Genomic DNA, 71577 nt, shown 5'->3' with positions numbered 1-71577 from the left:
ATATGTGTTTGGTGGGGAGGACATGGGTACACGTGATTGTGATAGATAGTGGAAAGAATAAGAAAAGTTGACGAGTTATTGAGATATGGAGCACATTCTGTGAGCTATGGTGAGTGAATTAGTCATTGGCTTAAGTGGTGTACTGATGACCGTATATGGTCGAATGATGATGAGAATGGTAATGTAAATTCGAGGAATGTGAGAACAAAAAAAAAGTTTGAAATGAGGGATGTGAAAATTATGGTAATTTGGGGTATATAGTGATTTCTGGAGATAAATGATTATGACGATGTTGGGTGAGGAGATGCGTAATGGAAAGTTGTAAAAAAAATGTCGCAATGAGGAATTGTATGTAATAGTCATTATGGAGATTTGTATTACTCGAAAGTGAGCCTACTGTACAATCATTTGGGAGGTCCCGAGATGATGTGAATCTTGGTTTTCTAGAATTATTAAAAGAAGATGTAACCAATTAAGGAGAAATCATTGAGTGGGTGGATCTATCGGTGGGGAGTATGAGTGCGAAGTATGATGAGAGGGATTATTGATAAGAAATGAATGAAAAATAATGACATAGGCTAATAGAATTTGATTTATGGAAGTAATGGGAAGAGAAGGATGATGGTAAGTTGATTGAACGTTCACAAGAATTAGGGGACAAGAAAGTAAGGAATCATGGAATTGTGTGATACTACCATGAGGGTGTGAGTTAAGGGAGTATATATGAATTGCAAGACGACTTGTTAGTCATGAGTTTTGAGGAATTACAGGACTATGAAGTTGGTAGAGTATTTGTATGGTATGAGACTATGGTTGGTGAGCTAGGTGACGATATAATTAAGGATAAAATTTGAATAGTTGTTGAGGTAAATTTTGTTGATGAATTTAATGTTCGTTATTTGGGGTGATAACCAAAGAGAGGAAATGAATTGTTATATTTAGAGGTGATGGTAAGATAGTAATTACATGAAAGATGGTGGTGTCGTAGTGTTGTCACTAGTGGTTGAGGATGATGTTAAATAGAGAAGTTAGTCGTTCTAAAGGGGTTAATTTTGTGGAGGCCTGATTGGTATGTATGGTTGTGACTTGTGAGGGAGTATAAGATGAGGATAAATGAGGTGTCTTCTAGTAGTTGGGTACTTATGACGATATGGTTACGTTCGTCGGGTGGTGATAATTGTGCGGAGGGGAGGATATGTTATGAAGGGCATCTGAGTTAAGCTCGGGTGAGAGATATCCATTATCAAGTGGTAACTTACGTGATCAGGGTTGACTAGTTAGATTAGATTATGGGTCCATGATGTGTGTAAATGTTTGTGTGAGGTTCTGACCTCACGAGTAGTGGTATGCTGTGATAGTTATAAGTCGATATATGAGTGTTCCGCGTCATATGTTGTGTACGGTAGCCTAATAGGATGATATTCAAAAAGTACTAATTTGGGTGATCTGGAATGGCTAGTTATACTTGTATGTGTATGTGTTAGAACACATTGTGTTGATGATGCCAAGTCCCTTTGTTATTTGATTGTTTGCTCTTAGTTGAAATGATTAGTGATTGAAGCAATCAAATGGACTTTCAACAATGATTCAAGATGATCAAGATAATCAAGAAAGTCAAGACAATGATATTTTCTAAGCCTTAGTCGAAAAATGTAAGAGTAAGTGCAACATTCTCATTTAAGTCAAGTTATGGCGAAACCATGCAACAGTACGTTGTACTGTGGTTTCTGGTACTACCGTATGGAGGAGGTCTTTCGACCAAAATGTTTTAAGTGCTAAAACTTTGCAAATTTCAAACCTTAAACATTTGAATTTTCAAAAGCTTGAAAAACAATCTGAAATTTTGGAGTCACAAAACCACTTGACTAAGCCTCTAGATTTGTGCAAACACCTTTTACTAAAATGGCAAGGAAGACTTGTCAAACTTCTAAAGTAAGAAAAGCTTTTTGCTATTTTGGTAAAAAGGTCACATGTTGAGTGTAGTAGCTTAAGTTTTCTGATTTCTTAAGCCCCAAGCCTATAGTCTAACACTTACCATCACTCAAGGTTACTATTTTTATAATGGATTTAATTTTCCCAAGTTGTACTTACCTAAGACTAAATCCACTATAAATAGAGTGTCTTAGTCACATTTATTTCTCAAGACTTCCAAAGCATTTATTGTAAAAACTTTGCAAATCATTTGTGCATTTAAAGCTTTGTTCTTCAAGTATTTGCAAAACGTTTTTCAGATTTTTAAAGTCTTCAAATTGTTTTCGAAAAAGCTGTAAAAGCTCCAAGTATCAGTTCGCTGTACTGTGACATAATGAGTTTGTCCTATGATTCTCGTGTTAGATCTTAATTGTGATCTCCATGTTCATTTAGTGAACTCTTGAGATTCAAGATTCTGTAACACCTTGAGATAGAACCCATAAACTCTTGAAGCGGAGTAGCTTTAAGTTTGAGTGCAACCGGAGTAGGTTGGCGAGTTATTTTTATTGTAAGGGGTTTAGTAAGTTTGAGTAAATTTCTAAACAAGCAATAAAATAACGGTTGGACGTAGGCCTCGGAGTAGAGGCTGAACCAATTTTTAAAATGTCGTTTGTTTGTTCATTTACTTTTACGTTCTTCCACTTTGCTATTTCTCGCATGTACCTAATCAAGCTCTGTGTCACAGTCACCTATACTGTGACATAGAACTGTTGTATCTTCTTGTGAACTTACATTCAATTAAGTTTTTCAAGTCTTGTAGTGCAATATTCTTTGCTTAAGTTAATTAATTAACCAAGTTAAGGATAAAAATTTTAAAAGGTACACCTAATTCACCCCCTCCCCCTCTTAGGTGTTTATCGTTCTTAACTCTTCAGTATGTATGATATCTGTAAGTGATAGTGTGAGGTTCCAGCCTTATGAGTAATAGTATGGATGATATTCATAAGGTTATTATCTGTTTATTCCGTGTAATATGTTGTGTTGCGATCTAGTAAAGCGGGTTTAAGGAATTTTTTTGGTCAAGGAAGTTATACTGAGTCAGTGTTTATGGGATTGTATAAGTTGCGACGACTATCGATGTGGTTATTGTGCCTCAGGTGTCTATCCGGGCACAATAATTCGTGTTGTGATTCGAATATTTTCGCATTGCGTTGTGGCTGTCGGTGGCGGTGTTGCGATGCCGTCATCGGTTGTGGTAGAGTAGGCGGGATACTGATGAGATGAACTTTCGAAAATATATATAAGTTATATAGATTGTTGTTTGTTTACTATTGTTTCATGTCGGTGTCGGTCTGGGCATATAGATTGATGTTTTGTTTATTAATGTCTCTTACCAGTTTTGGCTTGGGAGTGAGGGTAGAGTATGATATGGAAGAAAGTTGTGTATGTTTCCGTTGTGGTTATGGTATAGTGATATTCTGTTAATGGGACATAGTTGTGAGAGGTTGTTAGAGTACTTTCGATCTTGTTTTAGACGAGGCATCGGTTGACATAGTTGTGGCAAGAGTTTTGTGAAATGTGTGTGTGCTGAGCTGGAAGCGGCAAGTGGTTCATGATCTTTATCGGGACAGTGAGTATAGGATGTTTGGAACTAGTATTATGTTTATTTATGGACGAGTTTTACGGCAATAAACAAGAGAACTTGATGATCTAGTGTGAGTGTGTGTAACAATTGTGGATCGTGAGTTATGATTGTGGAGATAAGTGCATGTATAAAGAAGTATGTCATTTAGCGATAATGTTGAAGAGTTGGAGTAGTGGTTATACTGAGGATTTTATGATATAGGTTAGATGGAGTGCAGAATAATTGGAGGCAGGAGCTGTTAGGGAGAGAGAGAGCCTTGGATATGGGATGGTGGTCGGTGTTGAAGTTATAGTCGGTGATAAGTGATATAAGATGAGGAAGGTTGAAATTCTTGGTGCTTTTCTCAATGTTAATGGTGATGAAAAATGGGGGATAAATATCTCTTACCACTTTGCGGTGCATTTGACCAAACAATGTAACCAGAAAAATAGTGTTATTGTCATGGGTGGGTTGGTTACTACAATTGCTCATCATTTATGCCGTTTTAACCAAGAGACCACCGACATGCGATCTTTGGATCCTACAAAGGAAAAAGGGGGTGGACTTGATTATGAATAATTTCTATTTTGCAATTGGTTTTGAAACTCTCATCCACACATGATTTGAAAAATTGGTATTAATGATTCAATTAGTATAAGGATGAGAAAAATGAACTAAAAGCATTAGTCCATACCAAACCCCGCCGTGGAAATGCCCCCTTTGCACCCACCACTAATCACTTGCTTCTAAGGGAAGAGACACCCTCCACCATTGAGCGGCGTGCAAGAGGTCAACCCTCTCAAGTACGTCATTCCACCTATAGCATAGACATGATGGATATGATGTGTAGATACCTCATTTCTGCACCTCCCGCAAACCACCCGGTGATGATTGGGCCGCATGTTTGGTACGCGGAACGATTTGTGACACTTCGTAAGTTTATCGTCAAGTGATCAGTCAAACACTTGTGTCTACCTCTTAATTGTCATTTATGTGCCGATACGGTCGTTTTGGCAGTAATTAGAGTACATTTGGAGTCCGGGCCAAAAAACCGTCTTCATTTTCTAAAACCGAGTCAGAATGTTCTGGAATGTTCCGGATATTTCTATTCCATATTTCGCAATCTTTTAATCTTTGGCAAAGAATTTCCCGTAATATTCACACAAAATATTAAGGAAAACAAGATTAATCCGTTATTCCATAACCAAAACACGGAAATCTTTCTTCCGCAGGAGGAAACCACTTGGGAAAGGACGCAGCAGGTGTTGCGCCTCTTCCAAGAGACGCAGTGCCTGATGCGCCTCTTCCCAAGTCCTTTTCAGCGTATTTTTCGTATCTTTTCATATCTTTTCGAGATTCACTTCAAAAGTTTCTCCGAAAAACCCTACTTCCTCCGCGTGATTAGTATAAATAGAGACCTTCGGTCTCATATATTTCTCACGCGAGTGTCCGCCCTTCTCTTCTCCCTTTGCATTCTAGACCATGTTCTTACTTTTTGGCGTCTACGTGCTTGAACTTTCGACCACGTAAGCTCGGATCCTTCTCCTCGTTTTGCATGACCGACCAATTTGACCAACTCCACAATAATCATCTTTAATCAACTTTATTCGTTTTCCTTCTAGAGGGCACTTTCGTCTACATTCGAGTCGAGCATCACTAAACGTTAACTTAGTTCATCTCGTTTCGTCAAACATGTAAGTCTGAGGGTGTAAATCCTTCTTTTATTTATTGTTCTTTATTTATTGTAATCATTATTGTAAGATTTATGTCGAAAGTATTCTTAAAACCGATTTATAAAACCATGTTTTAAAACCCTTTTTACGGATTATCAGAAAACAACCATCGAGAAAGGACGCAAAGAATCGCCGCTGCCTATTCAAGGGACGCAGACTTTCGCGCCTCTTCGTGAGGTCATTATCAGATTCCTCGCTTCCTTTCTTCTTCCTTCGTCTTTTGTCAATTCGTTTGTTCTTATTTTGCTTTCGTTTGTTCATTGCTTCATCGACATAATAATTCGAGTATAATAATTCTAACATGTAAATAATTCATTGTTGATTAATTCGTCATTAAATCCCGACTTAAATCCCTTATAATTCATATTTGCGGATTTTCGTCATTAAAGTCAATCCGAGTTTTAGAGATTCGATTCATTAATATTGAGTCTCTGGAATTCGATCTTTGATATATTCCCATCTGTTATTTATCATATCCGTCATTAGTTCATCATTAATAATTTGTTTAACCTAATTAATTCGTATTTGTAATTAATAATCCTTTTAATCTTGTATATAATTCATCTTAATTAGTTTTATTCCTGTTTTATCGTTTTTATGACCCTCAATCATATGTAAATAACCTGTTAACCACTTTCATCCGAGTCAATTATTCATAATCAAGCATTAAAATCACCAAAGAATGTTAACAATTTGCAATTCCGGCTTCACAGCCAGAAATGAGCCAAGGAACGGACACAGCAACTGTTGCGCCTCTTCCAAAGGACGCAGCTCTGCTGCGCATGTTCCTGGCTGATTTCTGTCTCTGAACTCCCGTTTTGCCTTGACCTAGTTTATTAGTTACGTATTAATTAACTATTAATCGTATTATCACCTTAATTCTTGTTCGTTAATTTGTTTATTCTTTCTTTCTCAAATTATTCGTTTTAAAAGTATTTTCGACATAAATCATTAAATCCAATGTAATTATTGTAATTTTCTTTATTGTATTTTTCATTATTGTATTTATTATTATATTCCTTTTATTATTTCTTGTATGCTTTCACATGTAATCAATTTAAATCCCAATTCGACCCAATTGTATGATTAAATTACGTGTTAACCGACTTAGTCTAATTCTTCACATGCTAGGATTAATCTGTTTGTTTGTTGCATTGCATGCATATAAATTGACAATATATCGAGTATAGGCCACTACCGAGGCGGGCGGGATTAGGTGTTCGATCAAAAGAGCTTCCTAATACGTACCCTCACCCCTTACTCCAAATCTCTGTGAACATCCGTGTTCATTGGCATCCACGAGAGTCATTCTAGACATAGAATGTTAAGGGTAACGAGTTCTTGGTGTTCATGTCACTACTTTGTGTCTTGACATGACACGAGGTATTCGAACGATTTTTAATTTTCCATAATAAATTGGTAGCGACTCCACAAATGCAAACGCTTGTTCTCAAGCGCCCCCGTGGGCCCGTGTCCACATGATGCGAGACCTTAGTCTTAATGTTAATGTCATTCGTGATGATCAAAGACTTGCATTGCATCCTATTTATGACCATTTTGCTAGACAAGGGATAATCCGACCCGAGGGACCACACCTATCATTCTATAGCTATACCCCGGGTGGATTCCATTCTTCTTCTAGTTATCATGCAGGTACTTATGCTCCCGGTCTGGATTTTTGTGGTTCGAATTATGGAGTGGAGGCTTTTAATAGAGGCTATGGTGGATATGGTGGTTATAGAGGTTATAGTAGCTATGGAGGAGGACTTGATAGTGGTAAAAATATTGGTGAATATGTCACTCCTCTCCAAAGGAATGAACCAAGTGGTAGTGGTCAACATGATGAAGCGTCGGAAAGTGGTAGTGGTAAAGCAAATAAAGGTAGGAAGGGCTTCAATTATTGGCCCTTTACTTGATTTCATGATGAATGGAAGAGTCCCCCGTATACATACTAGCTTGGGGGAGGCTAGCTAGTCTAGTAAGTGTTCTTTCCTTTGAATTTTAGTTTAATTTCCCGCTTCCCACTAAATATAACCTCTTGTCTTGCTTTCTATGTGCTTTGAACCGTTTTTACGGTTATTTTGGTTGGATTACATGTTGGCACATTGAGGACAATGTTGTGTTTAGCTTGGGGGATTGCATTTGAATTATAGTGTAGTTTGCATTTAGGAATGAAAATTTTGAGAGAATTGTGTTGCTTTTTGCTTTTAATGCTCCATTTAGCCTACTTTTGTCATGAAAATCGTGTTTTATCCCCTCTTGCTTATCCTAATGATAGCTTATAGCTAATGATTTATTCTTATTTGATGAGATAATTGCTACATGGGGATGTCTTGACATAGTAGGTAGAAGATGAAAATTGAACCATTAGTCTTGATCTTGACTTTTGGCAAGCTACAATATAGTAAGGTAATGCCTACTAGGCCGGTGCATCCATTTCCGGTCTCACTTAGGTGTGTAATATTACGGATTTTATAGGCTGGTACTCGACCGAGTATGGCCTACTCGGTCGAGTAGAGTGTGTCGTGTAGCCTGTTTGGCTACTGCCCAGGAACACTCGACCGAGTATGCTGAATACTCGACCGAGTAGAGGGTACTCGGCCGAGTATACTCTATACTCGACCGAGTATCCGGTCTGACGGGTAATATTTTTCGCGGTTGATTTAGAAAGGATTAGAGTTATTTATAAACGCAAAACAGTTTTCAATTACATTTCATAAAACCTAATATCTCAAACGACGCTCTAATCCTCTCCAAATCTCCCTTTGTGTGTGTGTGATCATAACAAGTGCATTCATCCTTTGTTTCATCGTCGGTAAGTCCTTATTTCTATGATTCATTGGTTTATATTTAGGGTTTGTCTTTAATTATGAATTTGGGACAATGGGGTTTTGCATATAGTGATTGTTGTTATGTGATTATTGATTAGGCGGAGACTTCGTAGAGGAGCCATTCTAGATCAATTGCTTGTCTTTCTTGCAGTTACAAAAAGGTAGGGTTTCCCCTACTCAGTTACTGTTAATTGATTAAGACTGTGTTGTGTTGTAATTGTTGTTATCTGCTGATCATCGGAGTATGGGTGTTGTGGTAACGGTGCTGATGTGGTTGTGTTGTGATGGTTGTGGTGTTGTGACAGCTGTGAGGCTGTGATGTGTGATTGTGGTGGAGTCACTTACGGGAGTGGCTTCACACCCTAGTTCGCCCTCCGTGGAACCCGTCACGGGAGGAGATGTGCACATTAAGGGACAGGGATTGATAGTCGCTCGTTGATGAGCTGGACTTGGTGGGGATGGGCTGCGCTCCCCCACCGGCGGAGTGGATTACCAGTTGCGATGGGTAATCCGGCAGGACTACACACTTCGGTGTGTAGTCAGTTACTGTGGAGGATGATCAGTCGGTTACATTGTTGTTTGTCTTATCTTGATTGAACGGTACTGACCCCGTGTTGTTGTTTTGTAAAACCTGCGGTGATCCATTCGGGGATGGTGAGCAGATTATGACAGGTAATGCAGATGTTTAGCTTTGGGACAGTCATGGGGAGTTATCACTTCGAGTCTAGCTTCCGCTGTTACGAGTTTAGCTATCTGTGATTTCAGTTGTATTGAGCCTTTATACTTTTACTTTGGTTTGGTGTTGGAAACATGTAATCGCTAACTCTTTATATTTTAATAAAGGTTGTTTGGAATTGGTAACTTTGATATACTAACCTCGGGAAACCGAGATGGTAACAGCCTTTCATGCTAGGGTAGTCCTTGGTAAGGTACCTTGGTATGAGGGGGTGTTACAAAGTGGTATCAGAGCAGAAGATTCTGGCACCTAAAACTAATGAACCCAATGAACTTAGGGAGTCTAAATAAAATGAACCCGAGGAGAGTTTTTTGGACCTACCGCAAGGACTTGGGAGACCTCCCGAAGTCGCACTATGGCCCTCACAATCTCAAGCCGGTCACCAGGGGGTATTTGTTGTGAGTCTATTCGATGCGTGTGTGTGGTATGTGGAACTTGAATGGTTGAATCATGTGAAAGGAAGTGAGATGTGTGGAAACATGTGTAAGACATGGTGAAACTTGTTGAAACGGATTTGGTATGAAATATGTTATCATGTTAAGTGTTTATTATGTGGCTTTCAAAAGGGTAGTGGTACATGCGTACATGATCATGATGATGTTAATGTTTGGTTGTTGGTAGTAGCATGTGATTAAGGTCATGCATCTATGCATATGAATGTCGCGTTTAATTTTCATGTGGGTATGATAAACGTTCACCTATGTACTGGCGTTTAGAAGTATTGGGTCGTTATTGTTTGTTTTATGCATGTTTAAGTTGTTTTGTTAAGAAAATTTGATTTGTATACAAACCAATTTTGGAAGGGTTGTCTTAAAACTGTCATAAGTCGAGTTCTAGAAATGATATTGCTGTAATTCCAATTGGAGGTGATAGTTTGTCTTCTTATTATTCTAACGATAGGTCACACGCCCATAATGACCAAGTAACGAGTGAGATATGACTGTTTTACAAAAACTAGACGGTGTTGAGAACTGTGTCGATACTTAACTGAGTAGTCCCTACTCAACCGAGTATCTTTCATACTCGACCGAGTATTCTATATTTGGCCGAGTAATCTCTCTGTGATAATCCTGTTTAGCTTCTGGAGTCGTGAACTCGACCGAGTAGTCTCATACTCGACCGAGTACCCTGTACTCGGCCTAGTATGCCACGTACTCGACCGAGTACCTCAGTGGGCGGCCATTTGAGTCGGTGGCTACGTTTTTACCTTAAATTTTAATCGAAGGCTATGTTCTTACTTTTGTTTTGAGTCGGTGGCTATGTTCATACATTGTCTTGAGTCGTAGCGTGCGTACACATGTATGTTTTGGGTCTTGAAGCGTTATTTTATATATGTGACGGTCTGGATACGTAAGTACGTAAGTTACCAAAGGCTATGACAAGGAGAATTCCGGCTTGTGAAGGACATGTGTTGGGTAAGGAATACATGTGTTAATATGGTTCTGAGGGATAGTGGAAAAAGGAAAGGGGGGAATGATGAGTTAATCAAGGTAAGGAACATGTTGGTGAGATATGGTGAGTGGTATAGTCGTGTGTTGAGTAATATAAAAGTCAGTGTTTATGGGCAAGAGTGATATAAGTGTAAAGAAATGTGAGGATGAAAGATCGAGATGAGGGATGCGAATAGCGGCAAATTGGGATGTGTAAGGATTTATGGAGGGAGACGGTTAGGATTGTGTTGCTTAAGGATATATGTAATGAAAGGTTGCTTTAGAGGGGTATATAGTGAACGTAGATGGAGTTATGTCGCGACATGGATTTGTAGATAGTGACTGAGTTTGGGAATTTGGAATATCAAGGGGTGAGCCTAGTGTGTAATTCTTTGGGAAATTAATGGTATGAGGTAAATTTTTTGGTTTTCTAGAGATACGAAAAAAAGATACGACTAATTAAAGGGTAACTGTTAGTGTGTGGACTTGATGGTGACAAGGGTGAGTGAGAAGCCAGATGAGAGAGGATAAATGATAAGATATTGATATGAATTAATGGAATTAGAGTTGTGGAGCTATGGGAAAGTAAACAAATTACTAAAGAGATAGGTAGAAAGAGAAATGAGATGAATTATTAACTGGTATTATTGAGTAAAAAGGGGGAAAGAGGGATGGAAGTAAGTTGAGAGAACGTTGACCGAAGCTAATGAGCATGAAGGTAGGAAAATTATGGAAATGTACGATATCCCCACTAGAGGGAGTGAGTTGATGGTTATATAGGAGAGCAGGACGACATGTTAGCCGTGAGTTTTGAGGTATTAAGGGAATAAGAAGCTTGTAGAGTGTTTGCACGATATGAGATTTTGGTAGAGAGTTAGGTAACGATATGATAAAGGATAGAATTGGGAATAATGTTGAGGTATGTTGTGTTGATGGATTGGATGTTCGTTATTTGGGATTATAACCAAATAGAGGAAACAGATTGTTATATTAAGAAGTGATAGTAAGAGAGTAGTCATATGAAGGATGTTGGTGTCATAGTAGTGTCACTAGTGGTTGAGGATGATGTTACTTTAGGGAAGTTAGATGTTCTAATGAGGTTGATTTTGTGGAGGTGGTTAGTATATTTGGTTGTGAGGGAGTATAAGATGTGGATATATGAGGTGTTCGCTGGAAGTTGGGTACTGATGTTATGGCTACATTTGTCGGAGGGGTGATAATTGTGTGTATAAGAGGATATGTTGTGAAGGGCACCTGAGTTAAGTCCGGATGAGAGGTATTCATTGTCAAGTGGTAAGATTGGCTACTTAAATTCGATTATGAGTCCATGAGGTGTGTGAAACTTTGTGTAAGGTCCTGGCCTCACGAATAATGGTGTGGCGTGATAGTTACGAGTCGTTATATGTGTGTTCCGCGTCACATGTTATACTTATATGTGTATGTATGATATTTGTAAGTAATGGGTGAGGTTCCGGCCTCAAGAGTCATGGTATGGATAATATCCATAAGGTTGGTATTTGTGATCTCTGTCTAATATGCTGTGTCGCGATCTGGTAGAGCACTTTTAAGAAAGTCTTGTGGTCAAGGAAGTTGTGCTGAGTTAGTGTTATGAGATTGTAAAAGTTGTGATGGCTATCGATGTGGTTGTTGTGCACTGTGCACGGTAATTCGTGTTGTGATAGGAGTATTTTCGTGTTGTCATAGATCGCTGTTTGTTTACTGTTATTTCTTGTCAGTGTTGCTCAGGGTATATAGACCGTTGTGTTGGTTCCCGATGTTTCGTACCAGTGTCGGTATGGGTATGTTCTTATTGGTTTGTATAGAGGATGATATGAAAGAGAGTTGGGTATGGTTCTGTTGTTGTCATGGTAAAGTAATATTCTGTTCATGGGACACAGTTGTGAGAGGTGGTTGGAGTACTTTTGATCTTATTTTGGATGAGGCTTTGGCGGACATAGTTGTGGCAAGAGAATTGTGGAACATGTGTGATATGATCTGGAAACTACAAGTGTTTAGCACCTTTTCTTAGGACAGTGAGTACGGAGTTTTGGGACTTTGTATCATGTTAAGGGTGAGTTTAGTGGTAATAAAAGAGATGAACTTGAGAAGCTAAAGTGGGTATGTGTAACAATTGTGGATTGTGAGCTAAGATTGTGGAGATGAGTGTATAAGTATATAGAAGTATGTTGTTTCGCAGTAATATGGAAGAAATGGAGTGGTGGTTGTACTGAGGATTTTATGATATATGTTATGTGAGTACAGAATAATTGGAGACACGAGAACTGTTAAATAAAGAGAGCCCTGGTTATAGGAATGGTTGTAGGTGTTGAGGTTATAGTGGGTTATCGTTGTCATGCGGTAGAAATTAGGATTATGGGAGGTATGGCAATGGACCTAGTATTTGTGAGTTACGAGGACGTAACTTTCATCTTAAGAGGAGTAGGATCGACAAAGAGAGTTGGATGGTTGTACATGTTATAGTACAATTGGAAGTTTGAGTGTTGGTGTAGAGTAAATGATGGATTATTCGTGTTATGGTTGATGTTAGTACAGGTAATGGCAGTGCTCGTAGTAGTATGATGTTTAGGAGTGTGAGTAACGGATTGTGTGAGGATGTTTATGTATGTGAGTAAACTTCGAGGATGAAGTTCGTTTTAAGGATGGTAGAATGTAACATTACGTTTTGATGGTTGATCTTATTTTGTGGATTGTCTTGGTATTGAGTTGCTAGTGAGTGTTATGGAAGTGAGACAAGGTTGGCAACATTATATTGTGGTTATTCGATAATATTATGGAGTCAATATCGAGAGGATATGTTATCTAGTAAGCGTGGTTGGTGGAGTTAGTGTTAGGTCTCCATGTTTTATAGGTTGGGTTGGAACTTCGGGGAAGAAGTTCTTTTTAAGGGGAGAAGACTGTAATACTACGGATTTTATAGACTGGTATTCGACCGAGTATGGCCTACTCGGTCGAGTAGAGTGTGTCGTGTAGCCTGTTTGGCTACTGCCCAGGAACACTCGGCCGAGTATGCTGAATACTCGACCGAGTAGAGGGTACTCGGTCGAGTATACTCTATACTCGACCGAGTATCCGATCTGACGGGTAATATTTTCCGTGGTTGATTTAGAAAGGATTAGAGTTATTTATAAACGCAAAACAGTTTCCAATTATATTTCATAAAACCTAATCACTCAAACGACACTCTAATCCTCTCCAAATCTCCCTTTGTGTGTGTGTGATCATAACAAGTGCATTCATCCTTTGTTTCATCGTCGGTAAGTCCTTATTTATATGATTCATTGGTTTATATTTAGGGTTTGTCTTTAATTATGAATTTGGGACAATGAGGTTTTGCATATAGTGATTGTTGTTATGTGATTATTGATTAGGCGGAGACTTCGTAGAGGAGCCTTTCTAGATCGATTGCTTGTCTTTCTTGCAGTTGCGAAAAGGTAGGGTTTCCCCTACTCAATTACTGTTAATTGATTAAGATTGTGTTGTGTTGTAATTGTTGTTATCTGTTGATCATCGGAGTATGGGTGTTGTGGTGAAGGTGCTGATGTGGTTGTGTTGTGACGGTTGTGGTGTGTGATTGTGGTGGAGTCACTTGCGGAAGTGGCTTCACACCCTAGTTCGCCCTCTGTGGAACCCGTCACGGGAGGGGATGTGCACATTAAGGGATAGGGATTGATAGTCGCTCGTTGATGAGCTGGACTTGGTGGGGATGGGCTGCGGTCCCCCACCGACGGAGTGGATTACCTGTTGCGATGGGTAATCCGACAGGGCTACACACTTTGGTGTGTAGTCAGTTACTGTGGAGGATGATCAGCCGGTTACATTGTTGTTTGTCTTATCTTGATTGAACGGTACTGACCCCGTGTTGTTGTTTTGTAAAACCTGCGGTGATCCATTCGGGGATGGTGAGCTTATTATGACAGGTAATGCAGATGTTTAGCTTTGGGACAGTCATGGGGAGTCATCACTTCGAGTCTAGCTTCCGTTGTTATGAGTTTAGCTGTCTGTGATTTCAGTTGTATTGAGCCTTTACACTTTTACTTTGGTTTGGTGTTGGAAACATGTAATCGCTAACTCTTTATATTTTAATAAAGGTTGTTTGAAATTGGTAACTTTGATATACTAACCTCGGGAAAACGAGATGGTAACAGCCTTTCATGCTAGGGTAGTCCTTGGTAAGGTACCTTGGTATGAGGAGGTGTTACAAGGTGAGTGTAGATCTCCTTATGGTGTGTTTTACAAGTATGGTCTTGATTTCATCTCTTTATAAGCATTGCGTTCATTTGTTGTTAGCATTTTGGAGCCATTCACATGATTATAATTTGCCTTTTTGAACCCCTTCACAAAATTTATCCTTAGCTAAATATAAAAATTGCCTACCTTGTTGAGCTAGTAGCTTTGATTAATTATGTTTGGGTGCGCATTTGGTTCATATTTAAATATCATTGTGAGCTTGGTCTTAATGCTCTTGGAAAAAAAAAGTGAAAGAGAAAATGGATTGGAAAAAGTGAAAGAAAAAAATGATGAATGATGATGATGAGTGACGAAAAAAAAAGAGAAAAGATGTGAAAAAAAAAAAAAAAAACATGAAAAGAGAAATGAAAAAAAAGAAGCATGAATTGAATTGAAAATTAAAAAGGAAGAAAAAGTTGATGTAAGAAGCTCTCATGTTTTATTCATAAATTTTGGAGAGTATTTTTATGGTTTGTATTGCAATATTGGGTTAGTTTTGGAATTGAGCATCCTTTTATTTTGGATAGTTGCTAGCTTAACTTAAGCTTCACATTTCCATAATTCATTTGTTCCCTTTCTTACCCATGTCTTTTATCCTTCTTCTTACCCTTGGCTTCTTTTATATGCTTGCATTTGAATGTTTTGACCTATAGTTTTGAAATGACCACCATATTAGATTGCGGGCAAACTCTCATGAGTCGATGATAGGTGAGTGCTACTCACATAAAAATCATTTTACATAAAATGAGTGATGAGTGAATCGTGAAATTCCAAAGTCAAAATATCATGCAAGAGCCTAAAAGTTCATTAAAAGTCATTCATGTTATGCCGTCATGTAAATCTCATCCATGTTTTTGCATTATTCTTTATGCCCATATTGTTTCGGGTTTTGAATCATTATGCTTTTCGCTTGTTTTGGGATTATGCAATTGATGGGATATGTTTGCTGGTTTGAAGACAAGCAAGGGTTTAGCTTGGGGGAGTTTCATGTGTCCATTTTATATAGAATTTTATCCCTCATTTTAGCTCGTTTTGATTGAATATCACACTTTTATTAGTGTTTTTGTGAGCTAATCTTGTGTTCTAGGTGTGTTGCTTGTATTTGTTGCATTTTGTAGGAAATTGAGCATTCGGTAGCTTATTCCCGTCATTTTAGCAAACACCAGAGTTCACTAAGCTAAGTGCAAGCAAGCATGATGACAAATAAAAGTTGGAGCCCAAAACATAGAAATGAAAGTCAAGCCCAAAAGGAAGTCCAAAGACCAAGTCAATTGGGATGCTTAGGGTGCCAAATTATGTATTTAACTGGGTGTATTAAGGAGCATTAATCCTAAACTTTGGATCCCTTTGAGCATTTAATCAGAAATTAAGAACAATGTGGTCGGATATCCACGGCCCCGATCGGGGTGGCCTATCCCCGATCAGGGTTAGCTTGTTCTATGATCTTTACGTTATGCCCCTATTTCACTATAAATAGGGGCCTTAATCCGTCATTGTAGGACATCTCTTTACCATCTTTTTACACTCTCTTAAACTTTCATATAGCCTTAAGCAACAATTCTCTCTGGTTTTCATTAGTTTACATATTATTAAGCATTTGGTTCTTTGTTAAACAATTTACATTTTGTTAAGCATTTGGTTATTATAATACAATCTTTCAATTTAAGTTACATTAGGTTGTCATTTGTGTTCTTCCATTCAAGTTACATTAGGTTGTCATTTGTGTTCTTCCATTCAAGTTCCAAGTTCTTTGTTTCGGTAATTTTGATGCTCGTTTATTACGTTATTGCATTTTCCATTATCGTTATTTTATAATTTACATTTTAGTTATTAGCATTTCATATTAGTTTGTTATTTCATTTTAGTATCAAGTTTTATCATCACTAGCTTACCATTAGCATTTCATATTTACATTTCTTAACATTAACATTTTCACTAATTTCATACTATGTTATCAATATTTAGTTTATTCATAATTTATAATATTTCATCTAATTATATTTACATTGTTATCGTGTTTATCATTTCATACATTGTTATTAGTTTCATTTCCAACATGAGTGAGTAGTTCCTTTTGTCTAGGGAATAGGAAAGGCATTCATGATTAATATTTGTAAATGTTAAATTAGGTTGATGTAATATTGTCTAATTGTTTCTATCACATGTTTTCATCGATTTGATTAATCTTTGTTTAGTGGTCATATTCATTGATTAAGTTTGTTAATTCGTTCTATAAGTCGAGAGGCACGAAATCGAATTAGACAAAGCATGTGTTAGTAGGACGACCTAGTCATAACGAGTGTTCTCTAGGACCCGGTCTATGGTTGACAATAAGGCCGAGAGGTGGTTGTCATAAGACCGAAACAATTAACAATGTTATTTATTCCGAGTTTAACATGAACATCTATATACAATTGCATGTGTGACCCGACTCCCTTAGACTTCTTTATCATATATTTTTACATCGTTTGATTTACAAGCTATCAAACCAACCAAACAACCAATCGTAATCGACCTTGATAGAATTCTATTCATAGCACTTCATAAACGCAATTCCTGTTTCCTTGTGTTCGACCCCTTGTACTACATTCATTTGTGTCTAGGGATGAAATTTATCTTTGATTAGGAGTGCGACAAAGCCTATCAGAAATTAAAATGGAAATAAAATGTATAACGACATAACGAGCTCGAGTCGAACTCAATCTCAGATCGGCTCATATAAGTTTTTTTAACATGTGTCTTTAGGGTGCATTTTAGAAAAACCGATTTAACCCTACTAAAGTAACTTTCACAAAATACTTTATTTGGCTGAGGAAGACACTAAAATATTTCGAAATTTATTCACAATCTTTTATTCTAGAACGATTTTAGAAAAAGAGTTAATTTGTGTTTTTTTTTTAAAGAGATGCATTTGTACTAACATGATCAGCTAAAGTAAAAATAAATATTATTTATTAAGTAAATACACTTTATAAAGTCCCACTATAGTCTAGACCTGAGAAATGGGACGGACGGACAGTTATTTTGGGTTCAGGTAAAAGATTGGATCAGGTCTATTTCTTTTTTAAAATACAGGTTTATACGGGTTTCTATAAAAAATGGGTTTGATTAACGCCTTTTTACAAATTATTATTTTCTTTAATTTTTAATTATAAACATATAGGTTATTCTTAATTTTTATAATTATCTAGTTTAATATATAATGTTAGTAATAATAAGCATTTTTTGCTTAATATATTCAATATCACAATACTATACGAAATATTAGATCGGTCAACTATTACATGTACATGATCATCAGTGACTATATTTATATGGTAATCATTTGATTAATTAACCATGTGGGAAGTTATGCTTTAAAATAAATATCAGCATATTTATTCCAAAATTCTTAAAATTTAAATTATTTTTATCATTTTATATTATTTTTATTTGCGTTAAATAAATTCTTTTAATATATCCTATTTCGGGCCGGATCACGAGTGTTACGGGTTTCAACCTAAATATACGAGTTATTATCGGGTCAGGTTATTTTTGTGCTCGAGTTAAAAAGAACGGGTTATTTCGGGCAAATTTCGATCAGTTTTTCGAATTGGATCCGCATTTAACAGTTGTACTTCATACTTTATACAATTATAAACGATTTTACACTGGAGCCGATCCCGAGCCGAGCTTGACTCGTTAAGCTCTCGAGCCGATCCCGAGCCGAGCTTTGACCGAGTTTTGATCAAGCTGATCTCGAGTTGCTCGCGAGCTGTCTCGTCTCATTAACCGCCCTAAGACCAAGTGTCGAGTATTACGAGTGTGGATTCTCTCCATTACCTTAAGAGTAATGGATGGTCCATTACTCCTAATACACCTCTATAAAATTATTATACTCTTTTCACCTCATTAAAACACTTGAGCATTGAACTGTTCCAAAACAAAATCGAAACCGTTGAAAGATAATGAAGAGAAGAGAGCAATAGGGAGAATCCAAAAGGACAAGTGCCTATCGAGTTACACAAAATCTCATTTGTGACGGTACATATCCGTCACTCTGGAGTGACGGATACCATTTTACCTCACAAAGTACCCACTTTTTCTCTCTCTGCAACACTATTCATGTGGTCCCCTTTCTCCACTAACCCATTTTGTTACCATTTTAACTCACAAAATATCCGCCACAAATGGTGACCCGTCACAAGGGAGACCAATTGATCGAGTTAATGGCATTCAAAAGCCCCAAAAAGTACAAGGATCCGAAGAAAGTGGCATCCCTTCCTTATTCACACAATCACACAACCACCACCAACTTTTATAACAACATCGTACTATTATCTTCATAATATATCTTCCCATATACTAACGCCTTCTTCATAAATATCATCACTTTAATTAATCATTTAAAAGATCAAATCTTTTCACAATCAAAACTTTCCCTTTTTAATTTCTTCGATTGATCTTCATCAATGGCGGAAGTCTCCTTCCTCCATCTCCCTGAATTCGACCACGATCTCTTCCTCGAAGAAATCTCAACCGTTGATTCCTTCTCCTTTTGGCCCCACGATCGCATGATGGGACCCACTTGCGATTTCGATCTTGCGGATGATATGGGCAACGAAAACGATGTCGTATCGCTGTCTGAGCGAGAAAATCAGGTGAATTTTGTTATGAATATGCTTCATCAACGTGTTGACGAATCTAATTTGATAAACGCTGTTGAAACCGAGGCCAATGAATCTAATATTGGGGTAATTGATGAGGGTATTGATTTGGGTCCTCATGATTTGGAATTAGAATTAGGGTTAGGGTTAGGGTCAGAATTTGGGAATAATTATGATGATCATAATACTAATAATAGGGATAGTAGGGTTCATGATGATGATGATCATTTTTGTGGGTTTGCGATAACTGATTGTGGGGATGATTTTTATATTGCTAGAAGAGAGAATGGAAGTAGGGATTTTGATGGAAGTTCATCTAGGGTTAGTGGGTTAAGAGCTGTTTGGGGTGACTCCGATTCCGATGGCGAAGTTGATAGAATTGATAACATTTTATCTGGGATTCATGTGCATTCCGATTTCGAGGAGGATTTTAGGGTTGAGAATGTTAATGATGATGATGATGATGATTTGAGTGTCCCAGTTTGTTGGGATTTGGAGGAGGAGGAGAATCATGGTGATGTTCTTGTGAATCATGATTTCGACTGGGAGGAGGTGGGTAATGGGGTTGATGAGAGGGAAGTTTTAAGCTTGGGAGCGGATCATGAGGACGAGGATGGGGGAATTTCGGTTTTGAACTTCTCAGGTCCGGAGGAGGATGGGGATAGAGGGAGGAGGATGTCGAATTTGGAGTGGGAGGTTTTGTTGAATGTGAATAGTAATTTGGATAGGAATATCGAGATTGAGGATGAGGCTGAACCGTACTTTGGTGATCATGACGACTTTATTGATACAGCTGAGTATGAGATGATGTTTGGCCAGTTTATGGATGGTGAGAGTGCTATCTTGGGGCGACCTCCGGCTTCTAAAGCCGTGGTTGAGAATCTCCCCTCTGTGGTGATTAGTAAAGAGGACGTGACTGATGAGAAATCGCTGTGTGCTGTTTGTAAGGAGATGATTGAGGTTGGAGAGGAGGGAAAGCAGTTGCCTTGTTCCCATCTATACCATGGTGATTGTATCATCCCTTGGCTCCAGATTAGGAACACTTGCCCGGTTTGTCGTTTTGAGTTGCCTACTGATGACCCTGATTATGAACAGAGAAGGACTAGGAGATCAGCCCATTTTATCTAGTGTGGAGTATGTAGTAAAGGAAGGTCAGTAGTTCAATTCTGTCGTTGATTACTTTTCTCGAGCTTAATGTAGATAGAGTTCTTTGGAAAAGCAACTTGTTTAAGCATAACTTGGGGCTCTTAGAATATTGTTTGCTTTAGGTTGTAGGACGTAATACTCTTATATAAATTGTGTGAACACCTTTTTATTCATTGATGTTCAAGGTGTGTTTCTGAAACCGGAGACTTGGAGGAAACAGTGCATTCAGCATTGCAATGGTTCATATAAGGTTTAAAACTGCTAACTAAATCTTTCTATTGCAATGTTTTGCCTCTGTAGACGTTATAAACATATTGGTTTATTTGGTTCATGTAAGACTGGTTTTGTATGAACTTCAAGTTTTGTTTATAATTCTGTTTAAGGCTGCTGGTTTTGTTTTTTTTACTGGTTGTGGACTCGTGGAGTATAGAGTGATGTGGTAATGACGACGTAGACCTGATTATCCTTGCATTGCTGAACGAATGTGGTTTTGCTGGAAAGGTTTTTACATGGTGCATTAGTGGTCTTAGTCATTCAGTTTTGACGATACTGTCTCAATGGGTGTATTAAGTTGCTTCAAGCCTCCTATATAAATTTTCAGGTACTGATTTAGAACTTGGGTCTTGCTCTTGCTTATAGGCGCCATACCTCAACTTTGTAAGCTACTTTAAGAAACGTATGGTTGACAATAATACATAGTCATATACTTCGTACTCCCTCTCATCCAATCCAAAGTAAGATGGACCCACTTTTTAACGTGGATCCATGTTACCTTTGGATTAGATGGGAAAGAGTATGTAGTACTGTGCCTCCAATTTTTGTTCCGATTTCATATTGGTAATACGGCAAGTGAATGGTTGCGCTAGGAGTAAACCATAACAAGTCCATATTAAACCTGATAAATATCTGGCAGTATATCTAGGAAACAGAAACTTGCCAAAAGAAAAATTTGATAGAGGTTGAATGAGGTGAAGGGTCGGTAGTGGATGGCAGACTTGACAAAGGAGGAGGATGTACGGGGTTAAGGACAAAAGTTGGAGTGCAAGGTCAAGAAGTAGGGATGAATGAGTTTTACGAAGAGATATTCGGAAGGAGGACAATGTTTATTTGACCGCGAGAGTTGTACTTTTGGAGGTAATATGGGTACGGTTTTCTACTTATAATCAGAGGTGTTGTGGCTACCGGCTGCCGTGTCAACTGTCAAGGCTCTATGAGTGCATCTGAAAGAACAATGTCATGATCACCTGGATATTAAATTAATTTGAGATCTAGTGATGTGAATCATATGGAGATCGTTGATGATAGATAAACTAATGAAGTCGGAAAAATTAAGAAATAAATGATAAATACGTGTGGTAGTTCCTAATAATCAAATATAGTAAAAAAAGTGAGATTTGATTTTCTATGGGACTTGTATTGTTTCAGTGATTTCCACAAATAGCCTGAACCATCACTAGCATACAATAATACCACAATACTGCCACTCTGATGTTCCTGTTCCTAATTTTGACGGTTTGCATAGAAAATCTCCTTTCTCCACAAGAAAAAAGTTTACAGCTCGCATTGTGAACTTGTTGGAAATGAAAACAATAAATCTGCCGACATACAATGCAGAGAGAAAAAAAAAAAAAGAAACCACCACGCTTAATGTGTTTTCTCAAGCTGCCTATATGATCATTAGATAATTTGGCTTGATTTCACATCCTTGTTAATCCGTAATCCATATACATCATTCAAATAACCATGTTCTTTGAAATTAATGTAGCATTCCGTATAGTCGTGTATGATCAGAATAAAATAACGGATAAAAGACAAGACTTGCTCTCACAGAGTAACCTTGAGCTCGGTTTCATGGAAGAATCTTATCTGAAACAAATTTACTGTGAATCGCCTGATGAGAAGTCCAGAATGTGGCGTTAGCTATCAGAGTCGGTGAACCGGCAAGAATGTTGAGTAGCAAGATTATACAAAATGGCCACTTAATTGACTTCATAGAGAACCCAGATAATCCTTGAGTATACTAATCAGAGGATTTCCATAAGAAGCTTCCTCCATTTTCTCAAATATTATCCCATCCATCCTCGCCTGGACACCATCCGATAACGCCATGTCCTGGAGTAGATTTTTTAGAGTTGTATCGACCCCTACTAGAGTACTCCCGATGCCACTTAGGATCTCAGGCAATGTTGGGGACGGTTTTGCAAGTTCAACAAGAGTCACCTGCATTGTTTCAAGCAAAGCCATTATCAAGTGTATGAACATAAAGCATGCCATGTAACACTCCTTTAGTCTCATCCATTTGTTTACATATGTTTTTTCGATTGGATTTTTATGCAAGCATGTTCAAGCAGGATAGGCGTATTCATGATGGGGAGATGAAATACAAGAATGGTGAGGTCACATGCGTACAGCTCATAAAACAGATGAGAGCAAAACAGGCTTTCTAACACAATTTAACCTAACTAGGAAATGTATGAAAATTAATGACTAAGACTCCGTTTGGAAAGACATTTCAGGTACCTGATTTGGGCAAAGTAGCTTATTTGACCAAAATTTCAGGTACCTTTTTTTTTGTAACCGTTTGGCAAGTAGCTTATTTAACCAAATAAGCTACCTGAAATGAAATGCTACCTAGAGTAGCATTTGAGATTTCAGGTACCTGATTTGATTTGCTTTTCGGTTTTACCCCTTAAATTTATACTATTAAATAATTATTATATCCTTTTACGTCATTTCATCAAAATCAGTTACCTTTTCAGTTAGTTTGCCAAATACTTTTTTATATAATCAGCTACCTTATCAGTTCCTAATTTTCAGCTACCTTATCAGTTTACCTTTTTAGGTTTCAGTTCGCTTTTCAGTTTTCAGCTACATTTTCAGGTTTCAGCTAGCTTTTCAGTTTGTTTGGTACAAACAGAGCCTAAAAAGAAATAGGATATCCAAAGAAATATGTGAACGAATGGGTGAGGTAAACTGATTTAGCCTTACATTCAAATCCTAAGGATTTTTATAAAAAGACCCCATTCGACAACAAACCATATGCAAAATATATCAGTGCTAATTACAAACAGAAACACCAACACAATAATGAAATTATCCATTGTTGGGATAGAAATATGAAATATGAATCTGAGTAGTACCACCTAATGTCCGGGATAATGATATTAGCCATAAAACTATTTCTTTGAACAAATCCATCCCCGAAAAAGTCGAGTAAAACTGATGCCATGACATTAAATATCTGTTACCTCACCACAACATTGCCTAATTATCAAAGTTTTTTTATGGTTAAAAGTGACAGCAATTAAAGGCAACATTGGACTCCTTTTTAGTGGGACGAACTGCTGACTGAAATCAGGCCATGCCGACTGTTTCATGATTAAAAAGTAATATAATAAATCCAAGGATTAATACTACTACTCTATCACATCCACTATAGATGATGAAATTCATGAATGGCTCGATGAATAATATGACAATTGACGAATGGCATGCGGCAACATCATGCCGACCCACTCCAACTAATTAATAATCCGTACATGCCTATTAGCATCAATTAAAACCCATGTTACTCCGACTCTTTTAGAAGTATCCAACACGGGTACGTGTCCAAGTGTCGGACTCGGCTATTTTTATGAAAAATATGCATATTTTGGTTCAAAATGAGGTGTTCAAGTGTCATACACATGGGTACGCGAGGGAATTAGAAGAGTCGGGAGTAACATGGATATTTAAAACCCAAGAAGCTGCATGTAAAACGAGCCAAGAAAACTTGGAACATACTTGTTTTTCTTGGGGTATATTAGCCTTTTGCTTGGCTATGGCAACAGCACGGTCCATTCCACCAATGGCATCCACAAGTCCCCGAGAAGCTGCATCGGTACCAGTCCAGACTCTTCCTTGTGCATACTCCTCCATCTTATCTACCTACATGCATATAAATATTTAATGAATTAACTACTGAGTATCGAAGCACTCTGATTCTTCAGGTAATAGAAGGTAAAAATGATAGAGGAGCAATTACTGGCATTGATCTTGAGGAAGCTGCTTTATCTCGAAATTGAGTATAAGCATGTTGTGCAGATTTGGCAAAAAGCTCTGCTTCATCGGGTCTATAACAGTAGGAGTTTATTAATATGGAACTAAATAGATAAACAGAAAAAGAAACAGCCTGAAAATAGACCTTAAGATTCTCTCTTAAACACATGTCCACACCCGTAAGTATCCTGGTATGCACACCGACGACAATGGTTGCTTTGACGATAATTTCATACATTTGAAAGAGGTGCGATATTAAATTGTAAACCTAATTAAAAACACAACATTTTTCACCTTTTAAAGCTCAGTCAAAGATCATAGTCAAAGTGAACTTTTGTTTACGTCAAAAGTCAAGTGGACATCATCACTTGTGAATTGTGATGAGTATCCAGTTTCCTATATTCTCATCACAATACCTAAATTTTGCAACCGTGATTTGTATGTATTTAAAGTGTATGCAAATGTATCTATCAATGACAAGGGAAGAAATTATTAGCAACCATAAGAAGGGAACATTAGGCAAACCATAGAAAGTAAAACGAGCAATGATGATAACTGCTAAGTAGACGAATGAAAGAGAAGAATGAGGGAGACAGGGAGACCGAAAATAAATTTGCAAATCGTCTAATGCGTGTAGTTTTGATTTCTGTATCACAACCTAAGTTAATTAATATCCATATGTAAGCCAAGTCAAACAAGTTTATAGTGAGAAAGAACATTATCCTACCTCTCCCCCACCACTCTCCGTCCGGTGAAGTACAGGAAATACTATGTGCAATGTAGAATGTATACAAGTCCACGTCACTGAATAATGGTGGCATGTGAAGGAAGCAATGAATACAAGCAAGCTAGCTTACAGACGTAGGCCATGTAGCCATTCGGTGCTTCGAACACGCGACAAATCTGTTACTTTATAACCTACCACTACATACTTCTGAAGTTCTGAGTTGACTATGTCTCCAAAAATCTATTAGAGATAGAGACCCCTAGCCCAAACACTCATGAAAGAAACATTCACCTGAATGGGCGCTGGTCAGCTGCAGTGAGTTCAGCGTACTTCCCTCTAGATATGATTTCCTTATTGAAACCAATCTTTTCATACAGCTTACCCAAACTAAACTTCCCTACAAACAGAAATGAGATTTAACTACAGGCATTTCAATTAACAGAGAAGAAATGCCTAATAAATGCAATTGATTGACTTTGATAACTGGCAGTTTGTTAGTTGTTGCACATGGGAGTACAATGAAAATCAAAGATACCAAAGATCAAGATCTGAACCTGTGACAACTCCAATTGAACCAGTTAATGTAAGATTCTCTGCTACTATAGCACCTGCTGCCATTGCCATGTAGTATCCTCCGCTAGCTGCAACATCAGACATTGATGCAATAACAGGGATTTTGGCTGCAAGAAGTCGGATTTCCCTCCACATCCTAAATATGTATGTACAAAGCTTAGTACGAGGGAAGTATATAAATAAGAAACTTTTAACTTATTCTTTTGCCATAATCCACTTTGTAGCAAAAAAAAAAAATGTACTTCTCTACACGTCCAAGATGCATTTGTTAGACTGCCAGCGTAAACTAGTTCGCCTAGAAGAGTCATGGCTATAAAACTCTAGTCAAGTGCGAGAAAAGCAGATGAACTAAACAGGGAAATGCAAACTATAAGGTCATCACTACATTCAGTGCTATTTTCAATGCACACTACTTGAAATGGTTTAATCACAAACGCAAGTAATAACAGTACTATAGCACCTAGCACAGTGGAAATATATTCTGCTATGCAAACTACGCATGCATCCACCGAATTTGTACAAGATGATACAATATGATTTGACTGAATCTATGGTGTATTGTAATATATGTAAGCAACGACAAATCAGTGCATGGAACCAACACCAAGAACAAACTAAATTCTATGATCTGATCACATTCTTGGCTATATGTGGTTTGATATTTAAGTATGAGTGCAAAAATACTTACAAGTCTGAAGCAAGAGCATCACCTCCGGGGCTGTCAATTCGGATGATTGCAGCTTTGTATCGCTTTGATTCTGGAAAAAAGAAGTTCCATTAGAATCAACTAGTTAAAGTGATATAGCCAAGAATGTCCCCATTTAAGAAAAAATGTGGCAATACAGTTAACAAACTAACTGAATATGTAACACCTACCCACCCACCCCTCCCCGGTTTATCAAACTCCCAACAATGAAAATGGATATAAATGCATTTAGAATAAAATGCCTGATCTCTATCATTCTACCACAGTAACCCTTCTCCAGAAGATGTCCAACTCAGAAATAAAGCGATTAGCACAAACTATATACACTCCTGAAATGTGCAAAGAAAGAACTATTAATAAAGACGAACCTCTAACACTTCGAATTTTCTCAATTAACTGCTCTGCAACTATTCCTGACGACGATGTACTTAAAGGACCACGAACACGACTAATGCTTCCAGAAGCTCTGATGACAGCTATACGATCTTTGCCGCCAGATAAACCAAGGGTCCATTTCTTTACCGCAGAGTATCGCCTACACATATAGATGTCTAAACTAAGAAACAATTCCTAGAAATAGTGAAAGTTGGCTTACCCCGCCTCAGATCTCATTTTCTCTTGCCTCGAAATTGACTTTTTTATAAGATCGAACTAATAATGACATTAATTAATATTAGTTTAATTTTTTAAATGATCCCGCTTATGGAAATGCAAAGGGGTTAGATCTACACAGCTTGTTCACGTGTTTAAAGCACAAGAGAGGTTTCTGGATGACCCATACTGAAACTTTTATCACAATTTGCATGGTCAGGTTGCAACTTTACCATATGAGAAGTGCACAAAGTTTAGTAAAACAATTTGCTTTGTTTTCCCACATTTCAAAACCACAGACTAGCAAGTCACGGTGTCTTCTAGAAATGGGAAACGGTTAAGACAACCAATATAAAATAAGATAAAAAAAAAAAAGCAAAATTTTTTTTGGCCTACAACCCTTTCTGATACTCAGCGCAAACCAATAACTGTGAGCAACATGAATAACACCTCATATCCCTCAAGGCTCGAGCAGATTAACATCAGCTTTATATTAGTATGCAACCCATGGTACACCCACACAGACGCATCAATATTCAATATGTCTTTACCAAAATTAACGGCGCAAAAACATGATGGTGGCAAGTGTATTTTAATACTCAGTTTTTTTCAATACTCTTACTCTATTTCAGATAAAACCCAAATATAGTATTTCATAAGGTACTTAATTATGCAACTATTACTCTTGATCTCTGAAAACAATGAACAAGCAAAACTGTGTTTAAGAAATACTAAAATTAACATATATGAGCGCATTTGGATATCCTTTTCTCGTAGAAGACATTTTGTGAAGTTAGACTCTCTAGCTAGTTGAAGTTTTATCATGTTCTCCATAGATAACTTTTAAGTTGTAATATCCTCATGCAAGCGTGAAACTGTGTAAAGTCAGACAGTTAGAAAAGAAATATGAATCAGTTAGTCAGTAACTTGTAATCAACTGTAGGAAGTTTCTTTTCAATCTGGACTCCAAGTCTCTCCTTTAGCATTGAAATTACCTGCCAGAATGACGTTAAGTAATGTTACATACCATTATACCATAGTTTGTAGTTTGTACAAATAGAGAAAGGTGAATGATGATAAACCATCAGAATGGCAGTAATCTACAAAACCAAAGTATCCTCTGCCAACATGTGTTTTTCAAGATGGTTGAGTACTGCAAATGAAAATAAGCGATCTTTACAAACCTCGTCATCATAATTGATATTAGTTATCCATCCCTCCTCCTTAAGCCTCTGAATTTGGTACACTCCTTCACTGACGAACTTCTCAACATCATCTTTGCTTTTGCCTGTAGAGAAGTTGCAGTAGACAAAACTGTAAAGCATGTTTTGTCCACGTCAGATCACGTAAGAGATGCTTTGTAATCATGTGCAAGCATGCAACATCAAAGCACCTTTAACGGCCGATATATTCTCAAGCCAATTTCCATAGATGTTGTCCAGCAGTCTAGTCAACATCTCTCGGTTTTCTTCAGAGATAGATTTACGAGTAAGTTGATCCCCAGCGCTTTTATACTTTCCAATCCTCTCAACCTGTGGCTCAATCCCAACTTTCTCAAACACACCTGAAGACAGATTTCATCTACGAGTTAGTTTTACGAGAAATTATGAATGATGACAACAATATATAATAAAATAAAGAACTCGGTAGAACGTTATGGAAGAATCAATATACCTCCAAGAAATGATCCTTGAACAGCGAAACCATACAGCTGAAAATAAGCACCAGGAGGTGCATACAACTCTTCACACGCACAAGCCAGGTAATACTCCTTCTCTCCACATGTTGGAACATAACCAACAATAAATTTACCTGAAACAATCACCACAGATCATAAGCATCAATTGCAATAACTGTCACAATGTACTTGTATCCACAATACATCACCACAGCACCAAAATTTGCACAAGACTAAACGAGCAACAAACAAAAGAGGAAATAGAAAGCTAACCTGATTTACGGAAAGCCAAAATATGCCTCCGAAGTTCCTCAATTTTGCCCCATCCACAACTCAAAGTATCTATGTGAAGATAAACCCCTGAGATCCTAGGATCATAAGCCGCCTTTATCAAATTCTCACATATCTGTGGCAGTGATAACCCTTGTCCGAACCGGCTTTTCAACTGATCACTTATCTAGACTTCAGAACAAAATTTGGATCACTAAAAGATTCCATGTCATTAATTGATGGCGAAAGGACAACCAAAGTAGATACAAATAAGTGATCCAAGAATGCTAACTCGGCCTATCTAATTATCTAACTCTCTAGACTGAATTTCCGCACACAGAACCTAGCTATAAGCAAAACAATTCACTCATGACTCAACGTGTTTACTCCATTTTCATTGATTGGTACTTTTGCAATAGTATCTAATATAGTTGCTATATGCTGTAGCAGAACATTCAACGTAATTACTCTAGTATCTAGCTCTCTAAACTGAATGTCGACATACAATATCTAGCTATAACCAATACAATAACTCAACACTATTACTCTAGTTTGATTGATTAGTCCTTTCGCAATAGTAGTATCTAATTACAGTTGCTACGTGCTGTAGCAAACTAAATCAACGTAATTACTCTTTAAGTATCTAACTCTCTAAACCGAATGTCCACATACAAAACTTAAAAACAATAACCAAAACAAGCACTCAACATAGTTACTCTATTTTTATTGATTAGCAATAGCAACTAACTACAGTTGCAATATGCTGCAACAAAACATCGCAATTCCTGTATCGTAATTGACATAAAAGGAGATTTACATTAAATGTTGATTAATATCATGAATTAGCGAAAAACTGAAACCTGACCACACAATTTCATTTCATGTTTAATACACTGCCTTTCTTACCTCTCGAAACTGAATGTCCACATACAAAACCTCGCTATAACCAAAACAATCACTCAACATAATCACTCTAGTTTGATTGATCACTATTTTTCCTAATAGTAACTAATTATATACTCCCTCTGTTCCGGTCAATTGTTGTCCTTTGGTTTTGGCACAAAAACCAAGGAAAGAGGAGGGGGCCAATTATAAGATGACAAGTGGACCAAATTGAGTGTGACGGATCAAATTGCTCATCAAATGCAATACTAAAATAGAAAGGACAACAATTGACTGACACACCCCAAAATGGAATAGGACAACAAATGACCGGGATGGAGCGAGTAGATGATATAAGGGCATACGCTACACCAAAATGTCAATCCTATTTCTTAATCATGAATTTGTGAAAAGATTAGAAAGCGTGAAAGCTAAAAAAACCTGGCCACCCAATTTCATGCTCAAAACACTGCCTTTCTTAACTCTTTGCCAAGGAAAACCAAACAACATTCAAAATTTAACTATGGACTTTTTCGAGGCAGATAAGTAACTCTCTAAACTGAATGTCCACATACAAAACCTAGCTATAGCCAAAACAATCACTCACGTTCAAGTGATTAGCATTTTCGCAATAATATCTTATTCAGGTTGCTATATGCTGTATCAAAATGTCGAAATTCCTATTTAATCGTGAATTAGAGAAAATACTAGAAAGGCGGCACAATTTCCTGTTGAAAACACTGCCTTTCTTAATAAGCTGCTAAGAAAAAGCAATCAACATCTGGCAATTAACGATGAACTTCTTCGAGACGGAGAAGTGATCCAAGCATCATTCTAACTCGAATTATCTAACTCTCAAAACTGAATCTCCACATACAAAACCTAGCTACAACCAAAATAATCACTCTACTTCAATAGGTTAGCTTTTTCAAAATTGAATCCAACTATAGTTGCTAAATGCAATAGATTAACGTTATATGTTGATAAAAATCTAAAATCATGTACTAGCGAAAAGATTAGTAAACCTGTCCGCGCAATTTCATGCTCAAAACACTGCCTTTCTTAACACGTTGCCAAGGAAAAGCAATCAACATCCGCAATTTAACAACGAATTTCTTCCAAATAGAGTATTCCTCGAACACGAACTCGCCGGAAGGATACTCTTCTTCGACCTTCGTATTGGAAACAGCGACGCTGCCGTCGGAAGCGTCGGTAAGTTTTGTAGTGTCGTCGGCAGTATCGAAAGCAGATGCGGAGAAGCGGCGGCGACGAGAAATTGGGGAATAGAGAGAGAAAGTTAGAGGCGGAGACGGTGGAGAATTGAAGAAAGGATGAAATAGAGTGACGGAAGCGGCGGCGGTGGTGGTAACGGTGGAGAGGAGGTGGAAGGTACGGCGGTGGAGTGTATAGAGGTGTGGCGTTGTGGTGTACAGTAGTCTCGCCATTTTTGGTGTTTCTTCCTACTCTCGTCTCTCACCCCGTTGTCAGTCAACTTAGGAAAAGGATGAAGAGAAAGTGAAGATCAAGGATTAACGTTTGCCACGTAGTCGTCCTTTCCACTAGTATCAGCCTCCACTTAATCGTATGTGTGTTATTTTTTTTTTTTTTTTGAAAGGGAAAGCCCGAAGGCTTTACTGCATTACTAATAACGAATCAACGGTAACAAAATCGTCCACAGTCGGTGGTAAAACACCCGACCAAAGCAATCTACCAACTACCCTAGGAAATAAATGAGCTAAAGCATGCGCCGCACCATTGTTTGTACGACTAGTATACGACCATACAACTGAATTAAAAGAGTTGCATAACAATAAAATTTCATCTAAAATTAAAGCAAACATATTTCTTCCGGACTTCTTCTTCTTCAACGATTCAATCAGCCCCAAGCAGTCACTTTCTACCATAATCTTATGATGCCCGCGCCTCTTCGCTTCCTTCATACCTTCCAAAGATCACTACGCCTTCCGCAAATTGAGGCTCCCAATTTTGCTCCATAACCTCGGACACCCCCCACATAACCTCACCCCTCTCGTTCCTGCAAATCACCCCCACGCTAATCCCCTCACCTTCCTTAGTACCCGCATCAACATTTACCTTGACAAAATCCTCAGGTGGCCGAGTCCAACCCTTCCTCACAGCCTGCTTCTCACGTCCTCCCACACCTCGCTGGTCCAGCCTACCATAACCCCCACCTTCGATCTCCTCCACCACATCCCACGTCCTCCTTATCACCCCCTGCGGATTCACCTCCTTTGTATCAAAAATGACACTATTTCGGTGTTCCCACAATGCCCAGCATCCCACCATAAAGAACATATGCTCCCGGCTGCCATACACCCTCCACCTTTCCTCAACCCAGCTACGCAAGTCCCCGCACCCCTCTTCCTCCTCCATCGAAAGGTCAAGGCCCTCCCACACCCGTTTAGCGATAGGACAATCACGAAATAAATGGACGCTAGACTCTAGAAAAGAATTACAAAAAGAGCAGAAAGAACACTCACCTCGAACCCGGTTTGCTATGTTCGCTCTTGTTGCCAATGCCTCATTGCAAAGCTGCCAAAAGAAGAGCTTCACTCGGGGCCACACCGGGACTTTCCAGAGCCTGTTCCAGAGCCATTTCTCCATATTCCCATTCGACACTCCCCCAAACTCCAAAGCTTCTTTCTCCCCGGCTAGTCTCCAGTAGGCGGTTCTCACAGTAAATACGCCATCTTTCTCTGCCACCCAATACCACGTGTCCTCCGGCTTCAGCGCACTAACCCGGATGTCGCGAATGCGTTCACATTCAAACGGAAGGAACAAAGACGAGACAAGCTCCGTATTCCACCCGCTACCACTAGGATGCATAAGTTCCGCAACTACCATACCGTCTAACCCATCCACTCTAGGAGAAAGGACCCTCCCTGTTTGCGTCCCAACCAACCACGCATCCTGCCAAACCCGAGTAGACAAACCATTTCCAATTCTTTTCCTCCAGCCACTTCGCAACATATCTCTCGCCTCTATAATGCCCCTCCAGGTATAACTCGGATAAGTGCCCAAGGTTGCCGACATCACATCTCCATGGGGGTAATACTTAGCACGCATGAGGCGTGCCCATAACCCATTATTCTCAGTCATCAAGCGCCAAACTTGTTTACCAATAAGAGCAACATTAAACAATTTAAAATCGCGAAAGCCCATACCTCCTCGACTCTTCGACTTGCATAACTTCTTCCACGCCACCCAACTAATACCCTGCTTCCCTTCTTCATGTCCCCACCAAAATCGGGATATCAAAGATCTCACTGTCGCAAAGTTGACGGGAATTTTAAAAATACTCATCACATAGGTAGGGAGTGAATTGGCCACAGCCTTTATAAGAACCTCCTTACCAGCCCTAGACAATATCTTCCCGCGCCAGCCACTCAGTCTTTTGCTTAGCTTATCTCTCAGAATATCCGTCAGAACCTTCTTCGACCGCCCTATAACCGTGGGTAACCCCAAGTAGCGCTCTTGTTCCTCAACTTCAACATAGCCCAAACGCCTCGCCAAATTACTCCTCTTCACCCGTGGGATACCCTTACTAAACGAGACAGTTGTTTTATCGACACTCACTAATTGACCCGAGGCATACTCATATTGCCGAAGAATATCCAACACTACATCTGCTTCCGCATCATTGGCTCTCGTAAAGAAAATGCTATCATCGGCAAACAGCAAGTGCGATATGATCGGTGCTCCATTCGAGATCTTTACGCCATGAAGACTACCCCGCTCCACAGCCCTTCGCATCATGCTCGATAAGGCCTCAGCACAAAGGATAAATAAATAAGGTGATAGCGGGTCACCTTGTCTGAGTCCTCTAGAGGGTGTAAATTCATCAGACGGTGTACCATTAATAAGCACAGAGAAAGATACAGTCGAGACACAGGCCATCACCCTATTAACCCACGCCCTATCGAACCCCATAGTCTCAAGTATACTCCTCAGAAAATGCCACTCCACCCTGTCGTACGCTTTAGCCATGTCGAGCTTAATAGCCATAAAACCCTCAGTACTATGCGAACACTTCATATAGTGAAAAACCTCGAAAGCAATCATAACATTATCCGCAATAGCCCTCCCAGGAGTAAAAGCACTCTGATTTTCCGAGACGATCTCATTTAGGAACAGCTTCAGACGGTTGGCCAGCACTTTAGAGACAAGTTTATACGCCACATTGCACAGGCTAATTGGTCGAAAGTCACGAATCTTATCCGGCGCTTTTTTCTTTGGAATTAAAACAATATTTGTCTTGTTTAAATTCCTAGGAGAGAGCTCACCTCTTAAGATAGCAAGAACAGTACTCATCACTTCGCCTCCCACCTTGCTCCCAAAGAGGGTCCGATAAAAAGCCCATTCATTCCGTCAGGTCCCGGGGCCTTCAAAGGATGCATTTGGTTTAAGGCTTCTAAGACCTCGTCTTCGCTATATTCACGCCGAAGTTCGGCATTCATCACATCAGTAACCCGATTATGAAGACCCTGCAAAATATTATGATCAACAATAGGATTCGACGACGTAAACAGCTGCTGGAAATAGTCATTCGCCACATTTGCCACGCCTTCATTTCCCACGCGTGTCACCCCGTCATCGTCAACAAGCTTAGCTATGAAATTTTTCCGCTTCCTTTCTCCAGCTCGAGTGTGAAAGAATTTTGTATTTTTGTCCCCATCCTTAAGCCAAAGCGCTCTAGATCGTTGACGCCAAAATTGTTCCTCCTGTTTTCGCAAGCTTGCCAATTCAGCCACAATTTTCCGTCTCCTGTTCACATTCTCCACAGTCCTCTCCATCTCATTTAAGGAGCCAAGCTGCTTAAGCTTTTTCCCAATACTCCTGCCAATCTTCGAGATGTTAATCCTCTTCCATGCCCCCAGCTCTTGTGCACACGCCTCCAGCAGCCCAGGTAGACTACCTCGGCCCCTCTCAACACCCCTCTCAATCGCCTCAGTGCATCCCTCCTCTCCTACCCAAATTTGCTCGAATTTGAATTTTGAGCGCTTCACCTCTTCCCTCTCCCGAAAGTTTAGAACAAGGTTAATAGGAGCATGGTCCGACCATTCCCTATTGAGGTAAAGAAGCTTCGCATAAGGGTACAAGTCTAGCCATGACGGCGAAATTAAAGCTCTATCGATCATACTCTGTCTATTTGCCTCGCCAACCTGACCATTATCGTACGAAAAGTTATACCCCTCCCACGGGGCATCACGTAACCCACAGTCCTCCATTGCCGCACGGAAATTATTCATCTGCCTTTGAGGGCGGCTGCCTCCCTTCATCTCAGTAGAGAATAAAATTTCATTAAAATCACCAATACAGACCCAGGGAAGCTGTGATTGGCTCTTCAGCAACCGAAGAAGTTCCCAGGAGAGATGTCGGTCAGCCACCGATGGCCAACCATAGAAGCCAGTAAGACGCCATTCCCGACCCTCTTCCCGGATAGTAAAGTCCATGTGATGTACCGACGCAGACCCAAAAACACAATCAACCTCCTTTCTCCAAAGCATAGCAAGACCCCCTGATCTCCCCACACTATCCACCTCTATACCAAAATACCCATCCAGCCTCTCCTTCACCCTCCTCATTTCACGACCACTAAGTTTCGTCTCGCATAAAAACAAAATGGCCGGGGCCTCTCTCCGTACCAGCGCACGGAGTGCAGTAACTGTGTCGGGGTTGCCCAAGCCCCGACAGTTGATACTTAGGATATTCATTGGGCCTGGCGGGGTTGACCACCGTCAACCTCCGCCTCAGGTATTAAGACGCCCCCGTCTATAAAAGGTTTGGCACGCTTCAAATTCTCATCGACCTCCTGCTCCTCACGGCTCCTCTTGTTGCTATCCTGTTCCTTCCTCAAACACGCCCCCCCACCACTTTCATTGCCCTGCCCAATATTCCTCGCCAACTTCTTATAACTTCGAACCCCTCCCCCTTTTTGAGCTCCTTGTTTTCCCTTCACAGCCAAATTCGTCACCCTCTCCTCCACATAGCCACTAACCTGCTCCCGCATCTCAACATCAAAGGGCAAAGTATTTTCAACCGTGGGCGCCATCATGGATTGCACCTGCCCACTCCCATCACCCATCTCCTCCGAACTATCGCCTTGCACTCTTACCCCACCCCCTGTTTCCTGTACACCAGTCTCAGTAACAAAACTGCTAGGAGTTCGACACATCTCTCCCTGCTCCACTATACTTTTCTTCTTCCTGAGGTCAATAGCAATAGATTTCAGTTTGTCAATCATCTTTGATATCGTCTCTTCATTCTCTTTGGCACTCACTTCATCAAATTTTGCACGCAAATTTCTCGCAGCCATCCCCGTACCCTCCTTCACCGTTTTCACGACTTTCCATGGCGACGCCCGAAGCCAATCCCCAAATTTCAGATCGTCTTCCTCGTATGGTCCATCATCACAGTCCTTCTCCCCGTGACTGATCAATCCACATCCATAGCAATACGTCGGGAGTCTCTCATATTTAACATTATAATTCATCACACAGCCAGACTTCATACGGATTGGCAAATTGGCTTTTAACGGATTTCGGATATCATAAAGAACTCGAACACGGATTGCCCTATCCAGCTCTACATTAGGGCCATGCTCAAAATTCATGAAAGTTCCCAAGCAGTTCCCCAGCCGTTCCGCATTCGCTAGGCTGGTTCTCCCCGAGATTGGAAGATCATAAATACGTGCCCATATGGGGAAAAGGTAAAGAGGGACCTCCGTGATTTTACCTGACTGTGACGGTTCATCGAAGCACCAAAGGAATTTCTCGAAGTGCCATGGTTGGCCTTCTAAAACCCTAGCCTTATCCCGTTCTGACCCAAAGCTAAAGATGAACGTCTTCTCCTTCGCATCAACCACGTTGCCCATCATTGGCTTCGATGGATTCCATAATCTGATCATGGTTTCAATTGCAGCTTTAACATTAATCGATCTTGATGCCCAGAGTTTACCCACCAGTAGAAATTTCTCACCCTTCTCCTTCTCCCCGACATCTTCATCCCATTCGAAAACCCCTTCCTCCAAACCTTGAGGCTCTTTCCCGTCCCGGTGGTGACTCGTTGATCCACTTTCCATTGACACCTGCACAATAAAACATAAACAAAACAAAGAGAGACAAGCAGAAACCGAGAATGAAACCAATCTCACGATAGAAATCGCAAGATAAGCCTCGATCGAGAGGAGGAAATCGAAGAATCTAAGACGGAACCCTAGGAACCCTAGACTCAAGTAGATTTCGATTTATCTCTTAAATTTCCTTGATCTTAATCGTATGTGTGTTATTAATTCACTTTAATAGTAGTTTATCCTTTCCAAATCAAACATCTCATAATCTCATTCACTTTTGTAGAGATCAACGTGTAATTTACAAATTAAGTCCAAAGTCGAATCCAATGTCTTGAAATTAATGATGAGGATAGGCTCGTATGATATTTTACGAGCCTTGTAATTTTTAGTTAAAATTTCAAATCAAACAAGATTTTATTTTTGTTTATTAGCTTTAAAATAACATTGCTTAGTTTATTTTATTTTCTAAAGTAATATTTTAATTAATTTATCATTAATTAACATAATTCAAGTAAATAAAATATTATTGATAAAGATTAGAAAATTTAAGAAATAACGAGTTTAAAGGCGCTTTCAAGCCAAGCCTCTCGGGCCGAGCTTTTACAAACTGAATCCTAAAACTTGTCGAACGGGTTTAGGTTGGGGTATTGTCTAAACAAATTAACAAATGTAGAGTGCGTTGCTCAAATGCTCAATGAAAACTGCATTGACTAACAGTACACATTGCTTTCTTTGGATGACAAAAAAATCTGGCGTTTATCTTCTTTATTTATGAATTACTTTGGTGTGTCATAAATTGCCAACAGAGACTAGAATTTCTAATATACAACGCCAATACCTTGCTACTGCTAATAGTGTTACTGTGCAATCGTCTCTAGTACTTGATCCTCCAAGTTCTGAATCCTTCTACAGGTCTACCTCTAGGCTCTAGCTGTAACTTGTAAAACTGTAAGTCCTTACAACCAGAAATTACTAGGCACAAATGGTGTACCATGTTATCGTATATTAGTATATTACCGTCAATCAAAATGACAACATTAGAAAATCAATTAACAAACTAACAATCTCACACATATCAAAATACTCCATAGAATACAAGCTAAGCTAGAGAAGGCTAATTGATTATAATATCTTCACAATCTGAAAATTAAATTTGACGACGATTGTATACTAGGTCATCGTACACCTAACCAATTAGCTGACGCTACGTTTCCGCAAATGTTTATCAAGTAAAACCCTGGCAAGATTCCTCAGCGCAACACAACCCTGACCACCCTCAGCAAACCTACTAACCACCTCAACAGCCTCCTCCGTAACCTCCTCAACCACACCAGCACCACCACACTCAAACAAATAAAACAATCCACCAATCGCATACTTCAATATATTCTCCACATCACTAAACAAACACTTAACTAACGCCGCAACGCCGCCGCAAGACACAATAATCCGCGCATTGACAGGATCGGCGGCGGCGTTGCATATACCACCGGCGGCGAATTCAACGAGCCGCTGGTTAGGTTCGGATAAGCAGTCGATGAAGAGTTCGAGGACGTTGAGGTCGCGGAGGTATGAGTAGTTGTATGGATCGTATGCGAAGTTAGCGAGGTTGGATAGGAGTTTTTCTTTGGTTTGGATTGAGAGGTTCGGGTCTTGAAATTGGGTTACTAGGGTTTGGAGATGTTGTTGCCGTGGTGTTCCGTGTTTTCCGGTTCTTTCTGCTTGTCGTTTGTCGTTCGTAAACATTTTTTTGTGGGAGGAAGGCGTATGTAAAACTGATCAAATCTGTATCTGATATTCTGATATGCACTTAAATAGAGGACTTGAAATTGACCCTCAATCCGGACCTATCCGACCTGACTTGAATGTTTATTGCTGCATATTGATCATTATCGTAAATAACTCGATAGCTCGCCTAAAACTAACTTGATTTGAAATGACTTGATCCGATCTGGATGTTTGCGAACTCGAATACTCTTTAGGAGTCGATTAATTTACTATTGAGGACGGAATAGCAGATATTTAGAGAGGTTACACATTGACAGTAAACTGCTTCTATTGTTACTAGAAGAAGCTTCTAGTACAGACAAAGTTGTGTTTTAATCTGTGTTTTAAACTTACTAAACATCATGAAGAATTAACCGATGATTAGTTCAAATTGGAATACAAATGGGGTCAGGTATGGTTTTCAAGCAAAGTTACATATAAACAATCTCTGTAAACCATATAAAAGCACGGATGCAGTACAAATGGAACGAATGCCTTTGTCTGAAGACTTTGTCAATATCTAATGCCAACAAAAAAAATCATCTAATTTTTCGAGTACTTGGATATCAACTTGTCGACATGAATAACAATGTCATCAATTCGAGGTCGGACAGTAGGCTGGGGTTGAAGCATCCACGTCACAAACTGGTGAAGTGTATCAGGGTATGGTGGCTTGGGTCCCGCTGGCCATTTTACCTGCGCATTTACGACAGCCAGTTGTAGGCTTCCACCTGCTTCTCCCAGTGCGTACTCAAAGGGGGAGACACCGTACCTATGTGCAGCAATTTACTTGAGAAATATATTCACTAAGGTACTTGCAAACAATAGGGAGGGGGTGTCATAGAAAGATACTTACATGATTGCATACAAAGTGCATCCTAACGACCAAATATCAGTTCTTTCATCAAGGTCACACTGACTGGGACAGTCCCACAACTCAGGAGCTCGATATGGGGCTGAACAATGTTCAGATGCCCATTCCTGCAAATATCAAATGCAGAAAGTGAATCTAGATATTTGGGAATAGCAAATGAATAATTGAAACGGAAGAGAGAAAAACCACCAGCACCTGAAGCTGCAAAGCTTCTGTGCGTGATCGAATTTGCCTACGTGCAGGACGAGCACTTCCAAAATCCATGAGAATAGCAACAGGTGCTTGCCCTTTTCTGTGCGATATCAGAACATTCCCTGGTTTAACATCATTATGTGCATATGGAGGATCAAAACTGTGCATATGCTTCAGTCCTGCACAAAGCTGAACCGCAACATAATTCAGCCTAAACTTCATGCATGATACGGGTTCCCTAAAGGTCAATTGGTACAAGATGCTTGTCATCTGATAAACAGATGCCACTCAAGTTCACCTGTCGGAAAATTTGCAACACGTCCAAAACCGAGAAGAACTCCTTTTTAGCCTTCATAACTATTGCATTGTCCTGTAAAGTTCCATCCAAATGAACTGGAAATAGGAGATATGCCTCGTGGAGCCAAGATTGTTCTGGTGTAGTCTAGGTAATGAAATTAGAAATCGTCAATCAAAAATCAAAAAATAGATGGGAAAAATATGGAGTATAGATACATAAAGCTAAAAGAAAAGAACACCACAGTATTCTGATGATGAAATTTTGAGACAGTAAACTAGGACAGTAGATCACGGCAGGTCGGCAGTAGCCTTGTTCATACATAAAACCCAAAATGTATTTGGAAAATAAATTGCGGTCTTTTAAGCAACAGGATGATCTCTAAGTTACTCATCAAAATTTTAACAATACTTATCTAAGTCCTTCAGTACTCCAGTATTTACCTTGACTTTGATAATCGCATGATCAAGCAGGGGTAGTAGATTAGGATGAGTGAACAAGGAAGAAACACGAATCTCCTCCCTAACCAATTCCAGTTGCTCATTGTTTTGAATCAATACTTTCTTCATCGCATATGTCCCATCATCTATAATAACGCAAACCCATTTTCACAATCACGTAAAATTGTAAGAACCCAAAATAAAGTACTCCGTACATAACAGTCGCATCACAACCGCTACCACAACTATCAAGTACAGTATCAACTACAGAGAAGTCATTATTAGTCTGACGATGGAATGTTCGGAAAAATGTATGCAGCCTCACCTCTAACCAGTTACAGATTGAAAGATTCCTCATGAAGCAACCCACACCTCCACCCTCCCATAATCGAATCCCTCGGCTAAACAAACAAAAACTAAAAACCAACAAATCAATCAATAAAACGACACCCCTGTAACAAATTCAGCATACTACCACTATAAACACCCACTGAGACCTTCAAAATCCTCTCAATCTAAAACCCCAGATGGAGCCAAAATCTTGATCAAGACCGTTGTAAGCGTGAAATGGATTTAAAGCAACTAATATACCCAGTTACTAATGAGCATTAATTAACAATTTGATCCCTTTTACGCTTACAACGGTCTTAAGAGAAACTTACAACACACAAAAAATGATTCCAATCAGAAAACTACCCAAAGAATCAAATGATTAGCAAAAGAATCTTGAGTCTCCCAAAATACCAAGACTCACCCAATCCCAGGCTCAAAAAAATCCTCAACAACCAGAAAAATAAATGCTACTCTCTCCGTTCCATTTGATTGTATACGTTGTTCAAACGAATGCGATTCGATTTAAATTCATATGATCTCAAAAGCAAACAAGTACCCACAAAATCATATGATCAACATCTAAAACTCAAAGAATCCTCAACAACTTCAATCCCAAAACACATCAAAAAAAAAATGTGATGATATAAAAATGAAAGAAACCTGAAAGAAAGGAAGGATCTTTGAGCTTGGAAGAAAGAGAAGTAGAAGAAGAATCAGGAAGATGTTCTTTGACCAAGAAGACAAATGCAAAACCACCTTCACCAAGCTGTCTGATAATCTTAAACCTGATATCATTGATCCAAACATCACCACTTCCTCCATTAACAGCATCATATAATGCATTTAACCCTGAAAATGTGCATCCCATTTTTGTGAGTTTATACACAAATCTAATTCTCTGTATTATATTCTTGATTTCCAGGATGTGTAGTGTCACTATAAAGTATGTAGTACGGCAGTGTTGTGAGATCAGGGGTTTTGAGTGTTATTCACTGTTCTCACTGCATTTTGTGTCTCCTATTTTGTTGCACTCTTTACAAGTTTGGATCTTTGTTACAAAGTCAAAGTGTCCTGCCTAATTAAAACGTGTCAATAAATGCGAGTATATAATAATTGAATCAAAAAGGTATGATATCATATTAGGACATGATTTTGTTATGCAAAATTGATCATAAAGTCGGCGATTTTATTAACTTTGTAAAAATAGTGGCACGCCCTAAAAAAAATCAGATACATCACTCGTAAAGTCGTGATATTCTCCGGTTCAAAAGAATCTTCACTCATTACGAAAAGCATTGATGAAATAAATGTTTTGAAGTTTACATCATATTTTACTCAAGGAGACCATAATGGCAATTTTGACATTGATGGGTGTCGAACCTAGGTCATAAATACACCACTCAATGATTGCACTAGCTAACATTTGCATGTTTACATCAGGAAGGTGCAAATGTGCAATGGAAATGTGTAAATCTACAAAATGGTACATCAAATAGCCTTGTTGCAATGAAAATAAGCCAGGTCTTCTTACATGCAGCCAGGGTCTTGTAAGCTGGATGAATGCCGGCTGTTGTTATTGAAGGGATGAAGAACACAAAAGCAGAGGATGTAAACGAAGACGCGGGTCAGGAAAACACGTAATATTACAGAGTAGCTGGTTGTTGCTGAGTAATGCAATGTATATTTCCACCTGCTAACACGATCTCTCTTGCGCCTTCGATTCTTACAACCTGGCAACCAATCAGAGAGTTCAGTACTCTTGCAGTATTAGAAGGATTCAAGGAAAGTATCAAGGTCAAAGAGACGCATCCAATTCTGAAATTTTGTGGTCAAGTTTTTATAATTAGTGGCATGTGTTTCTTATATTGTGAACTTGTAAAGTATGAATCAGTGAGTGTGAATCACACCATGCAATCTTTTTATAAACAGGATCTTTCGGAAACAATTACTGTATTTTCAACAAAAGGATAAAAGTTTCATGCATCTGATTTCCCTCATCCTTGTCCTGCTAAAGACGAGTGAGCCGTGGAGACACTAAAGTAATGTTGTTGTAAACTTGTAATTGAACGTCCAGCGAAGATAGTTAGAAAGACATGGGTCTAGACTCTCATAACAAAGATGTCAAGAGTCGTGACTCATGACCCAGCTAAATGTAACCCGTCTTCAAAAACCAACCCGGCTTACAAAATCAAATCACCCAAAACTGACCTGATCCGGTCAAACATAATCCGGTATCTAAACTCAAAACTACTTGAATTGGCACCCCATTGCCTCATCTGTGTCAAAACATAGAAAAATACTAGGAGACTATCTACATATTTCAAACTTGACAAAACCCTGTGCATTCGTATGACAGAATTCATGAAGATTTCCCTCATCCTTATCCTGCCAAAGACGAGTGAAAAACATTGGTCTAGACTCTGGACTCTGGAAACCTTCACAAAGATACTAAGTTAATGTTGTTGTAATTGACATTGGTCTAGACTCTGAAGCCCTTCACAGAGATCATAGCAAAGATGTCAAGTGTCAAAACCCAGCAAAAACATAACCTCGTCGGCGAAAACTGACCCGACTTACAAAATCATATCACATAAAATCGACCTGATCTTGTCAAACGTAACCCAGTACCCAAATTCAAAACAACTAGAATTGACACAGAGGAAAATACAAGCAGGCCAAAATTGACAAAAGCCTGTGCTTTGCATATGACAGAATCCCAGAAGATTTTTTATGAGGAAACTAAATTGTATGTAGATGAAGCAAGTAACATGCAGTGCATGTGTTACCTCGTAATCTGGAAAGGCCTCTGACAAAACACGAGCAGCTTCATTATCCCACTTTTCATCTCCAAATTGAGGAGTAATAATTCCTCCATTGGCAATGTAGAAGTTCACGTAAGATGCAGCAAGCCTTGTACCAGGCTCCCTTGGTTTGGCCTCTCCGTCCTAGTAGAATAGACGTACCGTTTAGGTTCCAAAAACAAGTAGAACAGTTAGGCCTTAACTGGATAGGATACTCGGGGTAAATGAGGCAAGGATAGTATGTCCTCCCCTTTACTCCAACTCCCTAATCCAAAGAGAGGGTTGATCTAACTACAGACTCCATAGTATGCGAACGCAATAATCATCAATTTCTCTTTCAAAGTATATTACTGCGGTCTGTAGTTTTATTATGGATTCCTTGCTCAATGTGAGAATCTTTCTACGACATGAGAAGACACAAATGGCTATAACATAGCATTGGGAACAAAAAGAGGCTGTCTTAGTGATTATAATCAAAGTAATATGCATCGAGACACTAAATCAAATGAAACCGAAGCAAAACTCTTTTTTTTTTTTCATTTAAAGTATTCATGCATATGTCATCTAAGGAAATATTAAGTTATGGTATCATGCCCTGGGTTTGAACCCCATCAGCCCCCAAGCTGCCCTTGAGGATCCGTTTACACCAAAAAAAAATGCCAACAAAACTACTCATATCTTTCATTACATGATGAAAGTTTGCCTAATAAGCTTATGAGCTATGTCACTCCGACTTGGCTGAAAGTGTTGGACACGACAATGTGTTGTAGTATCGATGTTAGAACACACTTGGTTGATGATGCCAAGTTTAATTGTTATTTGATTGTTTGCTCTTGGTTAAAATTGATTAGTGTTTGAAGCAATTAAAGGACGTCCCATGAAGGCTCAAATGATCAAGGCGGAAGTCAAGACAAAGATATTTCCTAGCCATAGTCAAATGTTGTAAGAGTAAGTGTAACATTCTCATTTTGTCAAAGTGGCTGCAAAACCATGCAACAGTGCGCTGCTGTAGATACCCGATATCTGTTGAATCCCCAACAAACACCCGATGATTATCGGACTACAACATGCTTAGGAATCGCTATGCTTGATCGATAGTTTATATAACTACGCGTCGGAAAACTCAAAAAACGATTTCGAAAACGAAAATATTTTCAAAACATATACCTGGAGTGTTTTATGCACGACGACGGGGTCGCAATGACACTAACTAGAGTCAAAACTGACACCGGACCAAAACCGACTCAAAATTCAAATCCCGACACCAACAACGAGTCAAACCGAGTCAAGCACAAAAAACAAACCTCACACAATGCTTCCATGCTAAGTATACCTGGTATACTTGATGGTCAAGTACAATCATATCCTACAAAACCTAGGATAGAACAAACTACAAATTCAAATGCGTGATAGTGACAAGACAACTCGAAGACCCGCGGACATGCTCGCGCCTCTTCAAGCAGTTTTTACAGCCACGTCGCCCAAAACGCACAACACCACACAAATCCTCTATAAATACCCCTCAAATGCCACGATTTGAAGGTACGCAAGAGTCCGTCCCTTCTTTTCTCCCTTAACATTCTAGACCTCGACTTCTCGAGTCAACAACCGACACGTATTTTTGACCTACCGATTGAAAATACGAGCCTTAAACATTGTTTGGTACCGTCATCGTGCATTAAATCATTTGACTTACCACTTCGACCAACTACACCATCACTAAAGCAAAGCAACACTCCATATTTTACAAAAACAGTTTTAAATTGAGTTTTCCGACTCACGCGTTTTTACACTTTGTCGATTTCTCGTCAAGCAACCTAACATGTAAGTATGAGGGTATAATTAATCCCCTTCTTTCACGTTCTTTGTATCTGTTTTCATGACTTTAACATGATAAAACATGCATAACATGATCCAAAATACGGATTGATAGAGCCAAAACCGAGTTTTGACCGGAGACAGAGGCTAGTAGTCACCACTACCAACCTCGCGCCTCTTTAGGCATCCCTAGTCAGAAGTCAAAACTCAAATACACTCAAACGTGTTTGAGCCCGTCTTTCCTCCATTTCATTTCTTATTTGCAATCGGTTTTTACCATTTCAAATATTTCAAATCATTTTTATGATGAGCATTTTTAACCATGAATTATATTCACCCTTGGCTCTTCATGTCATGACGGTTTAACCCGTGACTCGTGATAATATTTGGTTAATTACATTTTAGAAGGATGTTTTAAAGCCCTTTTATTTATTTGTTTACATTTGCAAAAAACCATATTAGTCATACATGGATGATCGATGGCGCGGAACTTCTTAAAGATAGGTTCGCAAATCATAGTGAGTTTGGCTATGAAGCGGCTGATGTATTGGACTTGACCGAGAAATCCCCTAATCTCCTTCTCGTTCTTAGGCCGAGGCATTTGTTGGAGAGCTTTGATTTTGGTGGGCAAACTTCTCAGGATTTAGACTCATGTTGTATTTTCGAAGGCGAGCGAAAAATTTTTCGAAGGGCGCTGATGTGGCCGTCTCGCTCTTTTGATTTGACGATCATATCATCGACGTATACCTCCACTTCCTTGTGCATCATGTCGTGTAGGAGAGTGGTGGCGGTTCTTTGATAGGTTGCTCCAGCGTTGATTAGGCCGAAGGGCATGACAATGTAGCAATATGTGCCCCACTACGTAGTGAATGCAGTTTTGTGCATGTCTTCTCCGGCCATTTTGATTGATTTTGTTGTACCCAACAAACCCATCCATGAATGATAATAGGGCGTGCTCGGCGGTGTTGTCTACCAAGATGTCAACGTGCGACGGAGGGAAGTCGTCTTTTGGACTTTGTTCAGGTCTCTAAAGTCGACGCAAACCCGAATTCTCCCATCTTTCTTGGGTACGGGGACTATGTTAGCCACGCAGTCAGAATATTCGGAAACTTTGATGAATTCGGCTTTGAATTGTTTGTCTACCTCTTCCTTGATTTTCAAGGCCCACTCAGGGCGCATGCGGCGCAATTTTTGCTTCACGGTTTAACTCCGGGTTTAATGGGTATCCTGCACTCTAGAATCTCTCTGTCGATCCCGGACATGTCTTTGTAGGAACATGCGAATACGTCCTTATATTCGTGCAAGAGGTCGATGAATTGTTGTCTTTCCGAGGGGTCAAGGGTGGTCCCTATCCTAAATTCTTGAGGTGCATTGTCGGTCCCTACGTTGATGGGTTCGATCTTCTCAATGATGGGTGTTCTATGTTCGCGTTTGTCGAGTTCTTTGGCTAGGTGAGGTGGGTAGTCACTCAAGTCAAATTCCTCATATTCGTTCAGAATTGCATTTGAGACGAGTCGTAAGCAAACTTAGCATTCACTAAGTCGATCTGAGTGAAAAGCTCGGATAGGACAGACATCTCATTGGGAGTTAGAGGCGACGCAGTAGAGGAGGTGGCCCCTGGGACAAGCTCCAGGTTGCTACCTTCTACCTTCTGCGGGAGTAGGGGTGACTTTAGTTGACTCAGCTTCTGAGACAACCGCAAGCTTGTGATAAAATAGTGGAAAATGGACTTTGACAGGGGTGTCGGGAGTGTTAGGACCTAAGATACTCTAACCCAGACTTGTCATCAGACTCAGTCTTAGTCTTGTCTTCACTTCCCTCCTTGAACAAAGGGTCTTCTCCAGTTGTGATCTTGAGAACGCGGCCTTGACGAACAGTCCACATGAAAGTCTTCCTCCAGCCTTGGATAGCTTTATCTAGGTTAGCATCAGAGATCAAGGCAGTAGGGTCGAACCGGTTGTCTTTGAGAGCAATGCTTATGATGTCCTCGTAGTTGAGGTGCTTGATATTGTCTTCTCCGAAAAGGAGGCTCACAACTTGCTCGTCTAGACAAGGGGTCGATTCAGACTTGATCGATGCAACATTGGTGTTGTTGTTGTCAGGGATGAAGTAGGAGTCTTGAAAGACTTTTCTATACCCGGATGCTTGACCTTTGTTATGATGTCGTCGATTGGCTTAGGAAAACCGTTGTAAAGTTCAAACTCTCCTTCGAGGACGAAATATCCGTTAAGGGTTAAGTGATATGGGTGGAGGGTGACTCCTTGCTTTTTGCGCTTCTTCACGAGGAGACCCATCTCCCGGATGTCTTCATCAGTCGGCTCGTAACCTAATCCGAAAGGGATGTTGGGGACCTTGCCCTGTTTCACGGGAGGCAAGGTGTTTTTCAGTGGGTTAAGAGGTATGCGCGGGAAATACCCCTGGCGCATCAAGATGCGGTTAATCGTGAGGTTTGAGAACGAATCACAATCAAAAGGTGTTGGTTCGTCGGTTAGGGCATTCACGGCATGGAATCCCCACATTTCGTCGTGGACACCCTTACCAGACCCCAAACAACACAACAAACAATCCGCCAGCAATGACCAAATTGTCCCAGGCGTTGACAGTCAACCTAGGGTTCCCAAGAACTCAATTCTCAAGCAACTCTAGAAGGACAAGGCCGAGATATCCATCTGGCAACTAATCGCCACATCCTTTGAGCACCGACAGGCTTTGCTTCAAGCGTTGGGGAAGCTGACAGTGCCTTCCATCTCCTCACCCGAAGAAGTGGTAGCCCATATGACCAGGGACGTCCCTGACCCCCTGAACAACCCAATCATCTTCTCCGACGAGGATATTCTCCCTTTGGAGCCAACCACAACTTGGCCCTATGCATCACCGTGCAATGCTTGAAAAAGAGCATACCCATTGTCTTGGTGGATGACGGATCTGCAGTCAACGTCATTCCTCTCAAAATGGCTCATAAACTAAGGATCAAGGAAGCTAACCTAGTCTCAACCAATCAAGGAGTTCGCGCCTACGACGCTACTCGCCGTAAGGTCGCAGGTCTTATCACCCTAACCATCGCAACAGGACCCTTGGAGAGACAAGCCGGTTTCCAAGTAGTCGACATCGACGCATCATTCAACATGCTTCTAGGGCGCCATTGGATCCATGCTGCCAAAGCCGTCACATCTACCCTTCACCAGAAAATTAGGGTCCCCTTCAACGGGAAAACAATCACAGTTCCTACATCCCCAATCAAAGTTGTCATGAAAAAGGGGATAGCCTCGCAAGTCACTGAGGAGATTCACAACGAAATGTGGGGATTCCAAGTCGTGAATGCCCTAACCGACGAACCAACACCTTTTGATTGTGATCCGTTCTCAAACCTCACGATCAACCGCATCTTGATGCGCCAGGGGATTTTCCGGTCATACCTCTTAACCCACCGAAAAGCACCTTGCCTCCCCTGAAACAGGCCAAGGTCCCCAACATCCCTTTCGGACTAGGCTACGAGCCGACTGATGAAGACACCCGGGAGATGGGTCTCCTCGTGAAGAAGCGCAAAAAGCAAGGAGTCACCCTCCACCCATATCACTTACCCTTAACGGATATTTCGTCCTCGAAGGAGAGTTTGAACTTTACAACGGTTTTCCTAAGCCAATCGACGACATCATAACAAAGGTCAAGCATCCGGGTATAGAAAAGTCTTTCAAGACTCCTACTTCATCCCTGACAACAACAACACCAATGTTGCATCGATCAAGTCTGAATCGACCCCTTGTCTAGACGAGCAAGTTGTGAGCCTCCTTTTCGGAGAAGACAATATCAAGCACCTCAACTACGAGGACATCATAAGCATTGCTCTCAAAGACAACCGGTTCGACCCTACTGCCTTGATCTCTGATGCTAACCTAGATAAAGCTATCCAAGGCTGGAGGAAGACTTTCATGTGGACCGATCGTCAAGGCCGCGTTCTAAGATCACAACTGGAGAAGGCTCCATGTTCAAAGAGGGAAGTGAAGACGAGACTGAGTCTGATGACAAGTCTGAGTCAGAGTCTGTCTTAGGTTCTAACACTCCCGACACCCCTGTCAAAATCCCTTTTCCACTATTTTATCACAAGCTTGGGGTTGTCTCAGAGGCTGAGTCAACTAAAGTCACCCCTACTCCCACAGAAGGTAGCAAACTTGGAGCTTGTCCCAGGGGCCACCTCGCCACCTCCTCTACTGCGTCGCCTCTAACTCCCCATGAGATATCTGTCCTATCCGAGCTTTTCGCTCAGATCGACTTAATGAATGCTAAATTTGCTTACGACTCGTCTCAAATTGCAATTCTGAACGAATATGAGGAATTTGACTTATGACTACCCACCTCACCTAGCCAAAGAACACGATCCCACCAAAAGAGGCATCGAAATCGATCCCACCAAAATCAAAGCTCTCCAACAAATGCCTTGGCTTAAGAACGAGAAGGAGATTCGGGGATTTCTCGGTCAAGTCTAATACATTAGCCGCTTCATAGCCAATCTTCAAGAAACTCCGCGCCACCGATCACACCGATTAGGACGATGATTGCCAAAAAGTCTTCGACAGGATAAAGGAAAACCTATCCAAACCTCTTGTCTTTATGCCACCTGAGCACGGAGTTCCCTTATCCCTATACCTGACCGTCACCGACGAGGCCAAGAGAGCAATGCTAGCACAAACAGTCAACGGCGAAGAACGAGCCATCTACTACATTAGCAAAAAGTTCATCGAATACGAAACCAAGTACACCCAACTAGAGAAGACATGTCTCGCCCTGATTTGGTCAACAAAGAAGCTACGACATTATATGCTCAGCCTCTGATGCTCGGACCCTTCACCCCCGAGAATCCGGTGGACAGGATCCGGACACGGATCCGGACATGGATCCTTGACGAATCCTTCTATGAGAGATCGGTGTGAGAGTGTTTTGTTTTTAACTTCTGTTTTGTACAGCAGCCCTATATCAAGAGTGATTTTGACATGAATTTAATGCTATAATAAAGTCTTCATTCATGTTAAACATGAAAAAACTACTTTTCCTTTCTTTTCTTTGACTTTTTTAACTAATAATCAATTTATTTTCAAAAAAATAAAACATTAGCCGAGTCCAAATTCAAATTAGGATCCCCGTATCCGAGTCCTTGTTTTTGAGATTTCAAGGATCAGACCCTCGGATCCGTGTCCGTGTCGGATCCTCGTATCCGAGTCCGAGCATCACAGTGCTCAGCTACACGGTTCACATTTACTCTAAGATGGACTCCGTCAAATACATCTTCGAAAAGCCCGTGCTAAACGAAAGGTTGTCGAGAAGGACACTCATGTTATCCGAATTTGACCTCAAATTCGTACCCCTCAAGGTTATCAAGGGAAAGGGAGTCACCGATTTCTAGCAGAAAATCCCGTCTACGAGGATCCAACGACCGACACATGGTCACTCCCTGACGAAGACATTCTTTGTGTCGACACCGACGCATGGGACCTATACTTTGACGGTGCATCAAACGTGAGAGACTTCGGGGTAGGAATCCTTCTAATATTAGTCAAACTAGACTTCAACGTCACAAACAATGCCACCGAATACGAAGCATGCCTCATCGGCCTACAAGCACCCATAACACTTAGCATCAAAAGGTTGAGAATTCACGGCGATTCCTCACTCATCATCAATCAAGTGTCCGGATCATGGAAAATCCGAAGCGACAGCCTAGCACCATACCAAGCAAAAATTAACAAGGAAGCCGAATTCTTCGACCAAATCGACTACATCCACTTGCCACGGGAAGAAAATCAATTCGCCGATGCCCTAGCAAAACTTGCCGCACTCGTCAACATACCTGACGACATGACATCCATGCCTTTGTGTGTCGAAAGGAGCGAGCCAGCTCACACCTCCACCATCAACGAGGAAAACCATGTCGAACCTTGGTACCAAGCCATCATCAACTACAAAACCAAAAACGAATTCCCCCCCTAACTTTGATACAAGAGGACAAAGAGCCATCCGTTTACTTGCATCACAATTCGTGATAAACCAAGAACAACTATACAAAAGAACACCCCAGGGGATCTTTCTCTTTTGCATTGACCACAACAAAGCCAAAAAGTCATGGAAAAGGTCCACGACGGAGAATGTGGCCCTCACATGAGCGCAATGATGCTAGCTCGAAAAATCATGCGGCTAGGCTACTACTGGACCACCATGGAAGCCGATTGCAGAAACTACGTCAAACATTGCCACAATAACCAAATCTTTGCCAACATACAACACATACCACCATCCCTTTTATACACCATGACATCACCCTGTCCTTTGCCTTTCTCGACTTGGGGCATCGACATCATCGGCAAAGTCAATCCGATAGGCAACAAAGGACATTGCTTTGTCCTCGTCGCAATCGACTACTTCATCAAATGGGTAGAAGTACAATTCTATGCTTGACCGCCAAACAAGTGACCAAGTTCATCCAAAAAAACATGACAAAACATGCATAACATGATCAAAAATACGGATTGATCGAGCCAAAACCAAGTTTTGACCGGAGAGAGAGGCTTGTAGTCACCACTACCAACCTCGCGCCTCTTTAGGCATCCCAGTCACAAGTCAAACCTCAAACGTGTTTGAGTTCGTCTTTCCTCCATTTCATTTCTTATTTGCAATCGGTTTTTATCATTTCAAATATTTCAAATCATTTTTATGATGAGCATTTTTAACCATGAATTATAGTCACCCTTGGCTCTTCATGTCATGACGGTTTAACCCGTGACTCGATAATAATATTTGGTTAATTACACTTTTGAAGGATATTTTAAAGCCCTCTTATTCATTTGTTTACATTTGCAAAAAACCATATTAGTCATACATTGATAATCATCCTTGGTTCTACATACCATGTCGGTTTAACCCGAGTACGATGATAAACTTTGACTAATTACAAAGCAATGAACTTAATATAATTAGTTCATATCAAGCATTTTTACACCTTTCATTTACAAAACTATTCATGTCAAGCTTGCAAAACCGAACCCGACATCGAATATTATCAAGACAATGTTAATTATTGTGAGTCACGTTCTTCATATTAGCACAAAAACGGTCTTAACGACCTTTTCGATAAAAGCGGGTTTTAACACCCTTTTACAAACGATTTCACATTTTCAACAACCAGGAGACACCCCTTTGAGTCGTCACCTAGCTCGCGCCTAACCAGGCTATCTAAATTCAAGTTTTCAAACCAGGTAGACACACTTGCATCGCCACTGCTCCTGTCCCATTTCCAGTACTCGTCTAAGACGATCCCGACTTCGGTTAACCCGAATACAGGGCGGGATCAGATTGATGAGTTTGCATTTTACACTTTGCATTCTAAAACACTTTTTTTAAGACAAATGGATCATGTTAAGCACCATAAACCTAACTTGGTAAATGAGTGTTTAATTTCCATCTTGCATGCAAATCAACATTAAATCCAACTCGACATCAATTACTTGATACTTGGATAAACAACCGACATAGCAAATCTCACATGTTAGGTTTAAACTTCTGGATGCGCATTCATGCATTTAACCCGTTTTATCAACTTTTGCACTTAACCAACCAAGATCGATCAGTAGAGGCCGCTAACGCAGGCGGGATCCCGCTGGGTGTTCGATTAAAGAGTTTCCTAATATGTACCCTCACCTCTTACTTAGAAACTTTGGATAGTGGACGACCTTATCCAGGGCGAACGAGAGTCATTTTAGCAATAGGATGCTAAAGAGGGACGGATTCCTTATCTTTAGTACCTATGTCAAGCACCGCTTTTTGCTTCGTTAGACTGAGGTACAAAGTGGATTCGAACGGTTTCCAGGCATTCCATAATTGTTTGGTGGCGACTCCGAACATCTCTAGCAATCGTTTCGAGACCTTCACCGAGACGAAACCGACCGATCTAAAGCGATCCGGTCGAATGCATTTCTACGTCACCGAGCGTGGCTTTTCGACTGTTGCATGTCTACAGATTCGCGTGTAGGTGGCCCATATCCGCAGCTCCACTGTGGTTTCCGATACTAGCGTATGGAGGAATTTTATACGAAATGTTTGTGTGTTGAAATCTTTACAAACTTTACATTTTCAAAGGTTTAACATTTGAAACATAAAAGTTTGAAAATAAATCTGAAAAATGAAATTAAGTTTAATCCTCTAGATTTGTGCATTTGCTTTTTACCAAAATGGTAAGGTTGAACTTGTCAAAGTATAAAGCTAGAAAAAAAAAATTGCCAATTTGGTAAAAATGTCACATGTTGAGTGTTTGGGGAAGAGTTTTCTGAAAAATACTAAAGCATTGTGTGCTTAAGTCTAAACCTAACACTTACCATCACTCAAAGGCTACTTATTTAACTATTGGATTTAATTACTCTAAAATGTACTTCTTAGATGATCAGCCTCCACTATAAATAGAGAGCCTTTGTTTCATTTATTATCCAAGATTTTCCAAAGCATTTATTGAGAAATCTTGCAAATCATTTGTGCATTTAAAGTTTTGTTCTTTAAGTATTTGCAAAACGTTTTTCTAATTTAAAAGTCTTCGTTTGTTTTCAAAAGCTGTAAACCTCGAAGTATAAGTGCACAAACAAGCAATAAAATAACGGTTGGACGTAGGCCTCGGAGTAGAGGCTGAACCAATTTTTAAAACATCGTTTGTTTGTTTGTTCATTTACTTTTACGTTCTCTTACTTTGCTCTCTCTCGTTTTTACTTATTGCCAGTTCTGAGTCACGTCATCAATACTATGACATAGTGACATAGAACTGATGTACCTTCTTGTGAACTTACATTCTATAATTAAGTTTCTCAAGTTTTGTACTTTAAGGTTCTTCACTTCCGTTATCAATTAACTAAGTTAAGAACAAATTTTAAAAAGGTACACCTAAATTCCTCTCCCCCCCCCCCCAAGGTGTTTATCGTTCCTAACTCTTCAATCGGGATACCAATATTTTTCGCAAATTTTTCAGTATTTGTCTAAAATGAAGCGGCAAAGTGTTGTATCATGTTGGACACTTCAAGTGTTCGAGACGCAATACACGACCAAAGTGAAGTGCCGGAGTAACATAGCTTATGAGTATCACTTTTATCCCGAGCTAATAATCATGTAGAATTAGCTCCATAAACCAAGTAGTATCACCATCTTCATGTTCCCATATTAGAATTTAAGCGCTCACAATTACCAGTTTAGTTTTATGTATGGATGTTTACCTGAATTACACCAGCAGCTTCCTTGTCTGTCATGAACATAGGATCAGGGATGTGAAGTTTGATTACTTGGAGTTTTCTACCACTGGCATCTATGCTGTTAGAAAGAACTGAGAAGGCTTCAACAGCTCGTTCATACTGAGGATCTGATTCATCATCTGTCCAGGCTAAAAGTACAACCCCAGGCTTCGCAAAGCAGCACATATTATCTATATGACCATTAGTATCATCATCGCCTAAAAAAAGAAGATAGAAAGATTAAAAGTGAGCAATTATCATATTTAAATAAGGATATCTAATTTTTCCTATGCCTATTCTACAAGACATGAATCTCGTGCAAAGAAGTGTGAGCCCTACAAAGCTTTCTCTGCCATATCATTCAGAGATCAGAAACATGTTCCACCACAAATATGTCCCGTCGGTGTCAAAATATCGAATAATCTAAGCACAGCCAACTTCGTACCAAGCCAACATGATCGGAGATTTGACGAGTGCTAACAAATGTACACACCAGCATGGCAAAGTACAAACAGAAATGTATGAAAGAATCGCTTAATTTAGAGAAGACCTCAGAGCTACATATACAAAGTATGCCGAAGTCACACATACCATGTAATCCACGTGGCAGCCAAATAATCTTTTGAACACCAAGGTATCCCTTAAGATTATCCTCAATTTGATCCTTTGTCATATGAGGATTTCTGTTTTTGTTCAAGAGGCATTCCTCGGTGGTGAGGCACGTTCCTGATAAGGAAGAGGAATAAAAATTGTAAGAAAAACAGCCCAAAATCCAGAAAGCAAATTGAATCTCAAAGCAAGTAATCATAAACATAAAAACATATGGTACTAAACATAAAAACATATGGTACGTAACATAGTCCATCAGCTAACCAACACCGCACTATCACCTAAACACCTCAAACTCAAAAGTAAAAACAAACAAGGACCATTAGAAAAAAAAAATGCTCTTGCACAACAATTGGAAGTAATATGATTTGAAATGCCATATATATATAGCTTCACAAAAAGATTGGCATAACAATTTACCTTCCCCATCGACATGAATGCTGCCACCCTCTAAAATCATGGAATGGTGAAACCTTGGAAGCTTCTCAATCTCTAGAATCTACCATTAAAGAAACTTATTAAGATTGATCTCTAGCTCAATGGAACGGAAAAAATAAAAATAAAAAAATAAAAAAAAAATGTTATTATGTGTAGATCACAGTAGTGTCAAAGTGCTTCCTGACACACAACAAACCTTCCTAGCAACAAGAATGTCATGACTCCAATCTGTATAGCAGCCATCATCAACACCTAAGCACATAAGAATAGAAAATAAGAATACACATGTGGTCCAAGAAAGAAAAAACCTCAAACAGTGTACTATAAACACAAGTTTTTCGGTGTGGACTTCACAAACATAAAATGTGCATAATAGAGAGACTCACATTTTGGCAAAAAAAAAATTGATTTCTGTTAAGCATAGTGCCTACTAGTCTTCGTCTATGGCCAACTAAAACCCTAACTAAATATGCAGCTAACAGCAGCAAACTAAGCATCAAAGAAAAGTGACTGTTCCCCTAAAAAGATCCGGACAGCTTGCTAGATCATACCCTCCACATCTAAAATTATGATTAGCGTAAAGATAACATGGAGTTCTTATTGGAAAACGCAGTTTTTTTTTACAATATAAAGGCAAAAATGCCTTACCACCCCAACTGTTGAAATTCCAATCAATGCCAGCAGCATTTTTTGGAGCATTTTTGCTGACAACAAACTGCAAAAAAAAAAAAAAAAAAAAAAAAAAACAAAAAAGGAATAAGCTAAATGGATTTATTGCTTAAACATCTGAAGTTTAGAAATGAAGGCATAAACGCTCCAAATTTTGAAAATACAATGGAAAAGGCATCAAAAGACAAAGCTCACAGTTGGTCCAGAATCACGGAACCAAGAGTCATTCATACTCATCTCCACGACCCTAATATTGGAGGGTAACTGACTCCTTGCATTTTCCCACTGAACAATTCATATAAAACAGCTTAATTCCACAGCCAGATAAGGTAAGTTCCAAAGAAAGTCAATGAACCTAACTAACCTGGGAAGGGCTAGCACAGACGGTCACAGGCTCAAATTTTGATATTGCAGATGCCACTCTGGCAAATACAAGCTGAGCATGCACTGCCCCATCTCGCCAATTATCTGGACGTTCCTATTATGTTAAAAAGATGTGAGGTCAGGAGCCACAATATCAATTTCAATACCAAAGTCCAATACTATGTAGAATGCTAAATGGTGATACATATCGATTACCTAGATGTATGGATAAGCCTAAACATCACAAAACCAAAATAAGATTCAGATTTACTCAGTAGATGTTAAAGGTATTAAAAGGGAAAGTTTAAGAAAGAAATCATGGAAAATTGAACCAACAATCCTTTTTCATTTTCCAATTTCTTTTTAACGTGTCTTTAACATCCATTGAGTCATATAAAAACCGTTTGTGGGGTTTTAAAAAGTTCCATGCCAAATCATGTGAGTATGAGCTGCTGAAACTAAGCAATACAAGGTTGAACACTTGAACCCAAACAATTTTCCTATACAAACGCAAACCTGTGATCTAGTTGTTTTGAAGTCGCGACTAAACACGCAAGATATCTTTCAAAGTAGAGGTAGTGGACATCTCTCTCATCATGTGAGTACTAATACCGTAGCGCATTCTTTTTTGGTGTAAAGGGACCCACAAGGGCGAATATGATGCTGATAGGGTTTGAGCCCACTTCATGAGTACCACCTCTCATGACTTAACCAAGTTACAGCAGCTAATTGCTACACTTTATTTCAACAAAAACTGCGAATAAGATTGTGAACATCACTAGCATATCCACTACACTTTATTTGTACTCCGTATTTACTATTTAGGAGTGGCCGAAAAATTTCAAAAGGAGCGAGCGAGTAATCCAATAAGTAAAACTCGAAAAAAGTACTAAACTGTTAACTAAAATTTTAAAATTTTCATTCTCCCGGAGGTCAAACACCCCTGCTAGCCCCCTCCTCAGCTCCTACACTAAATACATAGACAAACCAATATCATAAATTCTCCAAAGTTGAACACATACCCAACTAAATTAACTAAATGCTTTAGACGTTTGTAGTGAGTTTGGGTTTATAAAAATCAAAGCCACATGACCCATGAATCTCCATCCAATTAACTCTACAACAAATTTAACAAGATTGAATGAAAACAAATCTACAACACATGGCACACTGCTAGTCAAAATGCACACATAACCACCACAGCACAGAAAAAACATCTCCAGTAGAAAGCTTGATCACAAATCTAACTACCAACTGCGGTCATCATAATATTAATCCTGAACAGCGTAATGGAGGTTATGTACTACAGCCTAGTGCTAGTTTCCCACTGAGGCAATATTAGCCGGGAAGATTTAAGCCACAACAGCCAATACCATGACTGCACCGAGGATGAGAATTGACAAAGTAGCTGGTATTGTGAACTAGAAGGAGAAGGAAGGATGTGGCGCTATTGCGGCAGTTCGTCGAACAGTTGAAATGCGCAATAGCAATAAACTACTTGGCATAAACAAAGATTGAAGTATTGAACCAAGTTACAGCAGCGAATCCAAGCACTAAACTTCAACAAAAACTGAGAGAAGAAGATTGTGAACATCACCGCATCCGCAGAGCTGTTAAACTGAATTTGAGAGGCAAATTATAAGAAAAACAAATTTGGCAAAATTGTGGCCTCTAGGTCACACTACAACTGCACTGAGCATCCGTTACACTAAAGATCATAGAAGAACTACAGAACCAAGATCATAAATTCTCACAAGTTCGAAAATTGTCCAACAAAATCAACTAAATGCTCAAATTCAGCAAACCCAAAAGAAAAATTAAAGCAAAACCCAGTATACATATCACAAAACACATATAGAATTTAGTTTAAAATGGCAGAAAACTAATTAAGCGAAATTGTTCAGCAAAGAGTTTAAGGAGAAAAAGAGGGAGAAGACATACAGGCCAACCCATCCAACAGTGGGAATGAGGTTCCCATTCTGCAGGCATACGGTACCCATTTTCTGCAGGTCTTCCTTTTACCTCCATTTTCTCAACTCCAAACTATTGCTGCTTTATTCTCACTTCTCCAATATATAGAGTTGCCAAAATACAGAATCAATTCCCAAATAATACGTTTTTTTCGGAACCCTGACAGTGGCTTAAGAGTTTTTTTTTTTTTTTTTTTTTTTTTTTTTTTTTGGTGAAGAAAGGAAACTAGGTTAATCACAGTGAATAACTCTATAAGCGGTAAAGAAAATTAAAGTTTTTCAAAATACCAATAAGAAATTTAATTAGTCTCACTTTAGACGGGTATATCCGTCTTAAAGTGTAGATGCGAAGAACAAAGGAGGACAAGAAGACATCGACTCTCAAGAAGAAAGTTGAGGCGTTAAAGCGTCCCAAAAAAAAAAAAAAACAGAATCACATCCATTATAAGATTTTATCGATTTTTATAACGTATCGTTCATTAAAACTATTTTTATTAGTGAAGCATTTTATATCATTTGTATTATGAGAGCCGTCATTCAACTGAAAAATGTTATTTTAGATTGGAGTAAAGTTTATTTGTCAGAGAGGTGTCAACTGTCACGTGAGCCACACGATAAGAAATCATTTAGACCATGTTTATTTTAGGGTGCTGATTTTCGCAGTACACATTTTACTCATCACAGTACATTTTGACGATTATGCCCCTCTCATTTCCCATCCCATTTTTTTCAATGTGTTCTCTAATTTCCTCTCTTATTCATTAACACCGTCAACTACCGGTGTTATCAACTACCTTTATACGGATTATACCACCATTAACCAAACCACCACCGTAAAATGGCCACTACTCCCACACACTAATCATGATCTTCGATCAAAATCCAGAAACAAATTCACCAAAAAGCATCAAACAATGCAAGTATTAAACACAATCGCAATAGCAAGACTAACCCTACAAAACGGAGTCGTATTAGGTGCAAAAATAGAGTTTGGGGAACGCAACGTGGTTCATATATGGTGTACTATGCTGTTTTGGTGTTTCCTCGTACTATTTGCAGGCTTTTGATGGCTGAACTTTAGGGTTAATTAATTTTAACATAAACACTAATTTAAAAATAAAATAAAAAAATTACAAACCCTAATTTTAACATAAACTCTAATTAATAGTGGATTAATTAATGAATTAAATACATGTTCTACACTTGAATAATCATCCATAATTGTAGAATTTGAAGGAGTATGAAGGAGGTTAAGGATTTAGCAGTGGAGAAAATTAAGTTGATGTTTTTTTAGGAAGGGTAGACAAATGGAAAATTTGGAGCAAAAAATACTATAATGAGTAAAAATTGTACTGCGAAAATAAATTCCGTTATTTTATTTGTCAGAGAGGTGTCACGTGACTCGTGAGCTCTTAGGACACATAATAACAAGTCATTTAGACCATGTCTTTTTTGGCTTAATTTCAGGTCACTTCGATTATATTTAAGATTTAATCGTGAGAAACAGTCAAACAGGAAGAAATACCCATCCTTACCTTGTGATAAAAAAAAAATCATTAAAATTACACATTTTATGTCACATACTCAATTTTTTTATTAGTTTTGCAATTTTATTTTTTTCTTATATCGAAATACAATGAGGCAAAATATGGAAAAATTAAGTTATAAATTTCAAATGAATAACTAAACACTAAAAAGTAAAAACCCTATAAATACCGCGCATTAGCGCGGGATCTCTACTAGTTTAGATCAATTCAACTATACTCTATTTAATTCAATTAAACTCGTTTTAGCCCAAAAGGAACCGAACTCGTAATTACACAACACACCACCTTTGCTGTTTTCTCGCTCATACAACCCGAAAAAAATTCCATAATATTTTCTCTCTCTCTCTCTCTCTCTCTTTTCTTTCGCCGTCGGTTTATATTGTTTGGGTGAAATTGATTTGATTGTTTCTAATCATTGATTTGATTAATTAATTTTTCCCGTCTGATCAAATCTGGATTTATTATGGGTTTTGAGATAATTTTGGGGTTAATTAATTAGAGCATGTTTGGCCTCGATTCTCAAAAATGAATTTTTGTTTTTCAAACTTAATTTTTCAAAAGTGTTTTTCAAAAACAGAAACAACAAATAGTTGCTTTTATTTCTATGGGTAAAAATATGGATGTTTAGTTTTTGAGAAATTTTGTTTAACTTTTAGAAAACTACTAGTATGGGTGCCCGGCTTCGCCCGGGCCACCTCTACTTACCATTAATTTTTTTTTCATTAAATAAAATTACTTAAAGTTGCATAACCCATAAATTTATCATTAATATATTTTTCTATGATATATCCTAAAATTACGATGAAATAAATTTTGACACAAATTCACTACTCCCGCTATTAATATTTTATTCTTATTAATGAAATAATAGCAATAACATTTCACTACTTGCCCGTAATCATTGTTACTTTCACTACTCCCGCCGTAATTATTGTTACTGTCACTACTGCCGCATTAATATGATAATTTCACTACTCCCGCCGTAATTATTCTTGTTACTTACACTATTGTCGCATTAATATTGATTATTTTACTACTCCTGTTGTTGTTTCTACCACTTTCACTAATGTCGCGCTGATAATATTGTTGCTTTTAGTATTCAAATGAGTGATTACTATCATATTACGAACGAAATTACTTTTACTACTTAGCCATGCAATGTTAAGAGGTTATATATTTATATAAATATATTACATATATGCATTAAATCCGAAAGAATTATGCAATATTATATATTATGGAATCTAACTTGAATTATTTATAACCTACTTATATTATATTTTTTTATGTTAAATAATTAATACATCTAATAAACTATAAAGTTTAATAAAATTGCATAAATTTTATATTTAATATATAATTTTATGATGATAATAATTAATAACATAAGTGTGCATGTTTATACTAATTAATTATTTTATTTTAAGGAAATTGACCATCTTCTAGTTTTCTATAAATATTTAGGAAAATTACCAAACATCTTATTTCTTTTAGTCTCCTTGAAATTGACCATCTTAATTAATTATTTTATTTTAAGGAAATTTACCATATTAATTAATTATTTTATTTTAAGGAAATTGACCATGTTTTAGTCTCTTACAAATGTTTAGGAAAATTACAAGCTTCTATATAATTTAATTTTAACCCAAACTATATAATATTTGCATTGAGATCCCTTAATCGGGTTCATCACACAGTGCTAGTGATTTAAAACTATATAGTATAATTAATTTGTATAACTTTCTTTAATTACATTGAAGTCCCTTGGTTTCTGGATTTAATACTCCCTCCGTACTAGAGCTGATCATGGGCCGGGCCTATGTGGGCTTGGGCCGGGCCGAGATAATAAAAATGGCCCACGTGTGCGGGTTGGGCCGGACCGGGCCAAATGAGAGGGCCTATTTAGCGAGCCCAAGCCCGGCCCTTATGGGCTAAATCGGGCTTTTGGGTCTATATGGGCTTTTCGGACCCTAAAATTTACGACTTACCGAACGAGATAAGTAGTATAATACCTTCAACTTTTACTTTAAATGTGCACTTAGTATAAAAAATCGTACAAAGTATGATAAAATACATATGAATTAATCTCCAAAAATAGAATAAAAGACAATCATCGACACATTATAATGCTTAATCATATCTAGTAGATATGATTTATGTTACGGAAACATCGTTTTTAAATCTCAATAAATATATACATGAGTTTATAAGGAAAATTATATAAAATTTACGCTACTTAAACAAATTTTATAAGAAAAATATTCCTTAATTAATAAATATGGGCCGGGCTGGGCCAAAATTTGGAAAAACGCTTGGCAAACCCCCCAAAAGTACATTGGGCTTTTTTGGGCCGACCCATGGGCTTTTTTGGGCCAAAATAAAAGGCCCAAGCCCTTCAAAAAAGCGGGCTGGGCCAGGTCGGGCCAATAGGCTTGGGCCATTTGATCACCTCTACTCCGTACCAGACCAAAGGTAACACTTACTATAAATAGACGTACCACACTAAAGGTAACATTCCTTATTTGACCCACAACATTACCAAGTTATCCTTATACTCATTTGATATTTACACAAAATGTCATTACATACCCCACCTACCAACCCACAATTAAACCCACAATTACTTACCCCACCTATTTTTTCCCCTTTTACCCTTACTTTTTCCACTTTTTCTTAAATACTCCATTTTTCCCTACGTTACCTTTGGTGTGGTACGGAGGGAGTATATAGTATTGATGTGTTTGGCCAAAAAGTTGTTTTTGAGTCCAAAAACATTTTTACAAATTAGGCCAAACACACTTAATTTCGGCTTTTTTGCCGCATGTATTTTTGTTGGGACAAATTCCAATCTCAACACTAACTTTAGTCCTTTTTGCCCCTCATTTGTCCAATGACAGATGTCCAAAGTTGGAATCTTTGGGGGAATTTTCATCACTTTACATGACAAACGCTGATACAAAAATATTGATTCGATTCTCTTCAATCTCATTCGTTAGGGATGCAGTCCACATGATTATTGCTAGCTTCATCAGTGCAAAAGTTGAAAGCAGTGGTATTAAATTTGGAGCTGATGATTGATTCCGAGATCTAGATTAAAACAAGTACTGATACCAAGCATAAATCAATTTTTCGGGTCATAACTTACATCACGATGATAAGGTTACAAAACAAGACTAACCACTTCTAATAACATAAATTTGATTCCATGCAATCAAGAGGGCGGCGACTTCTCAGAACATAGATGATGCTAATTTACGAGCTTCAGATGCGACTTGATCGTAATCTGCCATCAATTTTTCTTGATCTTCCTGACTTAGCTCACCTTTTGTGGGCTTCTGTAGCACCAAAACGCAGCAGGTTGGTCGCTTTGTGGCCCCCGCACTTGCTAGATCCTGGGAATACGCCAAGCAAATATAAGAGTGAATAACTAATGCTTACTTGTGCCATATCGGCTAAGTAGAATATAACGTTATCTAGCACACGGTAATCATAAACACGCGAGTGGTCAACTAACGACGCAAGTAATCAATCAATCTCGTCATTCCAAACTGTGTACCAAGGAAGTAGAGATACACGGCCCAAAGTACGGACCATGTTACTACAACTTTCTGTATGACCTAACGTACCTCAGTATTCAGTACGATACTCAGTCTTAACACTCAGACATGGGTGCGGTACTTGAAAAGTCCAGTTTTTAAGTTAAAAACATGTCCAGATGTTTTTCGTCTAAAAAGAAATATTGGAACATGACTTTCATCTAGGCTCAATCAAATTTTGATCTAAAAAGAAAGTCGACTCTAATACTTGGATACTCATCTAATCATCCATGTGAGAGACTACTCTATGAGAAGTTTATAATCCTGATGAACAGTGCCTAGTGAAAAAATTTACATGATACGGAGTATTACGCAAGATATAGGATAGGAAGGTGAAAGAAACAAAAGATCAACTAAATAAACCAAGGTGTGTGCCAACTTACTTCTTTTGAAGGGACATAGATGTAAGGAATATCGTTGTCTTCACATAAGATTGGAACATGAGTGATAACATCAATAGGGGAAATATTTCCTGCAATCACACATACTCTGCATTGACAAGAATGCGAAACTCAAATCAGCAAAAGTGGTAAATTAATCTAATTATTTATCAAAAGAATATCTTCAGAGGACGACACTACATAAAATAAAAACATTTAACGCGACAGACAATCAAAAATCAACAAACTACCAGAATTCAGAAGCATAGACATGGTATCATCATTTAACCTAGTCTAGCCAAACATTAACATGAACAAAATCAACTAAACTAGCGCCTAACTGAAATTTTACGAACTAAACTAAACTAATTTGAAGAACAAAAACAAACCAATGTAATACGAGATTAAGTAAAAAAATACAGCGCCTAACTGTATGCCATCATTCCTCATCAATAAGACTCCTCTTAATCTTCGAAATAATATTTATTTACTGCTGCAAGAAGATTGTCACCAATCACCACTCACCACCATATACCTTATAACCTTGTTAACAATCCTCGAAAACCATGTTTGTCATATAGATAAAACATGGAACAACACACTTAATAAGCCACGCTCAACACCCCAACAAATCATAGTAAGCAATCACTTCAGTACTTGTACCATCTAGATTCCTAACATAACATTTACTCCAACGGTCCTGATCAATCGTTGTCCTTTGGTTTTGGCACAAAGACCAAGGAAAGAGGACAAGGGCTAATTACTAATGACAAATGGACCAAATTAAGTGTGAATGATCGAATTGCTCATCAAGTTACATTCTTAAAATAGAAAGGACAACAATTGACCGAGACACCCAAAATGGAAAAGGACAACAAATGACCGGGACGGGGGGAGACCCGAAATTACCAAAGCACAAACAGACACACACAGACAGTATTAATCTCAATACAACAGAACTTCCCCTAGAATATATCACCAGTAAGATAATTCTTCAAAAATCATAAAGTGAGCCAACTATAATCTACCATTTCCTATTTATATTTTAAATAACACAAAATCTCATTGAAGACCGGCGATATCTGTGACGGATACCGTTTCCTAAATGCCCATTGAGAGGTGGGTGAGAAGCACATGGGGGTGCCCCACCTTGTCCCCTCTCCCTTACCCGTCACAAGCAAGACTAGCTGAATAAATAAAAGATTGCAATCAACAGAACATAACAAAAGCGCAGACACATTCATCCTAACTACATGGTTGGACAAAGAAAACAGACGTGTAAATCAGTAAATAAATAAAATTACCCTTTACTGCCGCGACGAATACTCTTAACAACTTCCTTGATACCTCTCTTCAAACACTTGTGTTCGGCAGCTGTAACCGTCAAACCAATAAAAATAACATTTGATTAAAATACGGCCACAAAGAATATAAAAGGTAAACAAATAATTGAGACGGAGGGAGGGAGTATAACATAATATAATAATAAAAATAAAAGAAAGGAACCTCGGCGAACAAGTTTGAAAGTGCGTTTGCAGAGTTTCTTGCCAGCAAGAGGTTGAGCAATAGGAGCAAGAGTTACAGGTGTCTTCTTCTTCTCCTTTTGGTGTGATTTCTCTGTTTCGCTATCACTTCCCATTTTTTTTTTATTTTTTTTTGAAGGTTTGAGGTTGAAGGAGATGAATGGCGGAAATATGGAGGAGCAATTAGGGTTTATGATTTGGGGGGTTGCAGTTTGAGAGGGCTTTACATACTTCGCAAAAAACACACTCAAACAGTCAAACCTAGTCCGGTTTACATCTCCTTCTGGGCCTATGGACACCATTTCTCGTGCTCTCTAACATATGGGCTAATGACCTAGGCTATTCGATGCGCAATCCAATAGGGGTTGAGAAAGTCTCTTATATAAAACGGGTTCATATTTTTTTTTTTAGGTTTAAATGAGAGCATCGCGGGTAAGAAACGAATCTCCAATCTCACGGTTGTAGTAAGAGATTGTAGTACCCAGGCTTTATTTGCTAAAATTAGTTGAAAAGTTAGATGAAAATAAGAACTCATAAAATAGCACAAATAATTGAGACATGATTATATTAACAATGTTTGACAAAGTAACTAATACTTCGAAAGTTACTTTGATTAAAAATGTTAGCTTATTTCACAAATACATCCTCTAGGTAGATCTATGCATAGTAGCGGGTCAACTTGGGCAAGCCCGACCTGGTGGGCCAACTTCCAACGACCTAGCACAGTGTCATCCTCAGGGCGGGCTAGTGTTGCAATTTTCTTGGCTCGACTCCGTTCAAACAATATTAAAAGAATATATGAAGGCCCAATCCGGCCGACATTGGCCCGCTGCTCGTGTGGGCTCGGGCTAGACGAAATTGGTCCAACCCATCATACAGCTCTATCTCTAGGTAACATTTCATTTCTTCTAACTTATCATATCATATCATATCATATTTCATATTATGTATTAATCTTCTAAGTAACTACTGACATGGCATGCTATTATTTCAATTGTGATTACATGGCATCCTCTCACATTAGTGAACATTATTTTTAATGAGTATATCTTTAATATTCAAATCTCTATTTTAGGAAATGATCTCACATTTAATTCAATGTTAGAAATAATAATGTGGATTACTCCTATATTTTAGGTGAGACTTATGATTTACCAAAAGAAAATTGATATGTCAAGGTACTAAACTAATTTAAAAATCTTGGAAAGAGGGATAACTAACTATTCCCTCCGTCCCGGTCATATGTTCACACTTTCTTTATTTTGTGAGGGGAAAATAAAGGAAGTGTAAACGTATGATCGGAACAAAGGGAGTATATTGTAGGCAAAATAAGGCAAAACATAATAGCAACTAAAGTCTATAAAATTTGAATTTGAACAAGAATTAATCGTTAAAACATTCGTGGACACTTTCTTCATTGTTGCGATGAACTCATCACCTGCATTTCCCAAATTAACAAGTCTAAATTGACTTAGGCATACATAAACATAATCTACAGAATTTATAAGTGCAATACCAATCTACAATATTACTACATATTTCGAAATTGTAGTTACAGAAGATGAAAATGAGTGATTTTATCATTTGTATCTTGAAACCTAACTCATGACCATGTAATTGCCCTTATTCGATCTCGGCAAATTTTATTTAACATGGGTGTATCCATCTTATGTTTAAGGCAGGTCAGATAGTATGAATAAGATTTGTCTTATATTTGACCCGTTTTAATATTAATAGCAGATACCTCCATCTAGGATGTCAACGAGGCGCGTACAAGTGGGTACGGATAGAGCTTTCGCGGGTGGTGGGGCAAGGTACGGGTACAAAAATTCCATCCAACATGGGTGGTGAGGCAGTGCAGATATTTACTTCATACCCACCTAATACACGCTTAGTCACCAATTATTACAAAAATTTAATATTATTATAATTTTATATAATTTTCTTTATTAATTTTTTATTAAAAATCTTATACTAGAAATATAATATGACAAATTGCAGAAATTCATAGTGCGTAATAAGCTGCATTTTTTTGAAAAAAGTATTGACAAAAATTCTGACATGGTGGTTATGGGTAAATGGCGGGTACAGGTCTATATTTTCACCAGTTGAGACAGGATACGGATATGGAAACGTGTACCCGTCATGGGTGGTGGGGCCGATATATTTTTGTTGGTACGGGCACGGAGTATCGCTTGTATCCACCATCGCTCTATCCCAATGACATCTTCTTTTATAAAAAGGGATTGCTTAATTTTGAAAAGTCGTTGGGTAGGGGGAGAAAATAGAAGAAGATTCATAAAAAAAATATGAAGTGAAAAAAGATAACATGGAACAGTAAAGAAGAAATTAAAGAGATTATAGAGCATTACAAAGTGGCATTGGATAGTTTTGTGCCTTAATAACACCAACAATTTTTATATAAAATCGTTTTACATAAACATTATTGTAAAACCAAGTTATTATTTATCTAAAAAGCCCCCACTGTAATTATTTCCACCAATCACCACTTTCCATAATAAATGCGTTAAAATCTTTTATTACAGTTTGATATTGTAAAACTGTAATACTCCATATTTAATAATTATATAATAATAATATTTTATTATATTTAGCGAGTTGGGCTTGAGACGGAATAATAATAATAATGATAATGATGATAATGACGATGATGATAATAACCATAAGATACATGTATATACATACATACTATATTCATCATATACTACTCCCACCATATATATACTCTCTTATCCTCATCTACCCTCCTCATCCATTTCATTTGCATTTCCCACCACACAAAATTAGAGAGAATCCTAGAGAGAAAGAAGAGAGAAAAAAAAAGGAAAATCGCCTTTTGTCCCTCCGCCTCGAGATCTACTAGCTTTTATGTTATTATTTTTATACCTTTGAGTCGTCCCGACCTTGACCCACCTTTGACCACCAATGGACTGTCGTTGACCGCCCATATAGGGCTTTGACCGAGTAGAAAAAAGGGATTTTTGGGGGTTTTGGTGACTCGAGTTAGGGCTGCGGTTTTGAGGGTATTTCGGGTCGGTTTGGGTCCGGTTCTGGGTAGGTCTTGGTTGAGGGTGGTGAGAGGAGTAGAGTGGTGGTTGTGGGTGGCTATGAGGGCGGCGGGAATGATGGTTTTAAGGGGAGAAAATGGGAGTGGCGGGATTGAGTTTGTTGTTTGTTGTTGTTGTTGTTGGGTCGGGTGTTTAGGGTTGTTGGCGGCGCGTGGGGTGGCGTCGTGGTGGCCGGGAATGGCTGGGTCCACCGTGGTCAGTGGGGAACCCACGGTGGGGCTAGGGTGGCTTGTCATAGTGTTGTCGTTGGTGTTGTTGTGCTTGTTGGTGTTGTTGCTTGGTGTTGTGAGTTGTGGCGCGAGTGTAGGTGGCGACTAGGGCTGACCACTCAGCCTGACCTGAGCAGGCCGGACCCACCGTGGCTGGGTGGTGGCCCACGGTGGGGAGATGTGGTGGTGGTGGTTGAGTTTGAGTCGGGTTTTGAGTAGTCGTATAAGACGGGTTTATTTAGTGTATACGTATTTGTATAAATAGATTAGTATATTTATACGTATTTGTATTATTATCGTATTTTAGGAAATGAGTTTTATGAGATGATTTTACGAGACGGGTCTATCTAGCTTATGTGACGGATTGCTTATGCGGATTTGCTGTGAGGTAGGTGAAACATGTGACACCCCCATATACTCAGGAGCCTTAACAAGACCTTCCCTAGCATATAAGGGAGTCATCATCTCGGTTACCCGAGGATAGTAATAATCAAACGTCGATAAAAGAACAATTAAGTTATATTACAAGTGATTAACAAAACTACTGATATAAAAGATACAACTCAAAACCACTATGTGAACTACTCCTGTTGTTACTCGTGAAAGACTCATCCCGCCAAGCACCCAACTAACAACCCGATCACAACCTGCTAAGACTGACTGCTCACCATAAGGGATCACGGCACACACAACAGAAACAAACAACAAGACAAAACCACACAAGGTCAGCAATTGAAGAAACACACCAACAACCACAGGTACAACACAGGCACAACAAAACACACACAACAATCTCCTCCAACCAATCACCGCCACCGACTGTCCACTGGACCAGCCCTGCCAGTGGGGGACCGCAGCCGTACCCACCAAATCCCCGCTCATCATACCGAACGATAAACCCATGTCCATTAATGTGCACATCTCCTCCCGTGGCGGGTTCCACGGAGGGCGAACAACGGGCGTGAAGCCACTCCCGTAAGTGACTCTACTCAGCCGAGGACGCACCTCGAGAACCAGAGACAAACAATCATAATCAACTACACCATAACAACGATAAACGAAACAACACAACACCAGCCAACGATCACAAACAGTCAGCCACCCCGACACTACAACAACCAAACCACATCAAAAGACACTCTAGACGACCAACAGTACTGAGTAGGCGAACCTACCTTTAGTCAACCGCAGCGATTCCACGTCCGCTCACATAACACTAATCAACCAAGCAATACACCTATACAAACAGTACAAACATCTATCACTACCACTACAAACCTAACAGGAAACAACAACGACAATGATGATGACGATGACATACCTACGCATAGCAATCCGGCGTCAAGACCGCTACCCGACTCAAGCAACCCATCCCCATGGCACAAGCATCCTCAAGGACTCCAAAGGAAGGAACTATGGTGAAGGGAAGAAGGAGAGACGGCATCTAGGTTTAGGGAAGAGAGGCGGAAATGATTTGCGGTTTCTCAAAACACGATTTATAATTCCCCGCTGTAAACTCGTTACTCGATCGAGTAACTGACTTACTCGATTGAGTGACACCTACTCGATCGAGCTCCCAAGCTACTCGATAGAGTAGCCTCCGCTAGATCGAGTAACCCACTAACTAAAGCTCACACCGTCACCAGCCATTGCTCATAAGGTTTCCGAAGATCAAGACATGTGTCTAAGGTCGGTCAACGTCAGTCAACGGGTCCGTAAAAGGACGGGTATTACAGTCTTCCCCCTTTAAAAAGAACTTCGTCCCCGAAATTCGACTAATCCTCTCCCGCGACACATGACAACGGAACCAAGATAAACACCATCGTTTACCCGGCACAGGTCAACATTATCGTTTAAGAAACATCACCCCACTATGTATGTTCATCGGACATCATCATCATCCACCTTAGCACACAATACACAACATGACCCTCAACTACTCACCAACTTCCTTTTTGAATCACTGAACACATACTAACCACAAGAACGACCAACTCGACTACCACTTGCAATTACTACATAGTATTATTCAAACGTACACCAACCCAAGTATCATACTATACTTTCATCCAGTACTTGTCAACGATTATCAATTACAACACATACAAAACAACGGTCCTACCACAGATTCGCAACAACACAGTGTCCATTCCACTCTATTATTTTGGTCACACAACACAATTCTATTAATAGAAATTCCACTACCGCTAATCACATCCAATTCTCATGACAACATAACAATTAATTACTGAAAATAAAATATCACATTTATAAACTCTTACTCAACTACCCATAACCACCATAAAACTATCCAAGCAATCCCTCACATACTTTAAAATACCACAAAAATACTGTAAAATTGTTATAATTACGTCATTTTTCTTTTGCGACATTACTCTTCCCCTCTAAAAAGGAACTTCGTCCCCGAAGTTCACCATCAAACAACTTCCCTGTCCCTCAAACCAATACATATTATAGCATATTGACATTACTCACAAACCACAAGGCAACCTTGATTCATGCTAACACAACCTACTCATGACATTA

The 71577-nt window shown here is 39.0% G+C and overlaps 7 protein-coding genes across 7 annotated transcripts; 1 reads left to right on the top strand and 6 right to left on the bottom strand.

Moving 5' to 3' along the window:
* The first annotated feature begins 18745 nt into the window (after window positions 1–18745).
* LOC141653290 (uncharacterized) lies at window positions 18746–20655 on the top strand. The gene is made up of 2 exons (XM_074461012.1): window positions 18746–20310; window positions 20491–20655. Exon 1 carries the CDS (start codon window positions 18965–18967, stop codon window positions 20285–20287), a length of 1323 nt encoding a protein of 440 aa, XP_074317113.1. The 5' UTR covers window positions 18746–18964; the 3' UTR covers window positions 20288–20310; window positions 20491–20655.
* A 1300-nt stretch (window positions 20656–21955) lies between these two features.
* Window positions 21956–31306, bottom strand: LOC141653289 (serine protease SPPA, chloroplastic). The gene is made up of 13 exons (XM_074461011.1): window positions 30796–31306; window positions 28892–29075; window positions 28615–28752; window positions 28334–28504; window positions 28125–28228; window positions 27868–27935; window positions 26718–26884; window positions 26332–26401; window positions 25625–25779; window positions 25362–25467; window positions 24330–24417; window positions 24089–24232; window positions 21956–22525 (listed from the first exon to the last, which is right to left on the bottom strand). The coding sequence occupies exons 1-13, from the start codon at window positions 31213–31215 to the stop codon at window positions 22295–22297; spliced, it is 2046 nt and encodes a 681-aa protein (XP_074317112.1). The 5' UTR covers window positions 31216–31306; the 3' UTR covers window positions 21956–22294.
* Window positions 31307–34101: 2795 nt separating this feature from the next.
* Window positions 34102–35376, bottom strand: LOC141651251 (uncharacterized). Its single transcript, XM_074458970.1, has one exon. The coding sequence runs from the start codon at window positions 35374–35376 to the stop codon at window positions 34102–34104; it is 1275 nt and encodes a 424-aa protein (XP_074315071.1).
* Window positions 35377–37832: 2456 nt separating this feature from the next.
* LOC141652154 (uncharacterized) lies at window positions 37833–38651 on the bottom strand. The gene has a single exon (XM_074459775.1). The coding sequence runs from the start codon at window positions 38607–38609 to the stop codon at window positions 38058–38060; it is 552 nt and encodes a 183-aa protein (XP_074315876.1). The 5' UTR covers window positions 38610–38651; the 3' UTR covers window positions 37833–38057.
* Window positions 38652–38979: 328 nt separating this feature from the next.
* LOC141653288 (uncharacterized) lies at window positions 38980–41758 on the bottom strand. The gene is made up of 6 exons (XM_074461010.1): window positions 41425–41758; window positions 40435–40577; window positions 39995–40138; window positions 39700–39885; window positions 39487–39611; window positions 38980–39402 (listed from the first exon to the last, which is right to left on the bottom strand). Exons 1-6 carry the CDS (start codon window positions 41630–41632, stop codon window positions 39174–39176), a joined length of 1035 nt encoding a protein of 344 aa, XP_074317111.1. The 5' UTR covers window positions 41633–41758; the 3' UTR covers window positions 38980–39173.
* Window positions 41759–42022: 264 nt separating this feature from the next.
* LOC141653287 (agmatine deiminase) lies at window positions 42023–59059 on the bottom strand. The gene is made up of 10 exons (XM_074461009.1): window positions 58658–59059; window positions 56718–56831; window positions 56549–56638; window positions 56333–56399; window positions 55881–55936; window positions 55667–55745; window positions 55229–55363; window positions 54623–54855; window positions 43551–43709; window positions 42023–42494 (listed from the first exon to the last, which is right to left on the bottom strand). The coding sequence occupies exons 1-10, from the start codon at window positions 58742–58744 to the stop codon at window positions 42408–42410; spliced, it is 1107 nt and encodes a 368-aa protein (XP_074317110.1). The 5' UTR covers window positions 58745–59059; the 3' UTR covers window positions 42023–42407.
* A 4262-nt stretch (window positions 59060–63321) lies between these two features.
* On the bottom strand, window positions 63322–65960 carry LOC141653286 (H/ACA ribonucleoprotein complex subunit 2-like protein). Its single transcript, XM_074461008.1, has 4 exons — window positions 65716–65960; window positions 65514–65583; window positions 64213–64318; window positions 63322–63625 (listed from the first exon to the last, which is right to left on the bottom strand). The coding sequence occupies exons 1-4, from the start codon at window positions 65846–65848 to the stop codon at window positions 63464–63466; spliced, it is 471 nt and encodes a 156-aa protein (XP_074317109.1). The 5' UTR covers window positions 65849–65960; the 3' UTR covers window positions 63322–63463.
* Between the last annotated feature and the right edge of the window lie 5617 nt (window positions 65961–71577).

This window comes from Silene latifolia, chromosome 4 (genome assembly GCF_048544455.1).
Source record: "Silene latifolia isolate original U9 population chromosome 4, ASM4854445v1, whole genome shotgun sequence".
Taxonomy (NCBI): Eukaryota; Viridiplantae; Streptophyta; class Magnoliopsida; order Caryophyllales; family Caryophyllaceae; genus Silene; species Silene latifolia.
This window is presented reverse-complemented; position numbering and strand designations above follow the sequence as displayed.

Excerpts from the sequence above, each read along its gene's own strand:
- LOC141653290 (XM_074461012.1), top strand. The coding sequence starts at position 18,965 with ATGGCGGAAGTCTCCTTCCTCCATCTCCCTGAATTCGACCACGATCTC.
- LOC141653289 (XM_074461011.1), bottom strand. The coding sequence starts at position 31,215 with ATGGCGAGACTACTGTACACCACAACGCCACACCTCTATACACTCCAC. Across the intron at positions 28,753-28,891 it reads TTTGGCTTTCCGTAAATCAG|GTAAATTTATTGTTGGTTAT; the intron begins GTTAGCTTTCTA and ends TGATTGTTTCAG. Across the intron at positions 24,233-24,329 it reads CTTCCTCAAGATCAATGCCA|GTAGATAAGATGGAGGAGTA; the intron begins GTAATTGCTCCT and ends ATATGCATGTAG.
- LOC141651251 (XM_074458970.1), bottom strand. The coding sequence starts at position 35,376 with ATGAGGAGGGTGAAGGAGAGGCTGGATGGGTATTTTGGTATAGAGGTG.
- LOC141652154 (XM_074459775.1), bottom strand. The coding sequence starts at position 38,609 with ATGTTTACGAACGACAAACGACAAGCAGAAAGAACCGGAAAACACGGA.
- LOC141653288 (XM_074461010.1), bottom strand. The coding sequence starts at position 41,632 with ATGGGATGCACATTTTCAGGGTTAAATGCATTATATGATGCTGTTAAT. Across the intron at positions 40,578-41,424 it reads AGATCCTTCCTTTCTTTCAG|ATGATGGGACATATGCGATG; the intron begins GTTTCTTTCATT and ends GCGTTATTATAG. Across the intron at positions 40,139-40,434 it reads ATGCGATTATCAAAGTCAAG|ACTACACCAGAACAATCTTG; the intron begins GTAAATACTGGA and ends TTCATTACCTAG.
- LOC141653287 (XM_074461009.1), bottom strand. The coding sequence starts at position 58,744 with ATGGAGGTAAAAGGAAGACCTGCAGAAAATGGGTACCGTATGCCTGCA. Across the intron at positions 56,639-56,717 it reads TCTGTGCTAGCCCTTCCCAG|TGGGAAAATGCAAGGAGTCA; the intron begins GTTAGTTAGGTT and ends TGAATTGTTCAG. Across the intron at positions 42,495-43,550 it reads AGGCCTTTCCAGATTACGAG|GTTGTAAGAATCGAAGGCGC; the intron begins GTAACACATGCA and ends ATTGGTTGCCAG.
- LOC141653286 (XM_074461008.1), bottom strand. The coding sequence starts at position 65,848 with ATGGGAAGTGATAGCGAAACAGAGAAATCACACCAAAAGGAGAAGAAG. Across the intron at positions 65,584-65,715 it reads TTTCAAACTTGTTCGCCGAG|CTGCCGAACACAAGTGTTTG; the intron begins GTTCCTTTCTTT and ends TGACGGTTACAG. Across the intron at positions 63,626-64,212 it reads TCTATGTCCCTTCAAAAGAA|GATCTAGCAAGTGCGGGGGC; the intron begins GTAAGTTGGCAC and ends GCGTATTCCCAG.